The 71,067-nt window shown below is 41.9% G+C and overlaps 1 protein-coding gene across 2 annotated transcripts; it reads left to right on the plus strand.

The window, feature by feature from the left end:
• Nucleotides 1–11,917: 11,917 nt before the first annotated feature.
• Nucleotides 11,918–56,143, plus strand: LRRC2 (leucine rich repeat containing 2). 2 transcript variants are annotated; one of them, XM_010997126.3, is made up of 9 exons: nucleotides 11,918–12,017; nucleotides 21,940–22,083; nucleotides 31,960–32,167; nucleotides 37,118–37,274; nucleotides 41,111–41,247; nucleotides 42,437–42,582; nucleotides 44,250–44,405; nucleotides 51,896–52,032; nucleotides 54,300–56,143. In XM_010997126.3, the coding sequence occupies exons 2-9, from the start codon at nucleotides 21,959–21,961 to the stop codon at nucleotides 54,347–54,349; spliced, it is 1,116 nt and encodes a 371-aa protein (XP_010995428.2). In that variant the 5' UTR covers nucleotides 11,918–12,017; nucleotides 21,940–21,958; the 3' UTR covers nucleotides 54,350–56,143. The 2 variants fall into 2 exon arrangements, with proteins under 2 accessions (XP_010995428.2, XP_031326020.1); XM_031470160.2 differs by lacking the exon at nucleotides 11,918–12,017 and adding an exon at nucleotides 14,052–14,101.
• Nucleotides 56,144–71,067: the final 14,924 nt, after the last annotated feature.

Consider the following 71,067-nt stretch of genomic DNA (forward strand, 5'->3'; position numbering starts at 1 on the left):
TTTACTACCCTGTTTTCTTGGATTCCCTCTGGGATTAAGTCAAAGCTTGAAGGAATCCTGAAATTGGGACTAACTCTTTAACTAATTATTGTGGGTTTTTTCTTCTAGTCAAGGGGTTCATACTTGGGATGATAACTCTTTGCAAAACAATTACTAAAAAGGTTAGTAATGAGGTACCTCTTTTGGAATCTCAACTGGCACATAAAGAAAGCAAGTAATATTTTGCCTGTGCTCAGCTTGAAGAAGTTACTGAAGACGTACTTTTGCCCCTTAGACATGAAAGGAAAGTCTAACAGTGGGGGTTGTAACTGAGGAAGTGAGACGCTAACTAGGGACTCTCAGTAACTCAGCATTGTTCCAAATCTATTTCTTAATTATTACTATGCCTGACGTCTGCCATTAACTTAGCTTGCTGCTGATGGAGAAGGCTGTTGATGCATATCGAGATTGAAGATTAGTTTTTCTATAGGCTTTGTTCCTTATTTCTTTGGGCTTTAGTCCTTATATCAGGACTAGCTGGCCAAAGATTTATGACTCAGATAATGTTCCAACTGCAAGCAAGAACTGACGTCTACTTGGAACCGCATAATGGAGACAATCATCTCTGAAAATAGAAGATTGCCCCTCCCCGGCACGTAGCCCCTTCCTCTTTTCTCTATGCAATCTCTGAGCAAAACCTGGAGAGATGGGAGTTGGTTCTTTGGGATGAGTTCACCTTTACCCCAGGATTGCCGGCTTCCTCAATAAAGCTATCTTTTCTTGTACCCAACACTTGTCTCTCAGTATTGGATTCTTGAGCAACAAGCTGCCGAGCCTGAGTTTGGTAACACTCTTACCTATCTCAGTGCACAAGCATGCAGCCTTTATTTAATTTTATTGTCCCCTGTCTTTTCATTGGATTTACACCATAGAAGAATGAATTGGCAGCATCCGAGGCCGTTTCAGCATCAGTGTCTACCTGTGTGAATGTGATGGGTCCACATGTGCTAAAGAGGAGTCGTGATTTTCTTCTACAGCTGTGTCTTGGGAGAAGTAAATTTTAAATTATTTTTATTGGGAGGTAGGGCCCCATCAGAGCAACGGTGGGATGTTTACTTAGAGCTGGTAGCATTTTTCCTCCAAAGCAGCTGACTAATTCCTGCTGTTCTTCAACTTCCCGGGTGGCCTTTCTACTTGTTAAAAAGCTTCGAGTGTCACACAGAGATTCGGAGAGAATGGGGGAACTTGGCCTGAAGCTCTAGAAGCCGGATGTGGGAGAGGGCAAGGAGAAGGCTAGCCACCCAACCACAGGAGCTGTGCTGGAGGCTTGAAGAAAGTACATTACAGGAAAGTATGATACATTCGTAGCGCACTTGTGCTTCACAGTCGACAGTCCAGTGTGCTCAGTAGAGAAGGAGCGTTGGCAATACGAGTCTCGCTTTGTGGATGACGCGGTGAATCCCGTCTGTGGACTTCCATGTCTTTTCCACAGAGGCAGAATTGGCAGCAGGACAGCATCCCTGCATTGACACTTCCTTATCTAAAGGGGCTTTTCAGTGGGAGGATATGGCTCAAATGGAAGAGTGCATGCCTAGGATGCTCGAGATCATCAGTTCAATCCCCAGTAGCTCCTCTAAAAATAAGTAAATAAATAAATGAACCTAATTACCTCTCTTCCCCCTCCAAAAAAAATAAATAAAGGGGCTCTTGTGGAACTTTTACATCTGAATTAGGACCCCTAGAAATCACCTCCCCATTTTCAGGGGAAGGATGAGTTCAGCCTGCAACCCAAGGAGGCCAGCCTTTCTGCCACACAGAATCCCTTCTTAGCCAAAGACGGGAATTCACTGAAAAGATCTATGTTCCCCACAGGTACAGAGGGCAGAGAAGTTCAAGGGTCTGTAGTAGACAGAACCTGGGCAAAGTTTTGGGATGGGAAGAGGATGAGGGGGAGGGAAAAGGCTGAGGTGCCTGAGTGGCCAGATATTTGCTCTAGGGCTGGGGACACACAGGCTGTTCATTCAACAAGTATTTTTTTTTAAATCTTTTTATTGAAGTATAGTCAGTTTACAATGTTCTGTCAATCTCTGGTGTACAGCACAATACTTCAGTTATACATATGAACATACATATATTCATTTTCATATTCTTTTTCACCATAAGTTTCTACAAGATATTGAATATAGTTCCCTGTGGTATACAGTAGAAACTTGTTGTTTATCTATTTTATATACAGTAGTTAGTATCTGCAAATCTCAGACTCCCAATTTATCCCTTCCCACCCCCCACCCCCTGCCCTGTAACCAAAAGCTGTTTTCTATGTGAGTCTGTTTCTGTTTTGTAAATAAGTTTGTTTGTCTTTTTTTTTTTTTTTTGATTCCACATATAAGTGATATCATATGGTATTTTTCTTACTTTTTCTGGCTTACTTCACTTAGAATGACAATCTCCAGGTCCATCCATGTTGCTGCAAAAGGCATTATTTTATTCTTTTTTTATGGCTGAGTTGTATTCCATTGTATAAATACACCACAGCTTCTTTATTCAGTCGTCTGTTGATGGACATTTAGGTTGTTTCCATGTCTTGGCTATTGTACCTAGTGCTGCCATGAACACTGGGGTGCAGGTATCTTTTTGAATTAAGGATTCCTCTGGATATAGGCTCAGGAGTGGGATTGCTAGACCATATGGTATGCCTATTATTAGTCTTTTGAGGAATCTCCATACTGTTTTCCATAATGGCTGTACCAAACTACATTCCCACCAGCAGTGTAGGAGGGTTTCTTTTTCTCCACACCCTCTCTAGCATTTATTGTTCATGGACTTTTGAATGATGGCCATTCTGACTGGTGTGAGGTGATAGCTCATTATAGTTTTGATTTGCATTTCTCTGATAATTAGCGATATTGAGCATTTTTTAAATGTGCCTATTGGTCATCCGTGTGCTTTCATTGCAGAATTGCTTGTTTAGGTCTTCTGCCCATCTTTGGGTTGGGCTGTTTGTTTTTTTGTTATTAAGTTGTATGAGCTGTTTATATATTCTGGAAATTAAGCTCTTGTCAGTCTGATCTTTTTGCAACTATTTTCTCCCATTCCGCAGGTTGTCTTTTTGTTTTGCTTACGGTTTCCTTTGCTGTGCAAAAGCATATAGGTTTAATTATGTCCCATTTGTTTATTTTAACTTTTATTTCTATTTCTTGGGTAGACTGCCCTCAGAGAACATTGCTGAGATTTATGTCGGATAATGTTTTGCCCATGGTTTCTTCTAAGAGGTTTATAGTGTCTTGTCTTATGTTTACCTTTAAGCCATTTTGAGTTTATGTCTGTGTACAGTGTGAGGGAGTGTTCTAACTTCATTGATTTACATACAGCTGTCCAGTTGTCCTAACACCACTTGCTGAAGAGACTGTCTTTACTCCATTGTATGTTCTTGCCTCCTTTGTCAAAGATTAATTGACTAAAAGTTTGTGGATTTATTTCTGGACTCTCTATTCTGTTCTATTGGTTCAACAAGTATTTAATGCATCTACTATGTTGCCAGTCAAGGGCTGGGCTATGGGAACATAGTGGTGAGAGGCGACCCCACCACGTAGTGTGGGAGAAAGGACAGTCATCAATGGTTGTGGTTGTTCTGCTGCCCCTGGGTGGGGAAGTTGATTGGCGACTCTGGGACGGCCACTGGATACCACTGCTGGGTCACTGCCAAAAATGGCCACCCAGACTCGGGGCCGTGAATGCCATGTTAGAGACCCAAGGAGGGCTAGGCCTGGGATTAGAAGACTCCCGGTCTCTGGCAGCGCATTGCCTCCCTGATGAAGGGTACCGACAAATGCTCTTGGTCTCAGGGTGGTTCAGTAGCGCCCTCTTGTCCAGCGCAAGCTGGTGTGCCTGAGGCCCAGTGCAGCCAAACAGAATGAAATGTGCATCAGTCAGTCTCAGGAATCTTGGGTTTGATGACACCCTGAGCTGTCCTGTGTTAAAAATTGGGGCAAGAAAGACAGGGTTGTGTGTTTAAAATCATACAAATAAGAATCTGACTTAAAACCATCCAGCCAACATAACATCAAAATCAAAAGAGAAACTTCCAGGGTCTGTCTCAACTGCAAGGAAGAAAACACATATGGAGATAGGATCGATTTTAGCTTTAAAAAACCAATTCAAACATTTCTGTGGTTGAGACCATTTAGAATGAAACTCCAATTAAATAGTTGATTAAAAAGAACAGCCATTTCTGCAGCGCAAAGATGAGGTTTTAAGGTCAAAGCCAACTTCTATCCTAGGACTCGTAGGGACACATTGTGTCTTACCTCTTCCTTGTCCCCTCAACATTCAGGCATGAGGGGGAGAGGTGAGCCAGGCTGGGGAACCCCTCCAGCTGAGGAATGCGGGGCCTTTGATCCCACCAAGCTCAGTGCCCAAAAGCTGCTGATAAAACCTGAGCAGCACTCTGGCAGAGGTGGGGCCCTGCATTCATCAGCAAGTTACTGGTTTCTGTTTTTACTGGTAAACTTAACAGCCACTGGAAACCTATTTTGTGTTTGCTACTGACCTCTGTGCGGGGTTTAGAAAAATAGATTCTTGCTCTCAAAAAATCTGCAGTCTCAGTGGGAAGACTGCTCAGAGCCATACTGTTACAGAAACTGGGTAAGAGGGACGCAGAAGAGCTTAGGAGAGGACTCCGTTTGTGTGTGTATGGAGGGCTGTATCGTATGAATTCCTACATAGGCATAGCATTAATTATCTTATCAAGAAACACTTGGTGTGTTGCTGCATTTTGCAGTGGACTCGCTTGTATGTCTGTCGTGGTGAGTGCTTGGGAACATACCTAGCCGGTAAATTTCTAGCACTGGGATTGCTTGGTTAAAGGGTGGATATTTTCCAGATTATTTTCCAAGAAGTCTGCACCAGTCTCCCCTCCCTCCCTTCTCCTCCCTTCCCTGCTCATCACCTGGGTCCTTACCAGCTGGCTGCAGCAAGCGTCTTACTTTTTGCTAATTCTATATGTGAAATAGTATCCCGTGGTTGTTTGGATTTGCATTGTTTCCTAGGTGTATTGGATGCCTGTATTTCTTTTTCTATGAGCTGGCAGGTAGTTCTTAGAAGGAATTTGAACTGGACTTTCCCTCATTTTGTCAACAGTGTTGCAAACTGCTGGTTTTCTTGTCTTTCACCAGCCCTCCCCCATGCCTTATCCCCCAGATTAGGAGATCCAGAAACCTGGTCTTCCTGAAATCTCAGCTTCCCCAGTGCAGTGTCTGTCTGTGCTGGTTTCCTTTTGGCTGAATCTTATTCCATCTGCTGCATGTGTGACTGCGTAAACATTAAGTTTCAGCCTTAATGTTTCTAAAGGGAGGGTGGGGCAGGCAAGGGCAAGGTCTTCAAGAAGCTCCAAAGGAAAGCAAATTGCGCCCCCTAGCCTGAGCCACGAAATACAACAAAGACTATTCTCTCCCTCCAACGGGGAAAGAAAAAGTGAATTTCAAGTACCCCAAGCAGCGCTGAATTCTGGACAGCTTGTTCAGGAGAGTCCACCAAATACAAGACAAGACAGTCTTGCTGCATTTACTGGGAACCATGTTCGTGTAGGGGAATTCTGATTGAGACCTTTAGGCGTGGCTGAGGTTTAGAATGCTCACCCCAATTTTTCTCCTTCCAATCAAATTTACTCTGTGCTGAGCACACTGAGGGAGACAGAGATCTCTAAGATTGGACTCCTGTTCCCTCCCCTCTTCCCCCCAGATAGGACAAGCCCAGTAATCTATGCCAAGTGACATTTTAGTGTTATCAAAAACTGCTGATAGGGAGGGAACAGTCACTTCCTGATGGCCTGCTGACCAGGTCAAGTTCAGTGCTCCCCCCTCCTTGGGCAGACAGATGGATGAGCAGACTCCTGAGAGTGAGACCTGGGAAGGAAAGCTGGGGTCTCACTTGGTTTCACAAGACCTGGAGGATCTCATTTAAAAGTGCTTCTTAAGTGGATTTTGTATCTGGTTGCATTCAGGCATTCTTCACAGCTCTTAATGGTTTTGAAATGGATGAAATAAGTGCATCTGGAGGGACGGAGGGAGGCCAAAGTGCAAAACCCAAGCTGTAAGAGAAATGGGTTAAAGTGCTCCAGGGAGAAGATTTCCTGTATGCAAATGACCCTGGGCACTTTGAAGCGCCCCCAGCTCTGGAAACTCAGTTGAGCCAGGATGGACTTCTGACCTAAGGGAACTATGAGATAAAAATGGTGTTGTATTAAGCCACTAAGTTTGTGAGAATTTGTTACATGGCAGTATAAGCTGAATACAAACACTTCAAAACTTTTTAATTGAAGTATATTGTGCATTCATAAAAGTGTACAAATAATACGGTTTACAGGTTAATAAATTATTCCAAAGTGAGTACTGTGGAACCATGACCCAGGTCAAGAAAAAGAATATTCCTGGCATCCCAGAAAGTCTACCTTCTGCTATTCCGCAATCACCGCCCACTCCCTCTACCCCAGAGCTTTTCCTTTTCTGATTTTTAATCCCACAGGTTGGTTTTCCATGGTTTTGAACTTCATATAATTATCAGTGTGTGTGTGTGTCTACTTCTTTTTGCTCAGCATTATGTTGTTGAGAGTCATCCATGTTGTTGTAGAAGTTTGCTCATATTCATTGCAATATAGTATTCCAATGCATTGAATTTATACAAAGATTCAGCACCGCTTATTGAAAAGATCATTCCTGCATTACTGCTCCACCATGCCATTTCGTCAGGAATGTTCATATGTTCATGTGAGTGTTTTTTTTTTTTTTCCAAAATGCTTTTTTCTGTTTGGTTGGTCAGTTTGTCTCTTCTTATACCAATACCATTCTGTCTTCAGTACTGTAGTTTGTATTTTAAAAGTCCTTGATATTTGGCATGATAAGTCCTCTCCCTTTGTTCTTCATATTCAAGATTATATTGACTATTCTTGACTTTTTACATTTCCATATAATTTTTAAACCATTTTCTGAATTTCCAAAAACTTCTGCTAGAATTTTGATTAGAGTCCATTGATTCTTTAGAATTACTATCTGTATCATATTGAACCTTCCAGTGCATGAGATTTGTTTAGGTGTTGTTTTATTTCTTTTAGTATTTTTATATAGAGGTAGTATACAAATTTGGGGGGATTATTCCTAAATATTTTTTTTTTTAATGTTAAACTAAATGGTATCTTTTACTTCCAATTTTGTGGTGCTGATTTTTATATTGATCTTGTATCCAGTACCTTTAGGAAATTTATTTATTATATTGGTTTGCAAGGGCTGCCATAACAAATACCACAGACTGGGTGGCTTAAAAAACAGAAATTTACTTTCTCACAGTTCTGGAGATTGGAAGTCCAAGATCAAGGTATCACCAGATTTGCTTCCTTCTGAGGCCTCTCTGCTTGGCTCGCAGATGGCCACCTTCTTGCTGGTCCTCCTGTGGTCTTCTGTGTGGGCACATTTTATATTTTTCTGGATTCAGCTTTCTGCTATTTTGCTTAGGAGTTTTGCATGCACGTTTGTGATTGAGACTGGCCTGTACCTTTGCGTATCTTTGAATGTCTTCGGCACATTTTAGTTTCAAGGTTATCTCTACCTCACAAAATAAGTTTGCATTTGTTCCCTTTTTCTATTAGATGAGAGTTGGGTCATTTCTTCACTAACTGTATGGTAGAATCCATCACTGAAGCCATCTGGGCCTGGCTTTGTCGGGGAGGAGTGAGATGAATTTTAATTATGAATTCTTTTTTTTTCATAAATTGTAACAATGTTCACATTTTCTATTCATCCTTCTGTCAGTTTAGGTATGTTATTTTTTATTAGAAATTTGTCCACTTAACCACGTTGTCAAATTTTTAAGGCATAAAGACGTTAATAACATTATCTCAGGACTTTTTAACGTATGCAGGATCTGTCATGATGGCTCCTTTTTGTTTTGAATGTTTGTAATTTTTGTTATCTCTATTTTAAAAGAAACACCTCTGCTTTTGTGGATCCTTTCCACTGTATGCTTATTTTTAAACCTCATTATCCATTGCACTTTATTGTTTTCTACCTTCTATTTCTTTTGGATTTCTTCTGGTTTTTTGTTTGTTTGTTTGAATTACTTGAAAGCTCAGAGCACTGATTTTCTTTTTCTTTCTTTCTTTTTTTTAATGGAGTTATTGGGGATTGAATCCAGAACCTTGTGCATGCTAAGGACACCATCTACCACTGAGCTACACCCTCCCCCAGTCACTGATTTTTCAGACTCAATTATGACTCTAGATTTATTCTTTTCTACTATTTGCAAGTAAGGTTTGTACCAGCATAGCATTAGTTAATTTTCATTTCCGTTATTTATAAAGTGTTTTCTCATTTCCATTGTGATTTCTTCCTTGATCCACACATTATCAATTTATACTAAATGGATATTTTGTCGTTAATTTTTAAATTGACTTCCAGCTTAATTGTTCTATGGTCGGAAACCACAGTTTGTATGATTTCAATCCTTTAAAGTTTGTTGAGACTTGCTTTATGACCCAGCATATACTCAGTTTAAAAATAGTCCTTTAAAATAATTGTGCTATGCTGTTCTCAAGTTCAGTGTTCTATTTATATATATTTGGTTAATTGTATCAATTTCATGTTAACTTATTCTATATCTTTACTAATTTTTTTGTTTGCTCTCCTTTCATTTACTGAAAGAAGTTGTCAAAATACCCCACTGTGGATTTGTCTGTTTTCTCTTTTAGTTTTTGAAGTTTCATTTTATATGTATGTAGACGATATCACTAGCTTCTTACAAATTTAGAACTATTATATCTTCCTGATGGCTTCCAGACTGTCTTTTTTTAGTATTATGAAATAGGCTTTATTTCTAGCAAATATTCTTTAAACTGTACTTTGTGTGATCTCACCATAGTTTTGCCAGCCTTTTTAAAAAAAAACAAACATGGCATGTTAGCTATTATTTGTGTGTGTGTTGGGGGGGGGTTGTTTTGTTTTGACTTTGTGTGTGCACGCTTCATTTTAATCTTACAAGGGTTGTACCAAAACTTGAAAACAAAAATAGCTTTCCATCCACAATTGTATCACTAAACATGAAAAGTTTCCAATGGGAATTTTAGGATTGGTATTCTTGGTAATTACAGTTTGGCTGAATGGGAATGACCAAAACATCCCTGGGTTTCCTAATAGAGCCCACCCATCTGTGAACTCATACTCCAGGAGGCACTGGTCAGCATCGTGTCAAGACTGCCTGTGGACCAGATGTGTCATAAGCTTGCAGGATACAAATGGCATTGCTCACAGCGATGGAGTTGGCACAGATCTGAGTTCCAGCCTCTTCCAGTTGCGAAAAGTTCTATTTGTGAAGAGGTTTGGCTTCCTCTAGAGAAAAACTAGATAAACATGTCTTAGAAGGAAGGGCGCAGAGTTCTGCTCTGATCGTGGGTTCTTAGTGTTCCTAGTGGCCCGTCTTGGTGGTGAGGGGAGCAGCTGTCAGGATTGCCCATGGAGTCTAGACTTGGATGACAAATCTAGACTCCATCCAAGTCTAGACTCCAAGTCTAGACTCCATGACTTGGGGAGTGCAGCCCAATACTATGCAAGCCTCATGTGTGGCCACATTAACAAAGTAGAGAGAATCAGGTGAAATTAACTTTCATAATGTGTTTTAATTTAACCCAGACTATCCCAAATACTATCATTTGATCATGTAGTTACTATAAGTTAATATACTATGAGGGCCAGTGCAGCCCCCCTCAACTGAGGGTGTGGTGCTTGGGACTTTCAGCCAGGAAATGTGAAGGGGTGAGTCAGGAGTTTTCACCACTTGCTTCCACTTCGATGGGAAACACTGAGTAATGGTCATTGAAGTCGAATGAAACAGTTTATAAAATTTGGGGTTTTTTCGTTCTTCTACAATTATGGCATGAAGCAGGGGCAACGGGCTGATGAGACCAGGGATTTACTTGGCAGCAAGCTTCGTGGTGCATGTGACTCAATGTTCCAACAGGAGTCCTGGACTCACAGTGGCTGTCAGAAAGCATTTGGTCCCCTGTGGATGTCTGGGGGAGCCTGTGTGTGGAACCCCTTTGGACAAGAGGCAGATGTAAAGCGTGTGGTCTGTGGATTGCATTTCATGAGAGGCTACAGGCCCAGCTGGAGCCGAATTGCATAAAGAATTGTTGAGCTCTGAGAAGCTGGATGGGGTTGGTAACACTAAGGCTGTGCAGGAACTAGGCTCCTTCTAGCTTTAAGGGGACCCTGGAAATAGAAGACCACAGGGCACAATCCTATTCACTGCCCCTTGGTAGCTCAGAAACTGGAAGATCTTCCTGGACACACTTAGCCCAGCGATGAATTTAATACAATAATAGCAATTCCTTGCATGAACATGGTACATTCTATATCTTAAAATACTTCCTGGTCCACATCTCTGAGTGTGGATCAGAAGCAACTGTGGAGCATGCTGAAAATATTGACCCCTGAACGTCCCTTCCACCCTGCCCTAGACTTACGGAGTCAGAACTGCCGAGGGGCAGAGGGGTCCACCCAGGCCATGCCAGTGAGGAGCCAGTACTGGGTACCACTGCACCAGATGATGCTAATTCTACATCCTTGCCACCCATGATGTGGTCTCTGGACCAGCAGCTTTGGCATTGCTTGGAATTTGTTGGTGATACAGACTCTCAGCCCGCCTCTGGCCTCTTGCATCAGGCCCAGCATCATATTAAGATCCCGGGTGGTTTGGGTAGAGGGTTGTCAGATAAAAATATAGGACACTCACTTATATTTAAATTTCAGATAAGCAATAAAATTTTTAATATAGTTATGGTATGTAATAGTTGAGACACACTTGTATTAAAAATTATTTATTCATCTGAAATTCAAATGTAACTGAAGGTTATTTTTATTTGCAAAATTTCTCAGTCCCGTTTGAGTGCACATTCTAGTCTGAGAAGTCCGGGCTACAAAATGGCCCATTCCTCCAAGACCAGCCTCATAAATCATCCCATTGTATTTTGAATGCATTTGTGAAGAAAAAAATATTTTCCACTTAAATTTGATTAAGCTATTGAATATTTAGCGCTCATAAATTGAAATAGTATTTAAGTGGAATCTGAACTGAAACTGCTTTTTCAATATATTATTTGGTTCAGGATACCAGAAAAAAAAAACAAAATGCAAACTAAACATTAATTACTAAATTATTTATCAAAAGAGAAACATAATATAAAAATTCTATCCTAAGTAATAAAAAGCACCCTGTTAGAAATTTATTTGAGCTCCACTAACTTAGTATATATTAGGCAAAAAGTGTTTTTCTGTTCTGTGGGGAAGGTACGGGAGGAACTATTGCCATGAGGGGCACTGAGGGGTAGTGTGGACATGGTTATTGATTATTAACTGTCATTTTGTCCCAGTGTTAGATATCAGAAAAACATATTTGCCCAGTTAGTAAAATCTCTAAAGGGAACCTAAACTCACATATGTTTTAGGAAATTAAAAAGAAAAAAAATGTAAGGATGAAATCAATACTTTGGGCAACTGTTGCTTCAAATACTGGGGGAAAGTTTACATTTCCTTCGTCATATGGCTTTCCTATCCTGCGTTTTGTTTGGTTCCTAACTTCGCGGGCTAAGGACACGGAACACTTTGCCTTCTCTGGCTTGTTTTAGTTAACACACTTGAGGATTTCCAATGTCAAAAGGCCCCGCCATCTGTGGGGAGGTGCAGATAATCCAGGGTTAGAGGGCTCAGATTGGCTGGCTCGCCGTTTGCTCTGTGCCAAGCCCTCCGCTCCCAAGTCTGTTTTGTCTCATGCCGGGCTGAGTCACATAGAATAGATAGACCGTTTATCAGCACATGTCCTGCAGATCATATTATCAGCTTACAAATATAGCCCGTTAGCGCACAGGCAGGGAGGCTCGGGTAGTTGGAGCGCTTCCGGCCCCAGTGTGTGGCTGCTGGGGCGTAAACAGGCTCCGTAGCCCGGATTCCACTCGGGCGGCAGCGGGCAGGGGCTCGGGGCTTGCAGTTCAGTCACAGGTAGGTGGCCCTCGGGGAGGGCGTGGGCGGCGAGTGCGCTGCGGCTCCTGAAACTGGCGGTGGGGGGATTGCCGGGAAGGCGAGGGTGGCGGACAGTGCCGCCTTGTTTATGTCTGTCCCTGCTGGGCCGAGGCACGCGGGGGTGACCAACTTGAGCTGAGGATTACTCATCTATCTGCATTTTCGGGTGGGGAGTGGAATTGAATGGGGAAGGAGGGCCCGTGCGCAGCAGGTCCGGGCTGCGGCGGCCGCTGCTGCCGCCGCAGGGTCCCACCCTCCTGCTCCCGCTTAGTGGGTTGCTCCCAGCGGGCTGCCCCGGTGCCCAAGGCTGAGTTCAAAACTTTCTAGTCCAAAGTGCTGTCCAGGGGAGATAAATCAACTTTGTTTGTGCTTCTTCAGCGCCCTGAAAGGGATGATTGATATCTGGCAGGGGAAGTCTGCACTCCTGGAGAGGCTTGGAGGTGAGGGTGGGAAAGTGATTGGAGACCCAGAGGAGAATTGTTTGGCTTTGTAAGCATTTCCACAGTGCTGGTGGCCCTTCTGATGGACCAAATCCTCTCCCATAACTCAGGGGCTGGCTGTTCTTCTAAGGAACCTCTGTAACCATGCCTGGTAGAGAAAAATCCCCAGATGCTCATGTACCTCTTATCTAACATTTCCTTGGGGACAATGTCTTAATATCTCTTTTTTTTTTTCTTTGCATAACACATTTTTTGAGCTTCAGGAGGTGCCAGGTCTTAAGAACATGACATGTTATTACACGTGATCGTCCCACTAATCCTGAGCTTGCTGCCGTTGTTACATCCTGTCCGGATGAGAACACGGAGGTTCAGAGAGGTTAGGTAGCCATCTCAGGGACACACAGTAGTAAGAGGAGGAGGCAGGACTCCATCCCAGCAGGCTGACTCTGAGACTGTCCTCTTAATCCTATCTGTAGCAGCTGCCTCCCCTGGTCAGATTTTTCTAACTTAACAAATTACCATAAAAATAATGAGTGTCCCCAAGGAAACTGATCAGCTGACATAAAATGTAATTTAATTTAGAATTTGGCTGAAATATTGTGACTGTTGAGATTGACCTCACTTAAATATTTAATTCCTATTTACTCCACTGTTCCTATCAGAAAACTCACTGTCTTCCAACTGCGGGGTCCAGGCAGTGGCCATATGTGAGGTTAGAATGGAATTTGTGGGCCACTAAAGCCCCTTATTATTGCCCCCACGTCCTTTGCTGTCTCCAGAAGTTCCCATGGGTTACAGTCAGTCTCTTGGATCCAGCAAGGCTGATGGTAGGTGTCTCTGCACCTGGCAGATACACCTGCAAGAATGCTGTGGAGGGCCTGGGGCTGATCAGTCCAAGGGAAAGAGGGATCTGGAGGGCTCTGAGGGGCCGGTGGGGAGGAGGGGAGCCAAGCCTCTCTCCCCATGTCTGGTCCAGGTGACCCTCTGGCATCAGCTCCTGCCCTTCTCCCCTCCCCGCCCCACCTCCAACCCCATCCTTCTCCCTGCCTCGCAGAGGGAGCATTTAGGAACAGCTTGGCATGTGTCCTGTGGACTTTGTTGGTTCTCCTCCCAGACTCCCCCAGATCCTTCCCACCTTAGACTCTTTGAGATGTTAGCCCTGTACCCAACCCTCTGCCCCCCCTCCAGTCCAAACTGTCACTTGACAAGAAGTGAGAAGACTAGGTGACCAGAAAGTCCCCCCTCCCACCTGGAACCCTGGCATATGTTTCTAAGTGAGACTAGTGTTCTGGTGCCAGAGGACATATTTTTCCAGTCATGCCCTCTGGCTCGGGTAGCAGAGGGTTCTGTAAAGTGATTCTGATATACCTGGCTTGGGGAGGGAGCGTGGAAAAATATTCAACCAAGCCTGAGCTGATAGTCCTTTCCCCTTCCTGGCGGTCCCTGTGGGATTATTCCCAACCCCACCCTCAACCCCACCCTCAACACACACCTGAGGGCGTCCCTCCTCCTCTGCCTCTGCTGTCAGTTCCACATGCTGCACTGAAACTTATCCTTTCAAGCATCTGTTCTCCCCGCCAGATCGAGAGCCCAGAGGCAAGGACATTCGTCTTTCGACATTTAGTGAGTATCCCTAAATGTCAGTTATTTAGGGTTCCCAGGAATCAAAGAACAGAAACACACACCAGGGAAACTGGCTCCACACCCTGGGTTTCTGTGTTGAGGTTCAGAAGCGGGAGCCTGGCATCTGTAGCCCCCACAGCCCCTCCAGTTCCTGGGTGACTGGGTGATGGTGTGACTGACTTGAGGGGCCAGGCTCTGAGCCCAGGTCAGGGGGCCCCGCAGGTGGCTGCTTCTGTCAGTAAACTGTGGCTTGGTCCATGGACAGATAAAGTTAGAATTAAACAAATGGTCAGATGGTTCGGCTTGTGTTATGTGTTGTGATGTGAAGTAAATAAGAGAGTCTGAGAGAGAGATAAGAGAGGGCCCTACCTTAGATGAAGAGGCCGGGGAGGCCACTCTGAGGAGCGAACGCTGAAGCTGAGTCCGGGGCATGTGAGGGGGAAGCCACATGAGTCGGGGGAGAGCCTCCAGGCAGAGGGAGCTGAGTCTGAGGTGGGCAGAAGCGGGGGGCGGACGGGCTCTGAGGACGAGAGCGGCGGGGGCAAGTGGGAGAGGCTGGCTGAAGGTCTTATCGGGCCCTGTGAGGAGCTGGGATCTCCCTCTCATTCCAAAGAGAAGGTTCTGGAGGACCTGGGCCAAGTGGCAGCATGATCTAGTTCTGGTTGGAAGATGGGGGTCATTATTGTGTAGCAAATGGATGGGACGTGGGTGAGTGAGAAGTCTGGAGAACACCTGTGAGGCTTTTGCACAACTGAGGCCAGATGTGGCACTAATTGGTGGTGAGAAACACATGCCCTCTGAGATGCAGGGGATAAATCATATGTGTGGATGAGCGTGTGTGTGTGTGTGTGTGTGTCTGTGCAGGGGGTGGTCAGGCTGAGCAAACAAAGCATAAGGAAATGACCTCCGGATAAATACGGAGTCGTTCTCCAGATGGGGAATTGAGGGAGCCTGGGATGGATAGATTCTAAATGAGTAAGTCTGGAGGGAACCATGTTTCTTTTGAGACAAGTGTGAGATATCCAAGTGGGTATGTCAAGGAAGCAGCTCGAGGTAGACACCAGATGTCACTAGAAATTAAGGCTGGTTTTTACAAGTGCCTCTTATTGTACGGCCCACTTTATTAGTTATTGCTGCATAACAAATCACCCCAGCCCTTAACAGCTTAAAACGATAAACATTTGTTATCCCACAGTTTCTGAGGGTCAGAAGCATGGGGTAGCTTAGCTGAATGGTTCTGGCTTAGGGTCTCTCATGAAGTCAGGATTCTGGCCAGGGCTACAGCCATCTGAAGGCTTGCCTGGGGCTCTAGGACCTGCTTGGAAGGCAGCTTCCCCTCACATGGCTGTTGGCAGGAGGCCTCAGTTTCTCTCATCATGAAGCTTCTCCACAGGGGCTGCTTGAGCATCCGCATGGCATCGTGGCTGACTTTCCCCAGGGTGGTGATCCAGGAGACAGGAATACCTCGTAGGACCTAGTCTCAGGGGCCACACGCCATCGCTTTCACCACGTTGTATTTGTTAGAAGTGAGTCGCTAAGTCCAGCCTATGCTCCGGGAGACAGGAATTAATCTCTACCTTTTTAAGAAGAAGAATGTCCAAGAGTTTGTGCATATAATTTAAAGCCAACTTATCCACCAAAGCAAAATGTTTAATATTTTATTATTCACGAAAGCTGGGCTCAGCGAACAATAACCCACAGTTATCACAGTGGGCACTGCCACTGCCACCGTGAGCCATGGAGTAACCCCCTCTCTCCTGATTCCCCCTCATCCCTCAGCACCTATCTGCCTGGCCAGGTGTATTTCACTGCTGCCCAAGGTCCACGTGGTTGCCCTTCACATATTGGAGACATTATTGTTGGCACCAAGCAGTGGAATCTCTGCTCAGGAGTTGGTGACTTAGCAAGTCGCCTAGCTTCCAGCCAGCTGCCCAACTTGAGATGGCTGGGAGGACACGCAGGCATCTGGGTGTCACTGGGGCAGAGAGTAGAACTGACAGCAGCAGGTCCCCCTGCCCCTGTGCTCATGGCCTGCCAGGCCTTTCCCCCTCGGATCGATTGCTCTTGTCCTGAGAATGTCTGCAGGAGGTGGCAGCTGGGCAGAAGCGTTGACCCAAGCCCACTGCTCGGGCAGGCCCACCCCAGGCAAGCACTGAGGGGCAGGCTAGGGGTTTTCTCTTTTGTTATGTAAGTACTTACATAACATCTTCCATTTTGTCTGTCAGTCTTTGAGACCTGAAATATTTGCTATTTTGCTTTTTATGAGAAAGTTTGCAGTAAAGCAAAAGGTTTTCCCAGGAGGAATTTTTTTCCCATTGTGGATCCAGCCTTTGAGATTTTCTGATTGTTGACATTTATACTCAGGGCCTGGAACACTAGGCCCTGGAGGGGACAAAGCCTGATGACATTCTGTGCGGGTGTCCTTTCTGATGCAGTGAGTGACCCCGTGGCTCCCTCCCCTCTCCCAGGTGTTTTCTCTCTGGAATATGCTCTTTGGCCGAGGACAGTGTAGACAAATCTAGAGAGGCTTTTTCTCGTAATTCTATTCTAACCATGGGAAGCCAAATCTCCAGCGGAGAATTGGAATCAGAGCCCTCTTGCAACCGGGGAACTTTGCTGTCAAGTTCACTGAGGGTCCAAGCTAAAGCTCGGCATTCTTTTGCTGCCTAAGGAGGGGCTCCTTGGCTATAAAGTTTTCTCTAAGAGGCTCATGCTTTATTTGTGTTGAGTTTCCAGACTGGATCCTGAAGAGGTTAATATTTCTATAGTTCCGCAGAAAGTTAATGCTTAGAAAATTACATTTTACGTAATTGTCTGAAAGAATGAGTTGAATGGAATTCATGCTACAAAAAAGAGATTAGCTTTGTAAATTTGCAGGGGACTTTCATTCCTCCAAGCTGCTAAGTGAGTGACACCTGCATCTGACCCTGAATCTGCCTCCTCTCTGCTCCCCAAAGAGAGACTTTTTCCCCTGGGTGGAATGATTCTTGGACTCTTACAGTAAAACTGCTTTCCCAGTCTAAGCTCCCACCCATGGGACTACCGCCTCCTGGGTTAAGGGTGAACCTGTCCAGTTGTCTAGGGAGGCCTGGGCTCAGCCCTATTCTGCACAGGATGCCGGTAGCAGGGATGGACCTGGGATTTAGGAGCCGGTATTCCTTAGCTTCCCAGGGCCTCTGGATGTTACATGTAGATCCCAGCAAACATGGTCACTGCTTACCATTCTTAGAGTCTCTAGTTTTCATCACACATGTTTACAAACAGAACACCTGCTAGGCAAAACTGTGATTTAAATCCTGGCACATTCAACCCCCTCTCCCCGCCTTAGTTGAAGAATAGAATCTCTTTCTCTACTTGGCAAAACACAGGGAAAATAGTGAACGTGGTTGGATGACAAGATAGACCACCAAAGTACTGAGACTAATGTTGGTTTACAACTGTTAAAAAACAGAATACCAAGGCATCAAGCAAGAGACCATTCCTCTAAGACAGGAAACTGAGTTACACTTCTCCAAATTAGTGCATAGCAATTAACATACAGATTAACAGAGCTGATTACTTCTCAAGGATTTTATTGGCCTAAGAAAATAAAAGAAACTCAACAAGAGAGTTGGAGCCAGGACTGGTTGATCTAGAACACACACGCCGTGGACAGCGAGCGAAGCTTCCAGCTTGAATTCCGCTTGGATGACTGTCCCCAATGCAATCAAGTAGTTCAGTTTACTGTGGCTTTTTGGTTTGCTTTTATGTGTACACTTGGATTATGTGCAGAGAGTTCCTTAAAGAAACTAGGCTGCCTAGTTCTTTCTCTTTTTAAAAATTTTCTCCATGACTGGCTATAGTCTTTAATCATTTGTTTTCAGGCTGATGCTTGACAGTCCTTTAGGGAGGCTTTTATGTCCAAAATCAAAGCCTTAAGACCTTTACAGCTCAGGTGTCCTGAGTTGAAGATAACAGAGCAAGAAAAGTGGTAAAAGAAAGCTTAAATGCAGAGATTTCTGGTTTGGGGTAGGATGGAGTAGGCGCACTTCACCCCGTCTCTCCCACTAAATGCAGCTGTAAAACCTGGGCAGGTTACACAGACCAGCAGTTTGAAGACACTGAAAAGTAAACAGCTGCAAAAGAAGAGGGGCAGGACACCAGAATCCAAAGCAGCACAGAACCTGTGGTCTGTTTCCCTCTTTTCCCCTCCGGTAATCCCCACCCTGGACCCAAGGCAGCCTGAAACCCAGAGCTGAGCACAAAGCATCTCATTTTGCTTCAGGAGTAAGAAAAGTGACTCCCGATTTTCAGAGAGTGGGGGTAAATCCCTGTTTTTCTTTTTTCTTTTTCTTTTCTCCACCCTCTCATGCCTGAGCCCCCAGAAGACTGTGGGGCAGTAGCAGTGAGAGGTGGTGGAGAGAAGGTTAGTAGTGGAGGACCTCAGTCATCCAGATTTTGAGGACGGGATCCTCCCTTTCTGAGCAGAGGAGCTGTGGTCCCCAGAGGGGGAGGAAACTCATTGTTTTTTTCCTCACAGTCCTCCTGCTGCTTGGCGCTGACATGGTGCGGTTATAGGACATGTACAGCAAAGCCGGGTAGCTAAAGCCCCAGGTTTCCGGGCAGAGGACTGAAAAGTGAGCGCCAGGAATCTAGAAGGACCATGGAGACCACGGAGAGGGAGGATCTTGGGAGAACAGCCCCAAAAGGTTGTGTATGAGCTCGTGGGCTCATCACCAAGCTGCAAGCTGCCCTGTGTGGCTCTGACCCTAACTAACCAGCTGAGAACTGAACCATCACCCCTTTCCCAGATGGCCACTGGGTGGCGCCCGTGGAACAGCTGAACCGCACTACCAAGTCAGGAGGCTGATCTGATGTGGGAATCGCACCCCTCAGCGGGCAGGTGGGGATATGAGGTCTGAATCCAACCAAAAGGATCACCTACTGTGTCCATTATCAACCTATTACCTCTCTGCTGGGAATGCACTCTTTGGTGTGTGTGCTCTGTGACATACAATGGAATTCCTTTAAGTCTTTGTTCTTTAAAGTAAATACCATGTTAAACTTTCTCAGTAGAGGTTGCTGGAGGGACAGTGTAGTAGGAAGAGGTGTCCTGCCTTTCCCAGTGTGGGCAGTGGATCAGGAGTCTGGGACATCTAGCAGCCTGCCCCAGCCACGGGCACAGAATGTAGTCCCTTTGCAACCTAGCAGCCTTAGCTGGCAATAACCTTTCTGCAGCTCTCTTGACCCAGAAAACAGAGCCTTTGTGTAGCCCATGTGCTCTGAAGGCCTCCTGCCTTCCTTCAAAAGGAAAATGGAGAATTTGTCAGCAGACCTCCTTTAAAAGAATTATTTAGATAGAAAGCAAATGATACCAGAGGGGACCTTGGAACAATAGGAATGAAGGCAGAACAACAGACATGATAAATATCAGGGTAGATATGATGGGCTCACTTCCTTCTCATGAGTTCTTTGAAATAAGTTTGATGATCCGAAACCAAAAAAGATAACTTTGGTATCATCATAGGAGTTGTAAAGGTGAGAGCACAGGGGACCTCTCTGGCAGGAAGTTTTCTGCATCTCACCCGAAGTGGTAGAATACTGTTTCTAAGTAGACTATGAGACGTTAAGCCTGAATCTTATACTTCCTAGGGCAACCATGAAGAAGAAAAGACCACACAAAGAAACATCGTCAAAACCACAATAGAGAAAATAAAATGGAATAGTAAAAATGCTCATATAACACAAAAGAAGGCAGGAAAGTGTAAAAGAAAAAAAAACCCAAAAGAGGGATCAAACAGAAAACAAATAATAAAATGGTAGACCTGAATGTAAACATATCCTTAACTATACTACATGTACATTGCCTAAACATACCAATGAAAAGACAGAAATCATCGGAATAGATAGAATTAATGAATCAACAAGTTTCTGCCTATAAAATCTCACATTGACTATAACCATATATTTAGGCTAAAAGTAAAAGGATGGAATCAAAGTGAAAAGACAGCTCACAAAATGGAAGGAGATTTTTGCAAGTCATATGTCTGGTCAAGGACCTGTATCTAGAATATATAAAGAACTATTACAACTTAACAATAAAAAGACAAATAGCCCAATTTAAAAATGGGCAAAGGATCTGAATAGACATTTCTCCCAAGAAGGTATACAGATGGCCAACAAGCACATAAAAGATACTCAGCATCATTAGCTATCAGGGACATGCAAATCAAGACAATGAGATAACCTTCACACCCTCTGGGATGGCTATAATACAAAGACAGATGGTAACAAGTGCGGAAGAGGATGTGGAGAAACCCAAACCATTAGGCTGCAGGTGGGAATATAAAATGGTGCAGCTGCTTTGGAAAACAGTCTGGAAGTTCCTGAAAAGGTTAAACATGGAGTTATCATATGACCCTCCAATTCTAGTCCTATATATTTACCCAAGAGAATTGGAAACATATGTCCACATAAAAAGGTGCACCATTTGTATCTTTTTCAAAAATCCCCTTTAGGTTTAGGTAAAAGAGTTTTAAGAGAGATGAAAGACAGTCCCAGATGTCAGACATCAAAGGAAAGAGGGGAATCAACGGGGGTCAGCATCTTTGGTTCCTCAGACTAAAATTATGGACCTCAAATGTTCAGCTGCACACACATGAACCAGTTCTTCCGCTCATAATGGCAAGTCATTTATGGACAACACAAACCTGAGTCAGAAGTTTAAACATTTGGTTTTGTGTCCCTGCTGACTGCTATGTAGAAGTGTCTGGAATTGGAACAGAGAATATTCAGCAGTCCTACTAATTTGCCAACTGACACTCTGTGTATTTGTGCAAATCAGGAAATGAATTTAGCCAGATTTCGATGCTGTAGGTAGGGGAAGTTTAAAACAATATCTAGAAACATATTTTACTTAGATAAGAGAGATAAATATAGCTTAGCGGAATGAACATTGAAATGCATTTTAATGTCCTAATTTTTTCTGCAGCGAGCAAAACAAACAAAGACACTTAAACAGTAAAGATAAGGTGGGAAAATAAGAAGACAGAAAGCTCATTGAGTGGGCTGAGAGTCAAGCAATCTGGGTGCAAGTCTTTTATTTCATTCATTCATTCATTTACTCATTTCTTCTTTCAATGAATATTTATGGAGGGCCTACTATGTACTGGACTGTGCGAGGTCTCACTAAGAGGTTATGACCAAGGTGTACCTGAGTCTGACTTTTCTCGTGCTTAGAAAACCACATAAACCACATAAGCAGAGAGCAGCAGCTTGTGAGGGTTCATGTTGCAGGGCAAACCTCATAGGACAAATGCCCAGGATGTGCGGTCAGCCCTAGGTGGGAAAGTGCTCGGCAGGGCTTGGGTTTGTTACCTAAGGGTGGCTGGTGGTTAGCCTCGGATAACCTGGTGTGTGTGTGTGTGTGTGTGTGTGTGTGTGTGTGTGTGTGTGTGTGTGTGTGTGTGTGTGTGTGAATTCTGATTAACTCATCAAACTTACCCTTGAGTATGTTACAACCTACTGGGGAAGATCACACACCAGTAAATTGAATAGAATATGGAAACATGAAGCCTGAAGAATGCCTGGGGGGCTTTGGGAACCCACGTTTCAGCTTCAGGGTAGAGAGACAAGTGTGACGTTCTGAAGGAGATGACCCCAGATGAGTGTTGAACTTTGATTTACAGACAAGAGTACTCTCAGACCTTAAGAATATTAGCAACTATCATCCTGGCAGTAACAAGGCATTTCATCATTACCAATGAACTTGATTCCTTCATATTTTATCTTAAATTTCAAGTTAAAACTATTTTCTTCTGTGTGTGCATGAAGCTGACATACGTATATCTTTTAAATAGGTAATTGCATGCTCCCAAAATGGGACATAAAGTGGTCGTATTCGACATTTCTGTCGTCAGAGCCTTGTGGGAAACTCGTGTCAAGAAGCACAAAGCTTGGCAGAAGAAGGAGGCAGAAAGGCTCGAGAAAAGCGCGTTGGAGAAGTATGTGTTTTCCGTACTTGTCTTATAGCTTCTTTAGCGAGTAGGGGCTCTGGTGGGCTGCAGCTGTGTTGTGGAGGGGGGTGCCTTTCCTCTGAGATTTCTCCCTGTCACTGATAATTAACTACCTAGACTTCAGAATCTTTACATTGTTGCCCACGATGAACGTTCAATTTCTATAATAATAATACTTATGGCTCTAAAGAGCCACCCACATTCTAGGCACCGCCGTGCTGGGCTCGGAAAAGACAGCAGTGACGTGATGAACTCCTGTGCAGTGAATTCTGCCCTCAGCAGGCTGTCTGATGCTCTCCGCCCATGTCAGCCATGTGATGGCTGTTCTCTATCATGCCCTCAACCCTTGCCTGTTGAGCTGACTGCTAGCCAAGATTCATTATGCTGATGCCATCTTGACTTGGGTTGAAATGATGTGATTTGATTCCTGTCATGCAAACTCATGAAGCACGAGTCAAAAAGAGTTATTGTGTAAGTGAAAGCTAAGCTGAGTGCTTTGGAAAAACTACCTTTGTAATAGACACGAATCACATGATTGAATTAACACTGCGCAAGGTGGATAAAAGTACAGCGAGCTAGTAAGTCTGCATAATCCGGTGGCTTTGCACGTCTGTAGTTTTTATTCTCTTTGAAGAAACCAAAACTGGAATTCTTCGGTGCAGTACTATAGAAGAAAGGTGAAATGGGATCTGATTGGCAGATCCACTCTTGAAGGCAGCCCATGACCCTACATTAAGTTGACAAATGGTGACATATGTCTATGTTTTAAGTTAAAAATGAAATGTGTAGGGTGTGAATGTCTCTTTATTCTTGGTTCTCTACTTCTATGAAATATTTTGACTGGGCAAATACCAGTTCTGATCCTGCTTGGTAATTCAGCTGCTCCTGTAAGCATCATAGCTGTTCCAGGTGGTTACCATTATCCCCAGTCTGAAGACAAAGTTGGGACCTAAGTAACTTGTCCAAGTTGACACAACTGGTATGTGAAGGGCTTGGCCAGGCCTTTCCCTCTGTATAATGCTGAAATCACAGATAGTTGGAATGTGTTTTCACTTACCACTAATCTGAGATCATCCAATATGATGTGAACCTTGACTTTAAGAATTGGAACTGACGACCCCCGAAGCGGTGGGTCTGAAGGATCTGCACTAGCAGGAAATACACAGGTCTCAGGGCCCCGAGCCAAGGTGGCTCTCAGCCCTGCCCCAGCGTCCTCCCAACTGCTAGCATCCCGGCTTACTCTAGGGTGGGACAACTTGCTGAGCGGGGACCCAAGCCCTGGGAGGTTTATGGAGGTGTCTGTAGCCGAGGTAACCCCCTGAGAGTTCTTGGAACAGGAGGCACCTGCAGGAGCCAGGGGCCGAGAACCGCGCTGTGTAAGCCGCTCTGCCGTGGCCTTGCCTCTTGACCTCTGTCTTCGCCTGTGGTGCCAAAAGGCTTGTGTCCAGATTCACGTGCCTCATGGACGCAGGCTGGGTCCCACTTCAGGCTTGGTGCCACGGGGCTTGTGCTGTGTCTTACCTTAACCTAAGGCAGAAAACTTCTTGGGAACTTGTTAGGCTTTTCTAGCTCAAGATAAGAAAAACAGCCCCCAAGCTGGCTGGGCAGTGAGGAGGAAGTGGGAGGAGGGGAGAGGAATGTGGGGTTTGGGAAGAAACTTACTAGTTTCCCAGGAGCTGCAAAAGTGAATGCAATGAATTCACCCCTTTTTTTGCAGGTATTTTTGAAATTCCACAATATGATTCATACTGTGATTGTTATGACTGTTGGAAGGTTAACCTTTAGTTCCTCAAAATCTGTTTCCTGTGGGAAAGTTAATATATTGAAAAATTGATGAAAGCTTTAAGAAAATGCAATGATCTGGTTAATTTAAATGTGCTAAACCAGGCAAATCCCTCTAACTTGCTCTGTTACCTCACTTCGTGGTATTTCGATTTTGTAATTCTGTATTTGTTCCATGAGCTATATACCAACACTTAAAACTTGTAAGTAGAGATAAAATACAGAACATCGCTCTACCTGAAGGAAACTGAGTCATTTACAGGGAGAGGCATGCTTTTGTTGGGCTCTAAGTGAGGAACTTTTCATCCATTGAGGCTTTTTGCCATCTAGGCTAAGATTGTGGGCTCAATTCTTATGGAAAGAGTATTTTATTTCCACACTTACTGAATTCATTAATAGAACTCTAAGGGCATTGTTTTGTGTGTTTATCGTGTGTTTGAAGTTCTACTAAAACTCAGGTGGAAGATTATTCAGTTATACAGGTGATGAAATATAAACACAATGCCACTTTATTTATGTTAACTACTCTCAAGGAAGAGAATGGAACTGTAAAAACAGTTTATATTCTCACTGTAACCTTCCCTATCATTAGGTTTCACAGGGACTAAGACAAAACATTTTAAAAAGAAATCTGAAAAAGATTTGGTATTTAAATATATTTTATATATGGTATCCAATTTCCTTTTTTTCTCCATTTTATGTTGGCTGTGCCGAGATATGTGAAATAGTTACATTGATTTGTAATTTGTGACATAGGAAAGCCGTGTTATGCAGTGCTTAATGGGTATCATTTATTACATTGCCAGGCTCTGCCTTCAGGTTCAGTCTAAGAAATGAGGAAAGAAAAGTTAGAGACGTCAATCTGAGACATGCTCAGTGAACACAAGAACTTGCTGTGGCCGTGCTGCTGGTTGTTAAAGTTCTGGGAGGATTTCTTCTATTAGTTCAATCAGCATGTCTTGGCTCTCAGGTCCGCCCTGTATCCCTGACTGCTTCAGACAGAGCTAGAGCTACAGGTAGATATTTATTTATTATCATACGGTATTAAAATATTTAAATGACACAGAAGACCTACTAATGGAAAGCAAACCATCCCAAGCCCCTGCCAGTATTTCCCAGCACTTCTAACTCTTCCAGCACATTCTTCTGGTATTAAATTCATATCTCTCCACATGCTGATATTCAAAAATGTGTCACCCTTATTACCTTGTTTACAGACTTCATATGTAGATCCTGAAGCCCCAGCTAGTTGATTACCCAGTGCTTTCCCGCAGCTCAGCTCCCTGTGACTAGGACCTGGGTAGGGTGGGAGCCGTGCCAGCCAATGCCATCAGCAAGATAGTTTTTTCAAATGCTCCTGTTTCCCCTAGCTTAGTGACAAGCAGGAAACTCCTGTGATATCCCAAGTTGTTTCTGAAGAGCAAAAGTCTGGTTAAGAGAGAAACATTTGCACATAGTCCTAGGGAACCAGCCCTGCAGAAATCGAGGATTGAGCACTTCAGGTAGCTATAATAGCATGTGCAAATTCTCTGAGGCAGGGATTTGCCTGGGTGGTTCAGGGAAGAGCCAGGAGGCTGGAGTGACTGAGCCAGAAAAAGTAAGTGAGGTGCATAGTAGGTGAGGTCAGAGAGGCATGGGGAGGCATTGCTTTTACTGAGTGAAATGAGAGACCCATGAGAGGTATGGGAAGAGTTGTGATATGGTGTGACTGACACTGCCACGAGCTCACTCAAAAGGCTGGGTGAGGTTAGGCTGTAGGAAGGCAAGATTGGTGCCTGCAAGAAGATGCTGGTGACTTGGATCAGGATGGGAACAGTGAAGATGGAGAGGAGAGGCCAGATTCTGGTAAAACTGACTATATTTGTTGATGGATTTGATGTGAGAGAAGAAAGAAAGCATAGAGTCAAAGATGACCCTGAGGTTTTGGGCCAGAGCAACTGGAAGACTTTTACTGAGATGAAGAAGTAAGTTTTGCAGGTGGAGGTCAGGAGTTTGGTGGGAACATGTTAACTTGAGGATGGCTTTGAGACATTCAGGTGGAGATGTTAGGAGGATTCAATGAAGAAGTCTTGGCTGGAGATCTATAACTGGGCACCCTCGGTGTATAGACGTATTTAAAGCCACAAGACCACAAGGCATGAAAAGAATGAGTGTGGATAGGGCTCAGGAGAGGCCCGAGGACGGGGTGTTGGGGCACTTCTAACCTTGGAGATTGGGAGCATGAGGAGGTGGCGGCACAGCGACTAGAGAGGCAGGAGGGTAATCAGCAGAGGGAGGTGTCCCGGAAGCCAAGTGACAAACAGATTTCAAAGAGGATGTGATGGGCTGCACTGAATACTGCAGATGGGTCAGACGAGATGAGGACTGGGTTTGACCATGGGACTTAGTGAAGTGGAGGACCTTGATGACCTTGATGAGAAGAGTTTCAAAAGCGTGGTGAGGGTGACGGAAGTGGGTTTATCAGAGAATGGGCAAGAGGAGGAGAAGCACAGGTACAAGCAAGGACACTCTGGTGGAGTTTTGCTGTAAAGTGGAGCAGAGGAACGAGGCTGATGGAAGATATGAAGCTGGAGTGGGGTCCCCTTTACGATGGGAGAAGCAATGCGTGCTTGTCCACTGACGTAAGTGATCCATGAGAGGGAAACATTGACGGAAGAACCATCATCGGAACAAGTCTCTGAGTCAGGGAGACGCCGGGCTTGGCAAGCATGGGGAGGGGCTGCGCATAGCTAGGATCTCGCCCATGGCTAGGGTATTGTGAGTTCTCCCATGGAACCGAGGGGAAGGCAGCGTCCACGCAAATGGATGCAAGTAGGTGGCATGGATGTGGTGCTGGCAGGCTGTGAGGTTCTATTTTTCTCTCATTTCTTTTCTCCCCGAACTAGGAAGCCAGGTCATGAGCTGAGGCTGAGGATGGGGTAGGTGGTGATGGAGTTTGGCTTGAAAGGGAAAAAATGTCCAACAGTCATCTAGGGCCTCCGGCAAAGGAGTGCACTAGGGAAGTGTGATAAAACCGCTGAGCAAGAGTGAGGACGCTGGGTTCGTTGTCATCAATTCACAGGAGGCCAGTTTGCAAGGCTGTGATTTTTCCTCCACGCTTATTTACCACGTGGGTGCAGGGGCAGAGCAGGGGGAGAAGTGGATGTAAACTAAATGGAGGTTTGCGCCGGTGAGTATCAGAAAGCAAGAGGGGCAAGGGCATTGAGGGAATATACCAGGAGGTGATTAAATGAGAACATAAAATTTGTTTTTACAAATGCTTTATTGAGGAGTAATTGACATACAAGAAACTACACATATTTAAAGTAAAGTGTGCAATTTGTATGACTGAATTCTACCATGAGCACAGCACTTGGCCCAGTGCTGCTGCCTGTAGGAAATAGAGGCGGAGCAACTTTCCTGGGTGAATACACAAGCCAGGAGGAAAACCAAATACAGTACACAGAATAGGCAAGCTCAATCATTTTCTGACAGGCAGGGCTTCATAACATGATCCTATTGTCATTCTCACCAATTACTCCCGTAAAATACTAGAAAACAGGACTGATCACACTAGTATTGCTTGTATATAAAAGGAAAAAGTAATATGGAAAACAGCTAAAGTCTGTACCCAGACTTGAGGGCATATTAAGTAGCCTTACAAAAAACTTAAAAAAATAAAAAACAGGTTTTCTCTAAGTAGGGTTTCTTTTTCATTCTTCAAGTGAAATGTGAGAATGCATTGTAGTGCTCCCATACCATATCATGACTATTCCAGATCCATAACTCTGAACTGTCATGTGAAGTGGCATTTGTACATAAAGCCACTTAAGAAGAAAAATTTAATACTAATACGGTCAAGTGATTTGCAGGCCCAACGGAGAAGCAGCCAGAGTCACAGAGGAAGTCAAACATTCCTGGGTTTGAATGCCTTTTTGCCTTTCACCTCCTGTGGTACCTTGGGCAAGTCACTGCTCTTCCCAGAAGTTTCCATAAGTGTGAAATGAAGATAATGTCCTACTTGTAGGGCTGTGAAATTAAATGAGCTAATAGGTGAAGATAGATGTGGATTTAAATCCTGGGTCTGTGTACCACTTACTGTGTGACTGTGGACAAGGAACTGGTCAACTCAATTCAACATATATTTATTAAATTCAAAGTACTAGGGATGCAGGACAGACATGGTCCCTGACCTCAGGAAGTTTACATTCTGGCAAGGTAGACAAAAACTCGAATAATCAGAATACAGTGTTAAAGGCAACGATCTGGTGTTCTGATAATTACGTCAGGTTGGTCTGAATGAAGTGTGATACTGTAGTACACACAATAATGGTAGGATGTACGACTCGTGCTGAATGCAAAGGCTTTTTAAAGAACATATCCATTTACCATCACTTCATTTACAGCAAAACTATATTTTTAAATGTCACACTTTTTGACTTACCTCCCAACATTTCTTCTTCAAATGTGTACACCTTTGAAATACAGTTGGACTCAACCCAACATTTTTCATTCCTTCTGCAACAGCCTCAGCCTGACCCAGGATAGGCCAGATCATATAGCTAAACCACAAGTTAATAAGAATTCTGCATGATAAGTGGTGATTGTATACATGCAAAAGGCCATAAAAGGAATATTTGACTAGAGTGGGAAATGGCTGCCTCCAAAGACCTTTCAGGTGAGGCAATGTATTCTTAAAATCTGTTCATTTGAACTGAAAGGTATCCATAGGAAGAATGAACCTCACTTTCTAGATTTTAGTTTACCAGTAGCCGCTTACTGTCCTTGCTAGGCACACAGCTTATAGCAGTATTGAAAAGTATAGCAATATGGAAAGATAGCATGAGAAAACGCACTCCCCTTCACCCATTGTAATGATAAGAGTACTAATATTTATTGAATACTTACTGTATGCCAGGCACTGTTTTTATATGCTTTAATGTTTCATCTTTTTTTGGGGGGTGGGGGGAAGGTAATTAGGTTTCATTTACTGATTTATTTTTAATGGAGGTACTGGGGATTGAACCTAGGACCTCGTGCCTGCTAAGTGCACACTCTACCACTGAGCTATACCCTCCCCCCTGCTTTAATATTTTATATATATTATTTCATCTCATCCTCACAATAACCCTGAGATAGGCATTATCATATCTCAACTTTATATATGAAAAAACTGAGACGTTTTAAAGCATTTAAGCAACTGCCCAAGGTTGTCCAAGTATCCCCCAATATGTGAATTTATTCATAATTCTGTATATGAACTATTATACTAAGCTGTAACAGTATCATACATGTTATATCATGTAACAACATATTATATAACCTACTCAAAAAATCTAAAGGATGAGATTTAAAAAAGAATTGCCAATAAAGACCCCAGTATTTTTTTTAAAGTGTACAATTTGAAAAGTTCCCCATACTTATACGCCTGTAAAACCATCACCACAGTCAATATAATGATCATATTCATCACCTTAAAAGCTTCCTTCTCATCATTTGTAATCCTTTTCCCTCACCTCCCAGCCACCCAGCCCCAGGCTATCACTACTTTCTGTCACTATAGATTTTTAAATTTATTAGAGTCTTATATAAGCAGAATCATTTATGGGATCATCCTTCTTGGTCTGGACACTTTCATTCAGCCTAGTGATGTTGAGATTCATTCATGTTGTAGAGTGTATCAGTAGTTCATTTCTTTGCATTGCTGAGCAGTATTCCATTGTATGGATAAACTACAGTTTGTTCATTCACTCACCTGTGAATGTACATTTGGGTTGTTTCCAGTTTGGGGCTATAAAACTAACATGAACATATGTCCACGTCTTTGTATGGACATATGCTTTCTTTTCTCTTGTGAATACCTAGGAGTGGAATGCCTGGATCATATGGTACCCAGATTATCTTTATAAAATCCACTAGAATGCAGAGGGTTGGTGACTGGCAGGGTTCAGCTGTGTCCCAAACCCCCCACCCCTCACCAACAGCACACCTGAGAATTGAGTCTACTTTTATCTCCAGTTACTGACATTTACAGGTTACACCCTAGCCCTGCTCCTAACTTTTGATTAGAGGAAAGGTTCAGTCAACGAAGCACTTGGTAGAATGTTTCAACATGTGTGATTTCCTTTAAAAGCATGGTCCCAGCTCTGCATCACAGATCTCTGGCTGGCTCCCTGTCTTCTACCTGCTGTCTTGGCAGCTTTGCTCCTCTCGTAACCCTCCTGACTCATTCTCTTTTAGTATTTGCATGTCGCATTTAGTTAAGAATGGGAAATTATGAGTGCATGAAGCAAAGAACTGATCTTGAGTGCCCGGTGGTTGAAACAAAAACCAGACAGGACCAAAAGTAATTGAAGCTCCATCCATAAGGAGGTGAACATAATCCCAAGACTAGAAGGGACATGGCAGGAAGGTCTGGGCTGTCTCTCCCCACCTCACAGTGCCCCTGCCCAACTTCTGAAACCCTGAATGTTCACAGAGCACCTACCTCATGTTAAAGCATAATTTTTTAAAAAGGTGAAATCATGATTCTGTTGCAGATATGAAAGGAACGCGTGTTAAAGATTTTATTTTTCTCATAATTTACATGATGGAAGCAGTAAGATGTTGCAACCAGTTCAAAGGGGAATCCAAAGGACAGACACATTTAGAGATTCAGTCATAATGAACTGAACTTGCAAATGGGACAAACTGGCTTTTCAGAGATCGAGGGACGGTAGTCCCTCCACTGGACAGAATTGATCTGGGTGTCTGTAGACAAGAATGATTTGCATTGCTGTCAATTTTCTACAAGTTAACTTCAGTCTCCACAGAGTTGTAAAATAGCTTCGTCAGCGACAAAGGTGCACACTTCTATAGGATCAGATAAGATCCTCAAGACTTCAGCATTCCAGAAAAAGGATATCCAGCAGTCTCTTGTTTTTTTCAGCTTTATATTTCTTCTTACAACTGACAGTGCCTGGTAGTCCAGGCCAGGACTTCCCATGTGCCCAATCCTCAAAGATGTTCCTGCCCTAGATTCTTTCCCCTGTTCTTGCCCCTCCTGACCACAGGGTCCTAGGCATGCCTGAGACCCCAGAGCTGACTGATTTAGTCCACTTTTCCTTCAGGGACTAGCTGAGAGTTTCCATCCTAGGACTGACCCTCTACTACAGAGTTTATTTTCCATTTATTTAGCATTTGCACTGCCTCAGACCATGGAAAGATCAGGGCTGAATCTGCAGCCTGTTTCTAAAGCCCCTAATCCTGCCTGCCACCAAATCCCTGAGTTGGGCTGAGTAGGGCCAGAGGCCTTCCTGAGTGTAGAATGCACCAAGTTCCTATCAAAGGTGGGCTAACTTTATTTTGAGACAAAATCTGTGTGACAGATTTGAAGGAAAACCACAGTGAACTCTGTGTACTGCACAGGATGTTCACCTGTTAGACTCTAAGCAGATATCAAATCTCAAAATGGAGAAAGACTCCCTGGTGCAAAACACTGTTCTAGCGACTGCATGGGCATCTGGAGGGGCAGCATGGAGCTTATGACCACGCTGGGGAAATAAGCCATAAATGCAGAAAACTATAAAATGTTAGGTCAGAGAAGTAGCGACCAGAAGGTACTGGGAGTGGTGGGGAGGCTGAGTCCTGGGCCAGCTCCAGTGTCTGATTGGAACTGGAGTTTATGAATAACAGGTTCACCTGCAGGAGTGAAGTTTCCCATGACAGCTGATGGATGACATTCTAAAATCAGGTATTTTAAGCCTTGTATTTTTAAAGATTTTGGGTTGGCACCTCATAGTATCAAAATAAATGGTAATTACTCAAATACACAGGTAATTTTGGTAGAAGTTTTAGCCATCTAATTCACCTCCTCTACGTTTTTAGTTAGAGTTGCTAATAATTCACAACTCTTGAGGGTTCAACATTCCCCCTTCCGTTCCCCACAGCGGAGGACGCAGGAAAGGAGGGCGGGGCCGGAAGTGGAGGGGAGGGCTTGTCTCCCTCTGTCCGGAAATTGGCTGGCGTGAGAACCGCGCCTGCGCGGAGGTGGTCCGCCGGCCGTCTCCGGGCAGACAGGGCGATTCTCTAGGAGGTAACCGCCACTTCTGCTGCGCGTTTCAGGATAAAGGAAGAGTGGAACTTTGTGGCCGAGTGCAAGAGGAAAGGCATCCCCCAGGCTGCGTACTGCAAGAATGGCTTCGTAGACACCAGCGTGAGGCTTCTGGATAAGATTGAAAGGAAGTCTCTCGCAAGACAGAGTTCGCTTTCCAAGGAGAGAGACAAACGGAGCAGTGAGTTCGTGTTCGAACTTTCGGGGGAGCACTGGCAGGTGAGTCGATGCATTCCTGTGCTTGCAGCAAGTGGAGGCTCGGTGCAGCGCGGTGGCCGGCGTGTGCTGCCAGGCTGAGCTCGGGGCGTTGACCTTGGCCCCGTGCGCGCTCTTGTCTTTCGAGAGCTTTCTCCTGGATACGAAGGAGCCATTGCTTGCTCTTAAGGGGCTTCCCGCGTCTCCTCCGCCGTAAAGGACTGTGTAGTCCGGGAAAGAGCAGCGGGATCCTTCTGAGTCCCTCCGAGACTGCGAGGGATTGGGACCCAGCGGCTCCCCCAGGATGGCACAGCCTTTAAAATGCTTAATTTTGCCGCCTTTCCCCCGCGCCTTACATTAAAAATAACTCTTGACTTTTTTTTTTTTTTAATGCACTGAACATATGACTTCTCTAACACCCCTTTGTGGACCGTGAACTTGGCTGGCTCGTCACAGGGTGTAAAGCAGCAGAGGAATTTCTCAAACCCTTTAGCCAGTTTTCCTCTGAGAGGCTGAGTCCAGGACCAAGGTGCACCCTCTTTCTATCCTCAGGTGCTTCCTATTCTCACTCCTCCAGCTACCGCTTGGCTTGGAGAGGCGTCTCAGGGCTGCCCGTAATCTGACGTTTCATGGTTGAATTGGTACCAGGTGTTCAGGGGACGGTGCGGGGGCGGGGCCAGGGCAGGTGAGCTCGGGCTGTGGTCCCTTCAGAGGGACAGGCTCTCAGGGACCTGCCCTCCATCTCTTTTTATCCCGCCATTTTGTGGGGAAAAGGACTCTGGACTGGGAGACCAAATATTTGGGGGTGTTTCTTTATTGGCCGTGTAACCAGCGGCAGTTGACGCCACTGGTATACATTTTATGTTCGTCTCTTGTCATGTGATGCTTGCCTTGACCCCCTGTGAGGGCTGTTGTGAGGACGAAATGAGCGAATATTCTGTGACACTGGCTTGTTAGGACACAGTCCTCTAAAACTGGGAGAGATTATGACTGTGAAACCCCTTGGGTGGTCCTCCTGCATCGCCATCAATGAGATCAGTGGATATGCGCACACTACCTCTGGCGGGGAGGAGGGGGGCGAGGGAGGGCCTGCCTGGATTTCTAATTAAATACCACTGGTTAATAAGTAAAACAAAATAAATACCACTGGTAAATCACTCTCAGGTGTAGTCGTTTAAGGTGATCCCAGCTGGACGGCTCACCCAGCCCACTTGGGGAACCTGCTGCATCCCTTCGGCTCACAACGGCTTTGGAAAAGCATTTTAAAGAGCATTTAGGGAGTGCCTAGTGTGGTAAGGGAGACAGAAAGAAGGTTATGAGTCAGCAGGAGACCCCAGGGGGAACCATGTGAGCACTGTCTTCGTTACTTACAGCCTGTTGATCCCTTCCACTGGGTTCCCTGAGCCGGTGCCCTATCCTGATGGGTACCCACCCCAGGGAGGACTCCAGGGCCTCAGGCATTCATTAGTATGAATGTCAGTTGTTGCTTTCCTCCCCCAGAGAGACTGGTTTCAACCTTAGCTTTAAATAAGGAGTGAAAAGTTCACCATCTTAGAGTGCTCCTGGTGGTGAGGCAGTTCTGGCCTCTGACATCACACCAGCCTGCCTGCTTGACTGCTGCAAGAGGTCACCAAGGGTTGGACAGCGTGGTGGAGCTTCTGGGGCCTTGGGGACTGGGTGGTGAGAGCTCTGCTGAGGTCACTTAGGGCGGGCTGTGGGACCTTTATCTATGGCTTCTGGTACCTGTTGCGGGGGGACTGGTCATTCCTTGTGAGATGGAAGCCCCCGGGCCCTGCTCTTTCAGGGGGGGGGTCTCTCCCAATTTTATTTAACAGTGCTTCAATGGATAGTTTCACTTCTGCTATCAAGTTGTTGCTTTCCAAGAGCTGCCTGTTTTGGGAATGAATGAATCCTGTGATGTGGCTTTATTTTTCTACTTTTATAGATAACTCTTAAATTTTTCTTGAAAAATTGTGTCATGTTTTCATTTCATGGGGGCTTTTCTTACCTATCTTGGGATCAATAGCTTTTTTGGAGGAAGTTTCCGTATCTCAGAGTCTCCTTTTTCTTTTAGGGTTTGTTTTGGTCCGCACGTTGGGGCTCTCCCGCACTTCTGGAGACACTGGGAGCGCTGACACGCTGATTGGAGTGTGTCAGGTGGGGGCTTCTTTTTTGTTTTGTTTTGCTTTGTTTTTTTTTTTTTGTTTTGTTTTGTGAGGGCATTGCTGTGGAGCCCCCATTTCACCAGCATGCTCCCCCTGGGAGTGGGCATTTATGATTTGTCTGCAGCTGGTGAGAGCTCGCACAGTAGGGTCCTCACACATCCTCCAGGCGGGGCAGGCCTCTGGGGCCGAGAGGAGAGCCGGGGTGGGCAAGTCTCAGCACTCTTCACGCATCCTGTGGTTGCTGCCTCCCCCCAAGAGATACCTGCTGATCCCCAGTCCAGGGATTCCATTTAACCCGTCCAATGAATAAGCCTTCCTACAGGGGCAATGGCTATGTGACATGGATGGGGTCAGGGAATCTGGTCCTCAGACTTTGAACCTGACCTCCTCCTTTTAGCCCTGCCTTCCACTTCCAGACATGCCCCTATCTTCTACTACCTGAGCTTCGGGGGCATCTGGTGTGAAGTTTGGGGTGTATCTGATCGTTCCTGCTGCTGCTGGTCTAGGATTGAGTGGGTTGGGGGAGCTGGGTTACCATCTTCCAACTTTTCAGCTACCAGCACGTTGCTGCCGCCGCCTCCCTTGTGTTTCTCTTAGCCCTGCGGTGAGGTGGATGCCTTCAAAAAAGAATTCCTTTCCTGTCATCTCACATGGAATTTTAGAGAGGAGCAAAAGTCTGTGTATATTCAGTCTGCCATCTTGACCCTGTCCCTTTTATTTTTATTTAACACATTATCTTAAGATTTTTCTCATGTTATTAAAAATAGTTCTGGATATAATTTTAGAAGGCATAATAAACTTTCCAGGCGTGCCATGATTGAAAGCGATATGAGAGAAGTTAGTTACGAGGCACTCGATGTTGAAGCCTCAATAAAGAGAATGTTGTCATGACTGGGGGTCAGCTCCCTGATGTCCCCACTCATCATCTTGTCTCAGCTGCAGGAGGAAACCCTCTGGTCTGGTGTGGGTTGCATTCAGGTCTGGATGTGCCAAGATGGGTTTGCCAGGCCTGGATGCTAGGGCCTGTCACCCGGGCCAGGCTTGGTTTAATGTTCTACTGTCACTGTCTTGACATTCTGAATAAGTTTTAGCAAGTGGCCTGCATTTTCATTTTGTACTAGTTCCTGAAGCTGTGTAGCCTGCCCTTACCCTAAGTGACCCATTTAAATGTCTGTGGGTTTCAGTTTTCGTCTTTTAAATGGGCCTGAATAATACCCACTCTGTCTTAAAGGGTACGTTTATGTGAAAGCATATTTAAGGTGAAAGCACTTTTGCAAGTTAAAATCTTAACCCACATATCCAATAGCAATGATCTTAAAGCCCATTACAGGTACTGGGTACTGAGCAAAGGGTCATTGTGGACTTTCTGGTTGCTGCCTCCACCCCACTGACCTCTCCCCTCTGCACTCCTGCCCCACTTGGCTAATGGTGCGCTGTGGTCAGCTCTGTGAAGTCAGGGGATACGCGTGTCCCTCAGTGCACAGCACACCTTGCTTGCAGTGGGGGCTTGTAAACTCATGAGCTGAATTTCTTCAAGTGGACAAATAGCCCCCCTGAAGTCTTAAGCACTTCTCAGCACCTTTACAGTTTTATCCCAGAACACTTGAGCCAGGGGAGGCCCTGGATATGGCTGAGTTCCTCTCTGTCACTTCAGAAGTGAAGGACCAGGGAGGTGGTGTCCCTGGAAGATGGCAGAGCCTGGCCTGGTGTGTGGGTCTCCTCAGTGTCATTCTGGGCTCTTTCCCTGTTGTAGACTCATCAAAAACATTTGGAAATTTACTTTATTAACAAATACTAGATGTTGATCAAGTGTTTTTGTGTGGGGGGAGGGGAGGTAATTAGGTTTACTGATTTACTTTTAGAGGACGAGGTCCTGGGAATGGAACTCGACCTGGTATATGCTAAGCACGCACTCTACTACTTGAGCCGTACCTTCCCCACATCAAGTATTTTTTTAAAAGCCACTAGTACAGAGGAAGGGAAATGCAGCACACATTTTAAAATCTAAGGGTATGGCCAGATGACTTTTTTTTTTTTATTTCTTCTTCTTTTTTAATAGACTATTCTTTTAGAGCAGTTTCAGGTTCACAGCAGAATTGAGCAGAAAATACAGAGTTCACACATAGCCTTCCCTACCCACACATACATACTCGCCTACCCTCAACATCCCTAGTCGGTGTGGCATATTTGGCACAATTGATGAACCAACATGGACACATTATCATCAACCAAATCCATAGTTTACATTAGGGTTCACTCTTGATGTTGTACATTCTGTGGGTTTTGACAAATAGATAATGACATGTAGCCACCACTGTAATATCATATGGAATAATTTCATTGCCCTAAACCCTTGTGCTCCAGATGACATTCTGGAAAAGGCATGGCTACAGAAACAATAAAAATATAGTGGTTTCCAGGGGTTTGGGGAGAGGAGGGAGGGAGGAATGAAAAGATGCAGATGGTGTTTTTAGAAGATGTTAAATTAGTATGTTGTAAATAAATAATACGTCATGGCTTTGGGTGGGAGCCTGGTTGTCAGCATTCACTCAGCATTTGATTTTAATACTGTCGTGAATTCACGGCCCTTTTGAACTTGGGCTGATCTGCTAGTTAATGACAACAGCATTGTCTTGCTTTGTTTGGAATGGCTGTAGAGATGGCAGTTAAGGCTAATGCTGTCATGCACGCTCCCTCGCTTCTTGTTTTTGAAATAAATGCACAGTTTTCCTTTGCTTTGTGCACGCTGCCTCTGAAATCCAACACACAGAGGGCCTAGTTCTGATCGGTGGAATCCATTCTGTTCCAGGAGCTCCCAGATTCCTTGAAGGAGCAGACACACCTGAAAGAATGGCACATAAGCAATACCCTGATTCAAATCATTCCTACATATATCGAGCTGTTTCAAGCCATGAGGATTCTGGATCTGCCAAAAAACCAAATCTCCCGTCTTCCAGCTGAAATTGGTATGTTCTTTAGCCGGAGGCTTCAGGCCCCTTGTCTGGGAAGCAGGTGACACTGGGAATGCTTCCTTCTCCCGCTGCCCCGGAAGTTGCTGGGCAGGGCTGTTCTGTGTGTTCCCAGAGCTTCAGGTTCACAGTGTCCCCTCTGGGTGGTGATGCCACAGTCTCACCTGCCTAACCTGGAACGTGCTGACATCTGCCAGGTGCTCAGAAACTAGAAGACTCATGAGGGAGTGATGCTCTGTTTAGCAACTTTTTCTCCTTTTGGTTTTAGAAATACAAACATGCAGTAGTATGTTTACTGTAAACATACGATACAGTATATTGCGTCCACATATTAGTTAGTTGATAAAGTCAGTTTAGCTTATGTTATTTTGATCAAAATTTTATTATTTTCAGTCATATTGTTGTTCAGCTGCTTCACTTTAAGTGACGACCACAGTGATCATTGTCACTGTTTCTTTCTCTTGGGTGTGAGAGGCAGAGGTCTGGGGGCTGCATGGAGCTCCACACTCACGATGCACACCCTCGGACCAGAAATGCACCATCCATCAGGACAGTGGTTCTTGTGCACGTCCTGCTGGGTGTGCAAAGACTACAAAGCCCAGACCACCTGTATACCCAGACTAGGATTAGGTGACGTCTCCCCCAGACGAGCAGCAGACTTGCTGACCACTTGTTATAGAGGAGTGGGGAACTCAGGTTCACTGTACTTTAGCTGCACCCCATGTGGAGTGTTGTTTTTTTAAATATATTTTTGTTAAAGTATAGTCAGTTTACAATGTGGTATCAATTTTCGGTGTATAGCACAATGCTTCAGTCGTACGTGAACATGCATATATGCACTTTCATATTCCTTCTCACCATAGGCTACCACAAAGTATTGAATGTACTTCCCTGTGCTGTACAGTATAAACGTGTTGTTTATCTGTTATATATATCAGGGTCTGCAAATCTTGAACTCCCAATTTACTCTTCCAGCCTCTTTCACCACCTGGGTAACCATGTTTGTTTTCTATGTCTGTGAGTCTGTTTCTGTTTTGTAAATAAGTTTGTCTTTTTTTAATTAAAGATTCCACATATAAGTGATATCATATGGTATTTTTCTTTCTCTTTCTGGCTTATTTCACTTAGAATGACATTCTCCAGGTCCATCCATGTTGCTGCAATGGCATTATTTTATTCTTTTTATGGCTGAGTAGTATTCCGTTGTATAAATATACACAGCTGCTTTATCCACTCATCTGTCGATGGACGTTTCCATGTCTTGGCTACTGCAGATAGTGCTGCTGTGCACCTTGGGGTGCGTGTAGCGTTTTGAGTTGAGGTTCCCTCCGCGTATATTCTCAGAAGTGGGATTGCTGGATCATATGGTAAGTCTATTTTTAGGTATTTTTGGGATCTCCATTCTGTTTTCTATAACAGATACACCAAACTGCATTCCCACCAGCAATGTGGGAGGGTTCCCTTTTGCCCACACCCCTTATCGTTCATGGACTTTGGAACGATGGCCAATCTGACTGGTGTGAGGTGATACCTCCTTGTTGTTTTGATTTGCGTTTCTCTGATAATTTGTGATATTGAGCATTTGTTCATGTGCCTTTTGGCCATTTGTATGTCTTCATTGGAGAAGTGCTTGTTTAAGTCCTCTGCCCCTTTTTGGATTGGGTTGTTTGTCTTTTGGTTATTAAGTTGTGTGAGCTGGCTACATACTTTGGAAATTAAGGCTTTGTTGGTCACATCATTTGCAACTATTTTCTCCCATTCTGTAGGTTGCTGTTTTGTGTTGCTCATGGTTTCCTTTGCTGTGTAAAACTTTGAGTTTAATTAGGTCCCATTTGTTTATTTTTGCTCCTATTTCCATTGCTTGGGTAGACTGTCCTAGGAGAACATTGCCAAGATTTGTGGCAGAGAATGTTCTGCCTGTGTTTTCTTCCGGGAAATTTATCATGGTGTGTCTTATATTTAAGTCTTTAATCCATTTTGAGTTTATTTTTATGTGTGGAGTGAGGGAGTGTTCCAACTTCATTGATTTACATGCTGCTGTCCAGTTTTGCGAACACCACCTGCTGAAGAGACTGTCTTTTCTCCATTGTATATTCTTGCCTCCTTTGTGGAAGATCAATTGACCGTAGGTCTGTGGGTTGATTTCTGGGCTCTCTATTCTGTATTATTGATCCATATGTCTGTTTTTATGCCAGTATGATGCTGTTTTTATTAGGAGTGCCAAATTCTTAGCAGGATACTGAGAAAGGAAAAGTAGTGTTTATCAAAGGAGATCAGGCATGGTGAAATAAATGGTAAGAAGAGTGATTTGAATACAAACATAAATGATTTCTTTCTGTCTGTAAGTTGTTGAAATGTTATACTGGAGGCATATTTTCTAAAGTACTTTTTTTTTCCTTCTCGAGCTGAAAAATTGACTATCTCTTTGAGCTTACGAGGAGCTAGTATACACCTTTTTCTCGGGTTATCTCATTTTCTTTTGGCATCCCCTTATATAAACAAATTCAGATACACTTGATATAAATGTACTGGACCAAATGCCTCCATCCACCTGATTATGTAACACTTTAATAAATACATGTACTTTCCTGTATCTGAAAACTAGACTGCTTAGAATAGTCACACCATCTATGCCAACCTTCTACTTTGCTGCTTTAAACTGAAGAAGTGTTTTGTAATACAGTGTTTTACAGAATCTGGAGCTCCAGAGAGCATTAATTAGATCACATGCTCCCCAACCCTCCCCAGAAGAGAAATTTTTTTCTCATTTTGTATTACCCCGCTTTATCCATCAAGCTATTTTGATACCAGTAGCTGACAAAGGTTGCAGAGTGTACCAGGTAGGTAAGTTAGAGGGTCCACTGATTTCCACTGCATCAGCATTATACTTGTTACAGTGAGATGAACAAAACTGACTCAGGAATGACCCTGCCTCCAATATGCTGTCTTTGTAAGTTTCCCTTTTTCACTTATAGAATGGCAGGGTATTTGTATTTCGAGTGCCTGCTCTCCAAAAGTAGACAATACTTCTGGTTTTCTAATTTTAAAAATTAGATTGAGTGTTAAAGTATTTAATGCCTTAGAACATGCGAGACAACGATTTTTAGAATATTAAAATATTTTGTCTTGTGCTGGTTGATTGTTGGGAACAGGTCGTGTGTTTATCAGGATGCAGTGTTTCTCCACCAATCCAGTTATTGTGTGATATTGTTAGTGCGTTCACTTCCTGCCTGTAAAAGGGACTTAGGCCTTTTTAAAGCATATTATTTAAGAAGCATGGCAGGTCATAATTAAATCAACGCAAATATGAAGTCATAGATAAATGAATTTTATGCAGTCTATAAAAAAACTACTTTGAGTCATTTATCTTGTAAGTAAAGTTTTGTGCCTATTTCATTATCTAGCTCCATCCCATTAGAGTCCACTGATAGGCCACAGCTGGCCACCGTCCTTCCTAGGAACTGGACCACTTCAAAGCCATTGCCTGTCATTTCATTCATCATGATTTCAAGGGGATTTGCACTTTCTGGGTGCTGAGGCCTGACCCAATCTACATGGAGGCCATATCCCCTACAGTCACCTCACCTGTAGTTTGGTGAAGGGTTACACAGGTAAAGAAAGCAGAAAATGCTCTGATCACAGTCCAAAGTGCTCAGGATAAAAGATGAGCAGACTTTTAATGCAAAAGTGCTTAAAAGGGAAATGCAAAATTATTTTTAATGCCTTCCCTACCATCATTTATTACATCTATCTTATACATCTTTGTTTTGTTTTTTGTTCTTTAAAAATCTTAAAGGACCTGCACCATGGATATTAATTTTTTCTGCTGACAGGTTGTTTGAAGAACTTGAAGGAACTCAATGTGAGTTTCAACCGTCTGAAAAGCATTCCTCCAGAACTGGGAGACTGTGAAGACTTAGAGAAACTGGACTGTTCTGGAAATCTAGAATTAACCGAGCTCCCCTTTGAGGTAAGAAACATTTTTGCACTGTGATTTGCTTTTATGTGGTTTGTGACATGGAATGGTCTATAACATGGGGGAGAAGCTCTAAAAGATGAAATCCATTTTTATTTATATCACATTTTCCTGACATTTTAATCACCCTAAACCAGCTATTATAAAGTCTTTACAAATGATACTATACTGGTCCACAACCTGAATTTAAGTTCAGAAATGCTGTCGGAGGAAAACTAGGCAAAAAATCATAATGCCAGATATTTTTATTTAATGTCTGGGATGCCAGTTTTCTGCAATGCAGATTTTGATTTATTTATCCATAATGGTTAAATTGGAAACAGTTGAAATAAAGGGATAAAATTCAAAACATTCATATATTCATAGCAAAACTTAAGAGGTAACTAATACAGTCCTGCAGAGAGGAATTGAGAAGTCCATTAACTAAAAAATATTAATTATATTCAGTGGAGAAATGATTTTAAATCACTTTCTGATAAAATGGAGCAGATGGAAGTGAACAGTTTTTGCTGCCAAATAAAACTCAGTATGCTGCTTGTGCTTGAAGAGAGAAAGATCTCTCAAATCCTCCTGCTAATGAATCGGCTGAAAATAGTATCACTGGTGAGGCTCTGACAAGGCCTTGGCCACTGATTCTGTCTAGTCCTAGAAGGCATATTAATTCTCCATTTCTGAAAACTTCAGGGTGGGAGGAAGTGGCTGCTTCTATTCTTAGCACCATGTCACCCCAGGAAATGTCGGGCGGTAGTCCTGGTGCAGGTGCACAGCCAGGGCTCACAATTCCCTGCACAAGCTGCTCAGTCCCCAGTCCTCCCCACTTTAGAAAGTGGCCCAGTAATCTCTCAGATGTTCAGGCTGGAAGTGGGACAACTCATCTTTGACCTTTTTATCCCTCACCCCACGTCCACTACGTAAGTCACTCCTGTTGGACAGATTAACCACTTACTTCTCGGTGTTACTGAACGTGGCAAATTGGAAACTTCACATTAGTTCTTACTACATAAAATTGCATTGCTTATTTATGAAAGTGTAAATGGCTTGAGGGCAGCCACTGTGTGCTATTGTGGCACCCCCAGTGTGCACCTGTAATGTTGATTGGATTTGCATGTGTTCATAGAAATGCCTTTGGGAAGAGACATTCCTATTAAAAAGTAATCCGAATATTTTTGTGATTCCTTTCTAGTTAAGTAATTTGAAGCAAGTTTCCTTCGTAGACATCTCAGTAAACAAGTTCTCCAGCGTCCCGATCTGTGTGCTGCGGATGTCTAATTTGCGGTGGTTGGACATCAGCAACAATAACCTGAACGATCTGCCGCAAGACATAGACAGGTAGCTGCTTGCACTCTGAAGGTGAAATACGTGAATCACTTGCATTTTAAACAGGCACAGCACATGAATGCTCTCTGAAATCAACTGATGTTCTCGAGTTTCTTGTTTCTAGGAAATTAGTTTGGCTCTTTATAGAATAGAATAGTTTGCATCACACATACACATGTACAGTTGACCCCTGAACAACAAGGGGGTTGATCTGCATGTAATTTATTGTCGGCCTCCGTAGCTGGGGTTTCTCTGCGGATTCAAGCAACCACAGACTGATGCGGTACTGCAGTACGTACTATTGAAAAATAGCTGCGTGCATGTGGGCCTGCACAGTTTAAGCCTGTGTTGTTCAAAGGTCAACTATATATGTGTATGTGTATACATAAGTGTGTGTGTGTGTATTTATAAGCATTTGAACACATCTTTGTCGTCTTGGTGAACTTTACTTCAGTCCAACAGAATGGAACCATTAACTTTTTTTTTAAATTGAAATACAGTTTACAATAGTTTCTGTCCTACAGCACAATAGTTCAGTCATACATACATATACACACATCTATTCATTTTCATAATCGGTTACTACAAGGTATTGAATATATAGTTCCCTGTGCTATATTTAGTATAAACTTGCTGTTTATCTATTTTATGCATAGTAGTATATACAAATCTTGAACTCCCAATTTATCCCTTCCTCCCCAAAGGTAGAAAAGTAAATTCATTATGTATGGAATAGAAACATGTCATTTGTTACAGAATATCAGGATAGTTTTTATTAGTTTCATTTGTTGATTCGTTATACCTAACATTTTAAACAAAACTGATATAATTAGAAAACCTAAGCATATCCTCATAGCTATTTCTTGTTTAAAAAATAACTATACTCACTCATGTAAGAGTCATTCATTTCACCAGTATTACTGGGCTCCCACATGGCAGGCCCGGAGAGTGGTGGATGAAACAAACTCTCCAGCCTTCTGGAATCCACAGTCTTCTTAAGGTAGCATAAGTCAGCTGTCGAGATGCAGAAGCCAAAGATGGCTTGGTCCTGAGTGCATTCTCATATGATTGCTGTCGATGGATGCTTTTCAAGTTTATGAGACAAAGTGGGAATTGTTTTAGTTTGAAACACAAGGGGAACTTGGTGAAGCATTTGTGAGATCAGTCAAAATTCTACAAATGAATGAAAAAACTAGAGAGGGTCACTCTGGAAGACAGAGGAAGACCTTTGGAGCATATTGCTCCTTTTCTTTTCCCTCTGCAGGTTTATTCCTATTTTAAAGTTTGAGAATAACTGTTTTGAAGACATAACAAAAGAAATATGTTGCCAAAATTTGTCTATTCTCTAATTCTAATATGATTTCTTTCCCATGCCCCGTTAATCCTTGGGAATACAGTAGACACTTTGGTAGGGGTATGGGGACATGTTGATTTTGCTTCTGCTATACCTGTGTCTTCAGTTGGCAATTGAGTCAGCAAAACCTTAAAAGAAAACCCAAGTCATGTCATGGATGGTGGCATGGCTTTAAAATTACTTAAATAGTTTATTCTCATAATGATCACATATGAGAAATTAACTAGGTAAATTCTAGTAAGAAATCCTTATTTGTAATCCATTTTGGTTTTCTTAGCTGTGAGGCTGAATCCTTCTGTTCTAATCTCTTTTGCGTCTTCTTTAGGCTAGAGGAACTGGAGACCTTCCTCCTGTATAAGAACAAGATGACTTACCTTCCATATGCCCTGCTTAACCTAAAGAAGCTCACCCTGTTAGTTGTCAGCGGGGACCACTTGGTGGAGCTCCCGACGGCCCTCTGTGACTCATCCACACCTTTAAAGTGAGTAGACCAGGATCCCCAGTAGAGACCCTTTTGGACACAAGGTAAGAGTGAGAATCGCCTGGAGCCTTTCTCAGGAACCGTTTAGATCGTTCTCGTACTCTGAGAAGTTGTGGTGCTTTTTTTTTTTTTAACAGGATTTTGAAGTTTTTGGCCAACGGCCTGGGGAGGTAAAGCTCAGAGGATTTCAGGGCAAATGCTGTCTGCTGGCTGAAGGCACGCAGTGCCAAGGCCCAGGGTGCCCTGGTCTGTCACTGGGCACTCACGTCACCGCTGGCTGGGGTAGATGGGTCAGTGGCTGCTGAATCCTCCCTCGGTGCCTCACCCTTCTTTGGATTTCCTTGAAAGAATCTGCAAACCACCAAGAACTATGAAAAATCATCCATACTAAGGTGATAGACTCCAATCTAAGGTAAGAAACTAAATAGACTTTCTTACCTCGGATGTGGAGTTGAAAAGCCCCAGCTCTTCCCTCGTCTGAGGCACGTCCCCTCAGCTCCCTGCTAGTACCATCCTGCCAGAATCTGGGGCTTTAGGGTTCCCCTATCACCTTCACCCAGAGACCATTTTGGCCCACCCCCAGCAGCTCAAAGCCTCCCAGGAACTTTCTCACGAGGCCACTCCTGTGAGAGCCACTTCCTCACTGTGTCTGGGGTCCCACCTGCCTTGAACACCAGTTGTTTGTTAAAACCACCATTTGAGGGAATATTTATTTCCCTGGGACTCCCAGTTTTCACAGTAGCAAATGCTCACTGTTAGCATGAGTCTTCCTTATCTTCCAGTCTCTGCAATAAGATACATAGCAAACAGAAGTAAGGAGGTTAACTACTGCAAAGAAGAGACTAAAATCAGTCCTGTAGAAGCACAAGATTAAGACATCTGCTCCACCCTGCGCCTCTCGTCGGAATGGGCCATCCTCTGTCCTTGGCTGACTTAGGAATGCTGTCTAGATTAGAAGAGGCCCACTTCTCCATACCTAGACGGCATTCTGGAAAAGAAGGGGTAACAGAACTCACCCCTCAAACCCTTTCCAGATTCGGGCAGCTGGGAGCAGATGGAGCAGTCTCACATCCAGGGGGAGGAGGAGGACCTCTGATCAGGGTAAAGTTGTTTCAAATATACAACTGTAGGACTTGGAAATCTAGGAGAATCAGACGCTTTTTGAATTAATAACAGTTCAATAAAAAAAACTTTGCACTAAAAATTCAATAGCTTACTGATTTCTTAGGAATAACCTGTAGACAACAGTGGAAGACATCATGGCAGTAATGCTAATAACCAACAGTAAAAATATCTAGGAAAAACCCTGGAAGGAATGACTCTCTTATATGAAGGGAGCCGAGAAGTGTTCCAAAAGAATATCGAAGAGGGCTTACATTTTGGGAGGTACTTACTATCTTTTCTGGATAGAAAAACAGTCAAGAGGTGATTTCTTCCAAAAATTAGGCTGAAGTATAATGTGATTCCATAGCTCCGGTGGGATTCCTTTTTGGAAACTGAGGAACTGATTTGAAAATGTCTCTGAAAGGGAAGAAGGGCAGTGATAATTTTGGAAAACAAGAGTAATGCAACAGAATTTGCCTAGAATAAATGATGGGATATTAGGCAGAGATTTGCAGATACATTATTAGAAGAGGTGGTCTTGAAATTGACCTTAATACATGACACAGGAATTTTCATAAACCAGTGGGGAAATATTAATACAGCATGGTGGAAATTGGCCAGGTAGACAAAGATAAAGCCTTTCTTCATTCCCTTTCTTATGCTGTAAAGCTATATATCATAAATAGCACACAAAAAGAAATCTGGATTAAGCCACAAATTAAATACAGAAACTGTAAAAAGAGTATCAAATGCCATGGTATTGATGGGGGGGGTTGACCGTGTACTTAACACCTATCCATCTTGAGGACCTCCCCCCCCTTAAAATGAGGGAGCAAAATTAAAAACATAAACCCATGATGACGGAGGAAACAGGGAAGGCTGTCACAGAATAGAGATCCCAATACGTTTCTGGGGAGATATGCAGCAGCCGAAACAGTGGTAGCTCATGGAAATAGGATGAAATAGGCCGAAGCTCAGAACAAACCAAGAAATGAGCCATCTGACCTAAAGGACTCTGAAGAAGCATGGTGGTCAGATTCCAGGTACAGGGAGGTGTGTAAACTTTGGTGCTAAAAACAGAAGGAATGAACGGAAAATCTGTTAGAAACAGGTGAGCCCCTGCCCTCCATGCTCCTCCTTGATTCCCTCGGGAGATCAGTCAGCACCAGCTGTCCAGCCCATGACCAGAAGTGTGATGTTTGCTCTAGGGTGGCCCTGAAGCAAAGATGCCAGCTTTTGTGTTCGGGTATTCCCCAGGGTGCTGGCCTGCTCCCTGAGAGGTCGCCTGTGGCAAGGCTGGCAGCTGGGCAAGCACTGCCTGCATCTCCAAGCCTTACCAGATAATTGTTGCAAAAATGTCTAAGTGCTGTGTATTGATTTGCACTTCTAGAATCAAGCTGTAGGCAAGATAGAAACATTAAATATAGTTACAGATCAGAATGCAAGTGTTTTTGACATTAATGTAAAAGTATAAAAACTCTAACCAAAGTGGGACTAGAGAGAGCATACTCAACATGACAAAAGCTATTTATGACAAACCTACAGCCAGCATAGTACTGAACGGTGACAAGCTGAAAGCCTTTCTGCTAAAATGTGGACCAAGACAAGGATGCCTGCTGTCATCACTTCTATTCAATATAGCATTGGAAGTCTTAGCCATTTAGACAAGAAAAAAATAAAAGGGATGCAAATTAGAAGGGAAGAGGTAAAGTTGTCATATGCTGATGACTTGGTACTGTGTATAGAAAACCCTAAAGGCTCCACACAAAAACTACTGGAGCTGATAAAAGAACTTGGCAAGGTATCAGGGTACAAGATTAACATACAGAAATCAGTTGCATTTCTTTACACTAACAGTGAAATATCAGAAAAGGAAAGTAAAGAAACAATCCCTTTTAAATTTGCATCCAAAAAAATAAAATACTTAGGAATAAATCTGACCAAGGAGGTGAAAGACTTACACATGGAGAACTACAAAACATTGACCAAGGATATTAAAGATGCCTTAAAGAAATGGAAAGATATCCTATGCTGTTAGATTGGAAGAATATTGTTAAACTGGCCATACTACACAAAGGAGTCTACAGATTTAATGTCATCCCTAACAAATTACCCAGGACACTAATTTACATTCCCACCAACAGTGTACAAGGGTTCCCTTTTCTCCACATCCTTGCCAATATTTGTTATTTGTGTTCTTTTTGATGATGGCCATTCTGACAGTTGTGAGATGATATCTCATTGTGATTTTGAGCAGGCATTTCTCTGATACTGGTGATGTTGAGTAACTTTTCATGTTCCTGTGGGCCATCTGCATTTCCTCTTTTAGAAAAATGTCTGTTCAGTTCTTCTGCACATCTTTTAAGTGGGTTGGTGGGCTGTTTGCTTTTTAATTGAAGTACAGTTGATTTAAAATGTTGTGTTAGTTTCTGGGGTACAGCAGGGATAGACTTGGAGGGCATGATGCTAAGGGAAGTAAGTCAGACAAAGACAAATACTGGAAGATACCACTTACATGTGGAATCTAAAAAAAGTATAAACTAGTGAATATAACAGAAAAGAAAAGGAACTAGTGGTAACCAGTGGGAGACGGAAGCGGGGGCAAGGTGGGGGATTAAGAGGTACAGACTATCAGGTATAAACTAAGCTACAAGGAGGTACTGTACCACATGGGGGAATATAGGCAACATTTTACAGTACCTATAAACCTTTCAAAATTGGGAATCATTATAGTGTATACCTGTAACATACCATACTGGACATCAACTGTACTACAATTAAAAAAATATGATACTGTAAAATAAATACATAAATAAAGTTAAAAACATGCTGGGTGGGAACATAGCCAGCTCCCCCCGCCGCCCCCCCCAAGTCAGCAGACTTCCTGAGCCACAGATACCTCTAGATACGGCACTACCCCCCAGAGGTCCAGGACCAAGCTTCACCTGGCAGTGGGCACGCACCCACTCCTCCTGCCAGGAAACCAGCAGAAGGTGCAGGTCCAGCCTCACCCACCAGGGGGCAGACACCAGAAATAAGAAAACAATCCCAAAGCCTGTGGAAGGAATCCACAAACACAGGCCTGAATCTACCCTGGGACTGGCTGGACCCTGGCCCTTGGGTGACAAGAGAGGAGTGTACTGCTGGGACAAATAGGACATCTCCCACAGAGGGCCACCTCTCCATGGTTGACAAACGGAACTAACCTACCTCAAAGTGCAAACAGAAGGATAGTTGACAGTGTGAGGCAAAGTAATCTCTCCCAGGCCAAGCAAGGCGCAAGACAAAAATCATAGAAGGAACAGAGGACAAGGAGATAGGCAGTTTATCCGAGAGAGTTTAGAATGATGGTGAAGATGTTCAGGGAACTCGAGAGGAGTACAGATGCACAGAGCGAAGGTTTCAGCAAAGAGTCAGAAAATATCAACAGTGCCCAAACATAACCCTCCCAGACTTCAGACAATACTACAGAGCTACAGTAATCACAGCAGCACGGTACTGGTACAAAAACAGACATATAGACCACTGGAACAGAATGGAGAGCCTAGAAATAAACCCACAAACTTTTGGTCAATTAATCTTTGACAATGGAGCAAAGACAGTCTCTTTAGCAAGTCGTGTTGGGATAGCTGGACAGCTGCATGTAAATCAGTGAAGTTAGAATACTCCCTCACTCCATACACAAACATAAACTCAAAATGGCTTAAAGACTTAAACATAAGACAGGACACTATAAACCTCTTAGAAGAAAACATAGGCAAAATATTATCCGACATAATTCTCAGCAATGTTCTCCTAGGGCAGTCTACCCAAGCAGTAGAAATAACAGCAAAAACAAACAAATGGGACCTAATTAAACTTGCAGGCTTTTGCACAGCAAAGGAAACCATAAGCAAAACAAAAAGACAACCTGCGGAATAGGAGAAAATATTTGCAAAACATGAGACCGGCAAGGGCTTAATTTCCTGAATATATCACCAGCTCATACAACTTAATAAAGAAGCAAACCACCCAATCCAAAAATGGACAGAAGACCTAAACAAGCAATTCTCCAATGAAGACATACAGAGGGCTGATAGGCACATGAAAAAATGCTCAGTACCATGTTTATTATCAGAGAAATGCAAATCAAAACTACAATGAGGTATCATCTCAGCATCAGTCAGAATGGCCATCATTCAAAAGTCCACAAAGGATAAATGCTGGAGAGGGTGTGGAGAAAAGGGAACCCTCCTTCCTACACTGCTGGTGGGAATGTAGTTGTGATGCAGCCATTGTGGAAAAACAGTATGGAGATTCCTCAAAAGACTGAAAACGGACTTACCCTGTGATCCAGCAATCCCACTCCTGGGCATATATCCAGAGGGAACCTTAATTAAAAAACCTACCTGCTCCTCAATGTTCGTAGCAGTAGTAGTTACAATAGCCAAGACATGGAAACAACCTAAATGTCCATCAAGAGCTGACTGGATATGGAAGCTGTGGTTTATTTATACAATGGAATACTGCTCAGTCATAAAAAAGAATAAATTAATGCCACTTGCAGCAACATGGATGGGCCTGGATATTGTCATTCTAAATGAAGTAAGCCAGAAAGGGAAAGATATATAAAGTGATACATGTGATATCACTTATATGTGGAATCTAAAAAAAAAAAAAAAGCAAACAAACTGATTTACAAAACAGAAACTGATTCAGAGACAGAAAATAAACATGATTACTAGGGACAGGGGTAAGGAGGTGGGAGGGATAAATTGGGAGTTTGAGATTTGCAGATATTACTATATGTGTGTGTGTGTATGTGTATATATATAGATAGATAGATAAACAACAAGTGTATACTGTATAACACAGGGAACCATATTCTACAGCTTCTGGTAACCTTCGGTGAAAAGGAATATGAAAATGAATATATAAATGTTCCACTATGACTGAAGCATTGTGCTATACACCAGAAATTGACACATTGTAAACTGACTATATACTTCAATAAAAAATTTATATATGTACTAGAATAAAATCTACAGCAATAAAAAGTCCACAATTTATGTGATGTGCTCTGAAGTGCATCAAAAAATTAGATGGCTTGATGGGTGGATAGAGGGATGGTTATGTGGTAAAGCAAGTGCAGTAAAGTGTTAAATGTGGAACCCAGGCAGTGGGTACAGGGGTGTTCACTTTAAAAAAAATTTCAACTTCCCTGAATTTTGAAAACTTTCCAAATAAAATGTTTAAAAAGTAAAGTATAGATAAAAATTGGGAGGAGGAAGGGTTAGGGAGGTAGCAGGAGTTGAAAATCAGGGGAGGAGGACTTCCACTTGATTGAACAACATTAAAGCATTTGTCCTGTGACAAAGGATATTTCAAATAGATTAAGTAAAAATGGTGATTGACCTATGAAAGAGATTTCTCTGGGTGGAAGAGGATGCAAAGGGGTAGGGCGAGAGACTGCTTCTTTACATAAATATCATTGCTCTGTTCAAATTTTAGGATATGGACAGTGATTGATTTAAAAAAAAGTTGAAGAATGATTAAATAAGTATTTCTTATTTTTGGATAGGAAGGGCAATAAAAATTCAATTAAATAAATTGCAAAGGAAAAGTTGAGTGGGTCTATCTATATAAGAATTAAAACATTTTTGCTTTCCCCATTTTTAGACGTGAAATACAGCTAAAATGAAAATGAACTGGGAAATACACATACTAAATTCTGAGATACGTGTCTCATATCATTTATATGTATATGACGTCTCTTCTACAAACCGGAGAGAACAACTCCAACACCGCAAGACTGAGTAGGGCCTAGAATTGCAACCAAAGACTATTTGAAAGATTTCCTGTTTTAAATTGAAAAATTTGTATAATTTTTCACATCAAGAGGTCTTTTAAAATTATGAAGAAATGAGATCAAGTGCCATTTTGGCTTCTCTCCTTTAGCTTCCTTTTTTTTTTTTTTTTTTTAACAGGAGTAGTGCATCTTTTAAATACCTCTTTGGTGGGGATTTTATCTGAGCCCTTTTCAATGTAGCCACATCATTTTAGAGTTTGAGATCACCAGTTGGGAGTACTGTCAAACACAGTAAGACAGCATACGTGACAGGGAGACTATGGGCTGCTCTCTGCCCTCTGCCCGTGGCTACGTTGCCCTCGTTTCCCCATCAAACCTCTACATAGTCTGTGCCATAAACTGCCTCCATCATCTTGTTGGAGTACTGTGTGGTGGAATTCCACTGGTGACACGAATGTTACGCGGTTGGCTGTGTCTTTCAAGAATAAGTGAGAACTTGAGATTTACTGCCACAAATGTTGACTTCTTCTGAGAGGAATTTCACAAGGTTACAAAGGCACAGGTGAAAATATGACATTTTCCATACTCTCTTGAATAGATTTGTAAGCCTTATGGACAATCCCATTGAGAATACCCAGTGTCAAGATGGTGATGATATGATAGAAAGTGAACGAGATCGCCAGCATTTTGATAAAGAATTTATGAAAGCCTATCTTGAAGATCTTAAAGAAAGAGGTAGGTTACTCATTTAAAATTATTTAAAACGAATATATAGAAATCCATGTACTCATGTAATACATTTATATGTCAAATTGATAAAAGATTAATTAGTTAGGGGTAGGCTACTTTGGTTTTTTTTGGTAAATGGAAAAGTAAAGCTTCCTTAAAATAATCAAAATTTCCTAGTGCGCTAGAATGCTTACCACATCATTGACTATGTGACAGAGAGGCTGGAAAACATAACACTTAAAATGTGAGGGTTACACTACTAACTTTACATGGGTTTTTGACAAAATGATATTGATAAAATAGTATTCTAGTTAATGGGGAAAGATTCCATCTCAAAATCCATTTTAGAAAAAGTAAACTCTTGTATAATCAAGCTACATCTACATAAAAACCACAAAAGGGAAACCAGGATGGCAAATTAGTAAACAGATCATGTGGCTTTGGTTTCCCCAAGGGTGGTGATGATGATACAGAGAAACAGGGCAGTCACAGGACCTCAGGAAAGGATGAAAGCCCCCCCCCCCCAGTGCCTATTTCCAAAGTGCTCCTGAAGCCTTTGAGACACAGGAAAAAATGAAAATTAGTCTTTGTTCTTCTAATCCCACATCTCTTTTCTGGGTGTGGATGCTTGCGAGTTAGTCCTTAATTTTTCAGTTCTCTTTTGTTGATAATGCTGGGGGTAGACCTGAAAGAAAGATGTCCTGCATGTGGATTTAGGGAGGAGGGAGCCCTGACTCCCATGACTTTGAAGGTAAGCTCCTGGGGGCAGATTCCCTCAGTCTCCCTCAGAAAATATCACACAGGTGACCTTGCTCCTTCCTCGTCGGTAGATGTCTGAAGATGATTCGTCACCTTCAGGTATTCAGATGTCTCAGGATGTTAATGAGAAATACCATTCATTGGCAAATTTTTTTCCATTAAATGAAGTTTCTATACAGTTACCTAATCTGTTTGGCCATCCCTAATCTTGAATGCTGAAATATCACGAAATAAATTAGAAATTCCAAAACTGAAATAGCACAACTATTTGCCAAAATTTATCTTTGGGTTGTAAAGTTTCTTCTGTGAAAAACTTTATTGTATTGTATTCATTGCTTATTTATATTTTAGTGCTATTAAATAAGATTGAAGAATGAATTAGAAATTGACATTGTAAACTGACTACAATAAAAAATATATATATTAAAAAACAAATTAGAGAAAATAGATATTAAGCTTTGGATCTGTGTGGCTAACAGTAAAATAATTTGCTTTTAAAAGTTAATTTTAGTCATGACAGATTTTCAGTTTATTCACTTATTTCTAAATTAACTATAATCTATCCTTCATGTATTTATATCAGGTTGAACCAAATGATCTTGCCAATATTCAGCTGGTTTGGACCTATAAAAATGATGATTTCTTAATAGTTCAATCTATATATGTGGTCAGCCATATGCTTTTAATTATTTGTTTTTCCTTTTTCTTTGTTTTGGTGTCTTTCCTCTTTTCTCTCCTTCCCCATCAGACTAATGTCTGAGTTAAAATCAGACTAATCTCTATAAGGAACAAAAGTAGACTTAGGGAGTCCACATGGACTTCCAACCGTGTGAGATTCAAGAATGATGGCAAAGTGAAGCCCCTCACTATTCCTCACACTATAAATCAATGTAAGAATCAGCTACAGACCCTACCCTCAGAGTTTTTGAGTCATCAGGTCTGGGGCTGGAGAATGTTCATTTCTAACAAGTTTCTAGGTGATACTGATGCCTGAGAAACACATCTTGAGAACCATTGGTATAGACCATCCTTTGACACATTGTATATGTCGAGAGAGGGAGGGAGAGGGGGAGAAAGAGAAGCCAGTGGGAAGAGCAAGACCGATAAAAAGGATTATTTCCTAAGCTTCTGCTTGGTTTAGGGATAGCTCAAAGTTCTCTTATAAACCATATTCCCTTTTACCTGGTATCCACAGTGCCCAGTCCTTGGCCATCTATTTCTTTTTTATCAACTTCTATTATTTTAGGGTCATAGAGTTTCCAAGATGCTGATGTTGCTGTGTTAGTTAGCTGAGAAGATTGCAAAAGAATTGAGTTAATAATTGTGTATTTTTCTTAGATTCAGATCTCTCTAAAGCATGACTACACCTGACTTGATGATAAATACATTTATCTCTATAATTGAAGTATATAAAATGGCATAATTTTGATAGGCTGTGACATAGCCAGAGCATGTAGTTATATCTCATAACAAAATAAGGCAATGGTTGAGTATGTTTTTCCCTTTTGTTACAGAATCTGTTCCCAGCTATACCACCAAAGTATCTTTCAGCCTTCAGCTTTGATACCATCCAGCAGAAGACTACAGAATCTTCCTACCCTGTGAGGCTATAAATCTTCATGTTGTGGGTCATGTCGTAGAGGAATAATAGCTTGTGCTTAAGGGCAAAGTCTAGAAACCACGGTCATAGTTAGGAAAAATGATCTTCAAATTTCAAACATGTGAATACCTCTTTCTGTTAACTGGAGAATTGATAAATGGGTTTGTATATTGATATTTAAAAGTTTATTTGCATACACCTGTTTCTAAATAATATACATTTAATATTTTAGAAAATGTGTTATTTTTTAAAAGTATCACTTAAAGACCAAATTTTGAAGTTGATTGCATTGTTTTCAGGAATCCAAGGAAAAAGGGGTTGTGAAAAGAATATTGATATTGGACTAGTCAGATGAGAGTTTATTTATTTTTAAAGAGTTTAATACATTTCTGTCTTTTAACTGAGAACAGCTTTCTTTGGGTTTGTTATACAAATTGCTATTTTCATATATTTTAAGTTATATTTTACAAGGGAGGCTCTCAGGAAAGACTTTTAGGTATATAATCTGGGCCTTGAAGGTAGAAAGAAGGGCTGGATTATCTACCCAGGCACTGGGCTCAGATGGTGCGCCGGTGGCCTGAGCAGAGGAGGTGTGGGCCTAGCTGGTCATGGGTAGCCTTGTGTGCCCTGTGTGGACGGTCAGCCTGCCTTGAGTGGGCACCATGGGCGCCCCTGAAAGGAAGGAGCAGAGGTGGTGCTGCTAGGGACCCATCCTCCAAGGAGGCCGGATAAGGTAGCGGGAGTGACTAGTCTACACTGATGTGGAGTCCCTAGCAAGGCTTCCCTGCACGTACCACAGGAGAACTCTGCCCCTGGCCAAGATGCTGCGGCCCAGAGGGAGCTCATGAGACTGGCTTTACGTTAGTAAAGAAGGGATTTATTACAGGACTTTGGACTTTTCCATTGTGTTGTATGATTCGGAGAAATTGTACAAATACCTATTTTTATACTGTTATCTGGGGCTAAAAATAAACAAGATTGCCAATCTGTTAAGGTTTGTTTAAACAAGTAGCTTTTGTGATTAAGAAGGAAGAAAAAAACATATATTCACATAGTTATAGATGAGTCAGCTCCTGTATGGTTCAGCCCAGTGCTGTCCAGTAGAACTTCCTACAGTGATAGAAATTTTCCACATCTATGCTGTCCAATTTAGTAATCACCAGATGTGTGTGCTTCTTGAGCAATGTCTGGTATGACTGAAGAATTTTTAGTTACATTTAAGTTTAAGTAGCCAAAGGTAGCTTTCATATTGGACAGCGCAGGTCTAGCCAGTTGGGTTTTTTTGGAAGTTAATCTGTGCTAGAAATGAAGGGTAATTTTTGTTTGATGTTTATTTTCTTATCTGAAGAACTAGCCTACCCCAAGAGGGGTTAATACTGACAACCAATAATTTGCCTTGATTGGCTTAATCATAATTCTAAATAGTTTATCCTTAACAGGCATAAAATAAGCAGAACATTTTAAAACATGATAATGCTTCAGTAGAGCACTGCTTCAACTTAACCTACTTTTCAGAGTTTGTTTTTAAGAGATGAAAAGAGTAGGAAAACGAGAAATCACTTTAATTGAACCTCAGTTGTATTTTTCTTTTTAACACATTAAAAATATTTAAATTTAGTTATACAGCTTGAATGAATTTGGAATTTTATTTCATGCCAAATGGAAATATCTGAAAAGGGGGGAAATAAGGGCTTCCACATAAATTGACTGTCAATAAGTTATGTAAAATTTCAATAAAACCAATCTTTTGTGCAAAAACCTTGCCTGTTATGTAAGAATGAATGAAAAAGTAACTACATTGATGTGTAATGGTTTCATGTTACATAATACCCATAAACAAATATACTGTTTAAATATGAGGCTTGTAGAAATACTATTAAAATTTTTTTAAAATGTTTTTTATTTTATTTTTAGGAAGGTAGTTAGGTTTATTTATTTATATATATTTTAACGGAGGTACTGGAGGTTGAACCAAAGGACCTTGTACATGCTAAGCAGGCATTCTACCTTTGAGCTATATCCTCCCCCGACCATTCATATAAATACAACAATGCAGAAAGATTCTAAGGTAGAATAAACACCTTAGTACAAATAATAAGAGATATGAAAATCTCAAAGCTATGTATGGACTGAGTCAATTTGAATGAAAGAAGGAAATATAATTCTTAGATAAGAAAAAGAACAAACAAAACCTAAAGTTACCAGAAGGAAAGAAATAATAAAGATCAGGGAGGAAATAAAATAGACATTCAAAAATCTACAGAAAAAATAAAACCAAGAGCTAGTTGTCTGAAGAAGGAAACAGTATCAGCAAACCTCTGGCTAGGCTCATTAATAAGAAAAGAGAGGTGACTCAAATGAACAAAGTAAGAAATGAAAGAGGAGAAATTACAACCAATATCACAAAATACAAAAAAAAAAAAAAATAGGATGCTGTGAACAATTTATATGCCAACAAATTGGACAACCTAGAAAATAACTAGGTTTCTAGAAATAAATAGCCCATCAAAAGTGAATCAAGAAGAAATGGGTGAACAGACCAGATCACTAGATGTGAAATAGAATCTGTAATTTTAAAACCTCCCTGCAAACAAAAGTGCAGATGTCTGCCCTGGGGTTTTCTACCAGACATACAAAGAAAAATTTATACAGACTTTTCTCAAACTCTTCCAAAAGATTGAAAAGGAGGGAACACTCCCAAACTCATACCAAAACCAGACAAAGACACTACCAAAGAAGATTATAGGCCAGTATCTTTGATGAATATATATACAAAAAATTCTCAACAAAGTATTAGCAAACTGAATCCAACAACACATAAAGATCATCCACTATGATCAAGTCAGATTCATCCCAAAGTTACAAGGATGGTTAAACATATGCAAATCAATGGAATACACCACAACAACAAAAGGACAAAAGCCACATGATCATCTCAATAGATGCAGAAAAGGCATTTGATAAAATTCAACATCTATTCATGATGAAAATTTACTAAAGTGGGTATAAAGGGAAAATATCTCAATATAATAAAAGCTATTTATAACAAAAAGCCAATATAATCCTCAATAGTGTAAAACTGAAAACCTTCCCACTAAAATCTGGAGCAAGACAAGGATGCTCTTTCTCACCACTTCAGTTCAGTCTAATATTGGAAGTCCTAGTCATAGCAATCAGACAGTTTTTAAAAACGGATCCACATCGGAAGGGAAAGGTAAAATTGTCACTATATGTGGATGACATGATACTCTATATAGAAAACCTTAAAGATTACTCCATGTAAAAAATTACTAGAGCTGATAAATGAATTCAGCAAGTAAGAGGATACAAGATTAACATACAGAAACAAATGTCAGAAAACAATCCCTTTTAAAATCACATCAAAAATAAAAAATAGGATACTTAGGAGTAAATCTGACCAAAGAGGTCAAACACTTACACTCTGAGAACTTTTTAAAACATTGATAAATGAAATTGAAGATGATTTAAAGAAATGAAAAGATACCCCATGATCTTGGAGAGTTCTGGTCAAGATGGCAGAGTGGTAGGAGCACGAGCTTGCCTCTCCTCGAGACTACAGTGAAACCACAATTGAATGCTAAACAACCATTCAAAAAAGACGCACCTAGCGAAAAAGATCTGTAACTGAAAACAGAGGGAACCACAGCAGGATGGTAGGAGGGGTACGCTCATGATGCAATTGGACCCCACACCCCTCAGGTGGGTGACCCACAAGCTGAAGATTTGTTAAGTCCCAGGTGCCCTCCCACAGGAGTGAGAGATCTAAGCCCTACATCAGGCTCCCCAGCTCAGGTCCTGGCACTGGGGAGAGGAGACCCCAGGACATCTGGTTTTGAAGGCCAGTGGGGCTTAACTCCATGGGACTGGGAGAAACAGACTCCATTCACTTGAGAAGCTTACACGGAAACTCACATGCACCACGTCCAAGGGCAGAGGCAGCGATTTCATAGCAACCTGGGCCAACCCCTGCCTGCTGGGTTTGGGGGGTCTCCTGGGGATGTGGGGGGTGGCTGTGGCTCACTCTGGGGACATAAAAGCTGGTGGCGGACATTCTGGGAGTGTTAATCTACATGAGCTTTCCTGGAAGCTGACATCTTGATTGGATCATTAGCACCAAGACAGCCCCACCCAACAGCCTGCAGGGAAGCCTGAGGCCAAACAATGTACAGGATAGGAATACAGCCACACCCATCATCAGACTTCCTAAGCCACAAAGGCCTCTAGACACAGCCCTACCCACCAGAGGTCCAGGACCAAGCTTCACCCAGCAGTGGGCAGGCACTGGCTCCTCCTGCCAGGAAACCTGCATAAGCCTCTAGTCCAGCCTCATCTACCAGGGGCAGATACTAGAAATAAGAAAACAATAATCCTAAAGCCTGCAGAAGGAATCCAAAACACATAGGAAGATAGACAATATAAGCAAAGGAATATCTCCCAGGCCAAGGCACAAGATAAAATCCCAGAAGAAATAAGTGATGGGATAGGCAATTTATGCAAGAAAGAGTTTAGAATAATGATGGCAAAGATGTTCAGAGAACTCAAGAGGAGTATAGATGCACAGAGTGAAGTTTTTAGCAAAGAGTTGGAAAATATAAAGCATACCCAAACAGAGTTGAAGAATAAAATCACTGAAATGAACAATACACTAGAAGGAACCAAGAATAGGCTAAATGAGGCAGAAGAATGATCAGTGAGCTAGAAGACAGATTAGTGGACATCACTACTTCAGAACAGAAAAAAGAAAAAGGAATAAAAAGGAATGAGGATAGTTTAAAAGAACTCTGGGACAACATGAAGCACCCTAATATTCGCATTATAGGGGTCCCAGAAAGAGAAGAGAGAGAGAAAGGATCTGAGAAAAATTTTGGAGAGATAATAACTGAAAACTCCCCCAACTTGGGAAATGAAACAGTCACCCAAGTCCTGGAAGTGTAGAGAGTACCACACAGAATCAACCCAAAGAGGAACACACCAAAGCACATAGTCATCAAATTGGCAACAATTAAAGATAAGGAGAAAATACTAAAATTATCAAGAGAAAAGCAACAAATAACATACACGGGAACACCCATAACGTTAGCTGATTTTTCAGCAGAAATTCTTCAGGCCAGAAGGGAGTGGCATGATATATTTAAAATGATGCAAGGGGGAAACTTACAACCGAGAATACTCTATCCAGCAAGGCTCTCATTCAGACTTGATGGAGAAATCAAAAGCTTCACAGATAAAAGCTAAAAGACTTCAGCACGACCAAACCAGCTTTACAACAAATGATAAAGGACCTTCTCTAGTCATCAAACCATAAGAAAAGAGAAAAAGAAGAAAGAGAGAAAAAAAAAAAAGAGAGACCTACAAAAGATTGCTTTGGCTGTTCGGGGTCTTTTGTGGTTCCTTATAAATTTTGGAATTGTCTGTTCTAGTTCTGTGAGGAATGTCACGAGTATTTTGATGGGGGTTGCACTGATCTGTGGATTGCTTTGGGTAGTGTGGCGATTTTGATGGTGCTGATTCTTCTAATCCAAGAGCACAAGAAATCTTTCCATTTCTTTGTGTCATTTTGGTTTTCAGAGTATAGGTAACCTCCTTGATTGGGTTTGTTTCTAGGTATTTTGCTGTTTTTGATGTAATGGAAATGTCTCTGCCAGTTATAAAATTCTGGTTTTTGAAGTAAAAAAAAAAAAAAAAAAAAAAAAGGAATGAAGGGCCACATGTGGCAAAATGTCCTTTTTATGGGTGAGTTGTATTCCATTACATAGATATATATGCTGCATCTTCATTATCTATTCAACAATTGATGTGCACTTAGGATGCTTCCGTATCTTTGCAATTATAAATAATGTTGCTGTTAACAGCAGGGTGTATGTATCTTTTGGAGTTAATTCTTATATTGTGGTTGGCTTTATTCCTTTGATAACTATGTAAGTTTAAAAGCTAAAGCTCTAAGTGTTCTTAGAAACAATGAACAGTATATATGTGTAAATTTAAAAATATATGCGCAGCAAAAAAAAACAAATCTATCAAGCCATGAAAGACATAGAAGAAACTTAAAAGACATATTACTGAATGAAAGAAGCCAGTCTGAAAAGGCTACAAACTGTACGATTCCAACCAAATGACATTCTGGAAAAGGCACAACTACAGAAACAATAAAAAGATCATGATTTCCAGGGGTTTGGGGAGAGGGAGGGAGGGAGGAATGAATAGATGGAGCACAAGGTATCTTTAGGGCAATGAAATTATTCTGTATGATACTATAGTGATGGCTACGTGTCATTATGCATCTGTCAAAACCCACAGAATGTACAACATCAAGAGTTGAACCCTAATGTAAACTACGGACTTTGGTTAATAATAATGTGCCTGTTGGTTCATCAATTGTACCAAATATGCCACACTACTGAGGGATGTTGAGGGTAGGGGGGTATATATGTGTGGCTGGTGAGGGCTATGTGTGAACTCTGTACTTTCTCCTCAGTTCTTTTGTGAACCTGAAACTGCTCTAAAAGAAAAAGGATATTAAAAAAAAAAAAAAAAGAAGAAGAAAAGAAGGAAAGAAAAGATACCGCATGATCTTGGATTGGAAGAATTAATAGTTAAGATGGCCATTCCCCCCAAAGCAACCTTAAAGATTTAAGGCAATCCCTATCAAATTACCCAGGACTTTTTTTTTTTTTTCCAGAAATAGAATAAGTAATCCTAAAACTTAAATAGAATCACAAAAGTCCCAGAATTGCCAAAGCAATTCTGAAGAAAATGAAGCAGAATCCTCCCAGAATTCAGACAATACTACAGAGGTACAGTAATCAAAACAGCATGGTAATGGCACAAAAACAGACTCATGGATCAATGAAACAGAATAGAGGGCCCAGAAATAAACCCACATACTTATGGTCAAATTAACCTTCAATAAAGGAGGCGAGAATATACAGTGGAGTAAAGACAGTCCTTCAGTAAGCAGTATTGGGGAAACTGAACAGCTGCATATAAATCAATGAAGTCAGAACACTCCACACCATACACAAAAATAAACTCAAAATGCTTTAAAGACTTAAATACCATACATCTAGTAGAGAACATAGACAAAACATCTCAGACATAAATCGTAACAATTTTCTCCTAGGTCAGTCTACCAAGGCAATAAAAATAAAAGCAAAAACAAATGGGACCTAATTAAACTTATAAGCTTTTGCACAACAAAGGAAATCATAAACAAAATGAAAAGACAACGTATGGACTGGAAGAAAATATTTGCAAATGATGCCACCTCAAGGGCTGAACTTCCAGAATATACAAACAGCCAGTGCAATTCAACACCAAAAACAAAAACAAAACAAAACAAAAAGCCAATCAAGAAATGGGCAGAAGACCTAAACAGGCATTTCTCTTTTCTCTAATGGAGACATACAGAATGCCAATGAAAACATAGATTCTCCAGTGAAGACATATGTACAGGCACATGAAAAGATGCTCAGTATCAAAAATTAACAGAGAAATGCAAATCAAAAACTACAGTGAGGTATCACCTCACGCTGATCAGAATGGCTATCATTAAAAAGTCCACAAACAAGAGGATTGCCAGTCAAGTTGACAGAATAGTAGGACCATGAGCTTGCCTCTCCTCATGACTATAGCAAAACCACAACTGACTGCTAAACAATCATCAGGGAAGAAAAAAAAAAAAAAAAAAAAAAAAGACCGGAACCTAGCAAAAAAGATCTTCAAGTGGTAACATAAAGATGGAACCACAGTGGGACGGTAGTAGGGGCATTCTAACTATAAAATCAGGCCCCATTACCCCTGGGGTGGGTGACCCACAAGCTAAAGAATCATTGTCACAGAGGCCCTCCCACAGGAGTGAGAGTTCTGATCCCCATGTCAGGTCCCCCAGCCCAGGGTTCTGGCATTGGGTGGGGGTGGGGGGGAAAGACCCCAGGACATCTGGTTTTGAAGGCCAGTGGGACTTAACTCCAGAAGCCCATGGGACTGGGGGAAACAAAGACTTCATTCTCTTGGGAAGTGTACACAGAATCTCACGTGCACCATGTCCAATGGCAGAGGCAATGACTTCACAGGAACCTGGACCAGACCTGCCTGCTTGTTTTGGAGGGTCTTATGGGGAGGTAGGGGACGAATGTGGCTCACCCAGAGGGCATAAAAGCTGGTGGCAGACATTCGGGGACTGTTCATCTGCATGAGATTTCTTGGAAGCTATCTTGATTGGATCATTAGCACCAAGACCTAGCCCCACCCATCAGCAGACTTCCTGAGCCACAAACACCTCTAGACACAGCCCTACCCACCAGAGGTCCAGGACCAAGCTTCACCCAGCAGTGGGCAGGCAATGACTCGACTCCTACCAGGAAACCTAAATAAGATTTTAGTCCAGCCTCATCCACCAGGGGGCAGATACCGGAAGTAATTAAACAACAACCCTAAAGCCTGTGGGAAGGAATCCACAAATGCAGACCAGACTCTACGCTGGGACAGGCTGGGCCCTGGCCCTAGGGTGACAAGAGAGGAATGTACTTCTGGGATGCATAGGACATTTTCCACAGAGGGCCGCTGCTCCAAGGTCGAGAAATATAACTAACTTACCTAAAAAGAAAAAAGAAAGATAGGCAATATGAGGCAGCAGAGGAATATCTCCCAGGCCAAGGCACAAGATAAAATCCCAGAAGAAATAAGTGATGGGATAGGCAATTTATGCAAGAAAGAGTTTAGAATAATGATGGCAAAGATGTTCAGAGAACTCAAGAGGAGTATAGATGCACAGAGTGAAGTTTTTAGCAAAGAGTTGGAAAATATAAAGCATACCCAAACAGAGTTGAAGAATAAAATCACTGAAATGAACAATACACTAGAAGGAACCAAGAATAGGCTAAATGAGGCAGAAGAATGATCAGTGAGCTAGAAGACAGATTAGTGGACATCACTACTTCAGAACAGAAAAAAGAAAAAGGAATAAAAAGGAATGAGGATAGTTTAAAAGAACTCTGGGACAACATGAAGCACCCTAATATTCGCATTATAGGGGTCCCAGAAAGAGAAGAGAGAGAGAAAGGATCTGAGAAAAATTTTGGAGAGATAATAACTGAAAACTCCCCCAACTTGGGAAATGAAACAGTCACCCAAGTCCTGGAAGTGTAGAGAGTACCACACAGAATCAACCCAAAGAGGAACACACCAAAGCACATAGTCATCAAATTGGCAACAATTAAAGATAAGGAGAAAATACTAAAATTATCAAGAGAAAAGCAACAAATAACATACACGGGAACACCCATAACGTTAGCTGATTTTTCAGCAGAAATTCTTCAGGCCAGAAGGGAGTGGCATGATATATTTAAAATGATGCAAGGGGGAAACTTACAACCGAGAATACTCTATCCAGCAAGGCTCTCATTCAGACTTGATGGAGAAATCAAAAGCTTCACAGATAAAAGCTAAAAGACTTCAGCACGACCAAACCAGCTTTACAACAAATGATAAAGGACCTTCTCTAGTCATCAAACCATAAGAAAAGAGAAAAAGAAGAAAGAGAGAAAAAAAAAAAAGAGAGACCTACAAAAGATTGCTTTGGCTGTTCGGGGTCTTTTGTGGTTCCTTATAAATTTTGGAATTGTCTGTTCTAGTTCTGTGAGGAATGTCACGAGTATTTTGATGGGGGTTGCACTGATCTGTGGATTGCTTTGGGTAGTGTGGCGATTTTGATGGTGCTGATTCTTCTAATCCAAGAGCACAAGAAATCTTTCCATTTCTTTGTGTCATTTTGGTTTTCAGAGTATAGGTAACCTCCTTGATTGGGTTTGTTTCTAGGTATTTTGCTGTTTTTGATGTAATGGAAATGTCTCTGCCAGTTATAAAATTCTGGTTTTTGAAGTAAAAAAAAAAAAAAAAAAAAAAAGGAATGAAGGGCCACATGTGGCAAAATGTCCTTTTTATGGGTGAGTTGTATTCCATTACATAGATATATATGCTGCATCTTCATTATCTATTCAACAATTGATGTGCACTTAGGATGCTTCCGTATCTTTGCAATTATAAATAATGTTGCTGTTAACAGCAGGGTGTATGTATCTTTTGGAGTTAATTCTTATATTGTGGTTGGCTTTATTCCTTTGATAACTATGTAAGTTTAAAAGCTAAAGCTCTAAGTGTTCTTAGAAACAATGAACAGTATATATGTGTAAATTTAAAAATATATGCGCAGCAAAAAAAAACAAATCTATCAAGCCATGAAAGACATAGAAGAAACTTAAAAGACATATTACTGAATGAAAGAAGCCAGTCTGAAAAGGCTACAAACTGTACGATTCCAACCAAATGACATTCTGGAAAAGGCACAACTACAGAAACAATAAAAAGATCATGATTTCCAGGGGTTTGGGGAGAGGGAGGGAGGGAGGAATGAATAGATGGAGCACAAGGTATCTTTAGGGCAATGAAATTATTCTGTATGATACTATAGTGATGGCTACGTGTCATTATGCATCTGTCAAAACCCACAGAATGTACAACATCAAGAGTTGAACCCTAATGTAAACTACGGACTTTGGTTAATAATAATGTGCCTGTTGGTTCATCAATTGTACCAAATATGCCACACTACTGAGGGATGTTGAGGGTAGGGGGGTATATATGTGTGGCTGGTGAGGGCTATGTGTGAACTCTGTACTTTCTCCTCAGTTCTTTTGTGAACCTGAAACTGCTCTAAAAGAAAAAGGATATTAAAAAAAAAAAAAAAAGAAGAAGAAAAGAAGGAAAGAAAAGATACCGCATGATCTTGGATTGGAAGAATTAATAGTTAAGATGGCCATTCCCCCCAAAGCAACCTTAAAGATTTAAGGCAATCCCTATCAAATTACCCAGGACTTTTTTTTTTTTTTCCAGAAATAGAATAAGTAATCCTAAAACTTAAATAGAATCACAAAAGTCCCAGAATTGCCAAAGCAATTCTGAAGAAAATGAAGCAGAATCCTCCCAGAATTCAGACAATACTACAGAGGTACAGTAATCAAAACAGCATGGTAATGGCACAAAAACAGACTCATGGATCAATGAAACAGAATAGAGGGCCCAGAAATAAACCCACATACTTATGGTCAAATTAACCTTCAATAAAGGAGGCGAGAATATACAGTGGAGTAAAGACAGTCCTTCAGTAAGCAGTATTGGGGAAACTGAACAGCTGCATATAAATCAATGAAGTCAGAACACTCCACACCATACACAAAAATAAACTCAAAATGCTTTAAAGACTTAAATACCATACATCTAGTAGAGAACATAGACAAAACATCTCAGACATAAATCGTAACAATTTTCTCCTAGGTCAGTCTACCAAGGCAATAAAAATAAAAGCAAAAACAAATGGGACCTAATTAAACTTATAAGCTTTTGCACAACAAAGGAAATCATAAACAAAATGAAAAGACAACGTATGGACTGGAAGAAAATATTTGCAAATGATGCCACCTCAAGGGCTGAACTTCCAGAATATACAAACAGCCAGTGCAATTCAACACCAAAAACAAAAACAAAACAAAACAAAAAGCCAATCAAGAAATGGGCAGAAGACCTAAACAGGCATTTCTCTTTTCTCTAATGGAGACATACAGAATGCCAATGAAAACATAGATTCTCCAGTGAAGACATATGTACAGGCACATGAAAAGATGCTCAGTATCAAAAATTAACAGAGAAATGCAAATCAAAAACTACAGTGAGGTATCACCTCACGCTGATCAGAATGGCTATCATTAAAAAGTCCACAAACAAGAGGATTGCCAGTCAAGTTGACAGAATAGTAGGACCATGAGCTTGCCTCTCCTCATGACTATAGCAAAACCACAACTGACTGCTAAACAATCATCAGGGAAGAAAAAAAAAAAAAAAAAAAAAAAAGACCGGAACCTAGCAAAAAAGATCTTCAAGTGGTAACATAAAGATGGAACCACAGTGGGACGGTAGTAGGGGCATTCTAACTATAAAATCAGGCCCCATTACCCCTGGGGTGGGTGACCCACAAGCTAAAGAATCATTGTCACAGAGGCCCTCCCACAGGAGTGAGAGTTCTGATCCCCATGTCAGGTCCCCCAGCCCAGGGTTCTGGCATTGGGTGGGGGTGGGGGGGAAAGACCCCAGGACATCTGGTTTTGAAGGCCAGTGGGACTTAACTCCAGAAGCCCATGGGACTGGGGGAAACAAAGACTTCATTCTCTTGGGAAGTGTACACAGAATCTCACGTGCACCATGTCCAATGGCAGAGGCAATGACTTCACAGGAACCTGGACCAGACCTGCCTGCTTGTTTTGGAGGGTCTTATGGGGAGGTAGGGGACGAATGTGGCTCACCCAGAGGGCATAAAAGCTGGTGGCAGACATTCGGGGACTGTTCATCTGCATGAGATTTCTTGGAAGCTATCTTGATTGGATCATTAGCACCAAGACCTAGCCCCACCCATCAGCAGACTTCCTGAGCCACAAACACCTCTAGACACAGCCCTACCCACCAGAGGTCCAGGACCAAGCTTCACCCAGCAGTGGGCAGGCAATGACTCGACTCCTACCAGGAAACCTAAATAAGATTTTAGTCCAGCCTCATCCACCAGGGGGCAGATACCGGAAGTAATTAAACAACAACCCTAAAGCCTGTGGGAAGGAATCCACAAATGCAGACCAGACTCTACGCTGGGACAGGCTGGGCCCTGGCCCTAGGGTGACAAGAGAGGAATGTACTTCTGGGATGCATAGGACATTTTCCACAGAGGGCCGCTGCTCCAAGGTCGAGAAATATAACTAACTTACCTAAAAAGAAAAAAGAAAGATAGGCAATATGAGGCAGCAGAGGAATATCTCCCAGGCCAAGGCACAAGATAAAATCCCAGAAGAAATAAGTGATGGGATAGGCAATTTATGCAAGAAAGAGTTTAGAATAATGATGGCAAAGATGTTCAGAGAACTCAAGAGGAGTATAGATGCACAGAGTGAAGTTTTTAGCAAAGAGTTGGAAAATATAAAGCATACCCAAACAGAGTTGAAGAATAAAATCACTGAAATGAACAATACACTAGAAGGAACCAAGAATAGGCTAAATGAGGCAGAAGAATGATCAGTGAGCTAGAAGACAGATTAGTGGACATCACTACTTCAGAACAGAAAAAAGAAAAAGGAATAAAAAGGAATGAGGATAGTTTAAAAGAACTCTGGGACAACATGAAGCACCCTAATATTCGCATTATAGGGGTCCCAGAAAGAGAAGAGAGAGAGAAAGGACCTGAGAAAAATTTTGGAGAGATAATAACTGAAAACTCCTCCAACTTGGGAAATGAAACAGTCACCCAAGTCCTGGAAGTGTAGAGAGTACCACACAGAATCAACCCAAAGAGGAACACACCAAGGCATATAGTAATCAAATTGACAAAAAGGATGAGGAGAAAATATTAAAATTATCAAGAGAAAAGCAAAAAATTACCTTATGGGAGTTCCCTTGTATGTTATCAGCTGATTTTTCAGCAGAAACTCTTCAGGCCAGAAGGTAGTGGCACGATCTATTTAAAGTGATGAAAGGGGAAAACTTACAACCAAGAATACTCTATCCAGCAAGGCTCTCATTCAGATTTGATGGAGAAATCAAAGCTTCACAGATAAAAGCTAAAAGAATTCAGCACCACCAAACCAGCTTTACAACAAATGTTAAAGGACCTTCTCTAGTCGTCAAACCACAAGAAAAGAGAACAAAAAGAAGAAAGAGAGGGGGGAAAAAAAGATTGCTTTGGCAGTTTGGGGTCTTTTTGGTCCCATATAGATTTTGGAATTGTTTGTTCTAGTTCTGTGAAAATTGTCATGAGTGTTTTGACAGGGGTTGCCCTGGATCTGTAGGTTGCTTTGGGTAGTAGCGCCATTTTGATAAAGTTGATTTTTCCAATCCAAGAGCACAAGATATCTTTTTACTTCTTTGCATCATCTGCAATTTCCTTCATCAGTGTTTTACAGTTCTCAGAGGGCAGTTAACCTCCTTGGTTAAATTTGTTTCTAGGTATTATATTGTTTTTGATACAATGGAAATGTTAATGCCAGTTATAAAATTCTGGTTTTGGAAGTGAAAAAAAAAGTGAATGAAGGGCCACAAATGGCAAAATAACCTTTTTGTGGGTGTATTGTATTCCATTGCATATATGTGCTATGTCTTCTTTGTCCATTCATCTATTGCTGTGCACTTGGGATGCACCCATATCTTGGCAATTGTAAATAATGTTGCTGTTAATAGTGGGGTGTATGTATCTTTTTGAATAATGTTTTTGTTTTTCTCAGATATATGCCCAGGAGTGGAGTTGCTGGGCCATGTGGTGGTACTGTTTTTGGGGTTTTGAGAAACCTCCATATTGTTTTCCATAGTGGCTGCACTAATTTACATTCCCATCAACAATGTGTGCAAATGTTCGCCTTTCTCCACATCCTCACCAACATTTGTTATTTGTGGGGTTTTTTTGTTTTGTTTTTTTTAATGTTGGCCATTCTGACACGTGTTAGATCATATCTCCTTGTGATTTTGATTTTCATTTCCCTGATATTGGTGATGTTGAGCAACATTTTATGTTCCTATGGGCCATCTGCATTTCCTCTTTTGGAAAACTGTCTGTTCAGTTCTTCTGCCCATATTTTAAATGGGTTGGTTTGTTGTTTGCTTTTTAATTGAAGTAAAGTGATTTAAAATAATAATAACAATAGTAATAATGTATTATTTCCTTGAAATTTGCTGAGAGTAGATCTTGAGTGTTTTCACCAGACACACTAAAAGGTAACTATGTAAGGTGACAGATGTGTTAACTGGCTTGATTGTGGTAAGCATTTCACAAAGCATATGCATTACCAAATCAACATGTTGTTTACCTGAAATATCTAATTTTTATTTGTTAACTTTACCTCAATAAAACAGAAAAAGAAAATGCAGAGGCAGATCTAAGAATCCAGCTATCTTCCATTAAGTCACAGGTTTGTTTTATAAAAGTGCAAGACAATGCCACTCCAAGGATTATTCTTATTAAAAAACAACAAAACCCAGAAAGCAAATGCTGATGAGGATATGGAAAAACTGGGACTCTTGTGCTTTGCCAGTAGGATATAGAATGGTGCAGCTGTTGTGGAGGACAGTATGGTGGTTCCTCAAAAATTAAAAGCAGAATGAACATGTGATCCAGTAGTCCCTCTTCTATGTATATACTACAGAGAATTGAAAGCAGAGACTTAAATGGGTATGTGCCCACCAATGATCATAGCAGTATTGTTCAGAATGGCCAAAAGGTGGAAGCAAGCCAATGTCCATGGGTGGATGGGTGGATAGATAAAATATGGTATAGCCATACAATGAAATGCTATTCAGACTTAAAAAGGAAGGAAATTTTTCTTAAGGGACACATGCAGAATCTCACATGCTCCAAGTCCCAGTGCAGAGGTGGCAATTTGAAAGGAGCCCAGATCAGACCCACTTGCTTTTGCACAGAGAAGGGAAACCATCAGTCAAATAAAAAGGCTGCCTACTGAATAGAAGATATTTGCAAATGACATATCTGATAAGCGGTTAATATCCAAAATATATAAAGAACTCATACAACTCAATATCAAAAGAAAAAAATTCATTAAAAAATTGTCAAAGGACCTGAATAGACATTTTCCCAGAAAAGACCGATGGCCAACATACACATGAAAAGATGCTCAACATCACTAATCATCTGGGAAATGCAAATCAAAAACACAATGAGGTATCATTTCACATCTGTCACAGTGACCATAATCAACAAACAAAAAAACAAACAAAAAAAACAAACCACACAACAAATGTTGAAGATGTGGAGAAAAGGGAACACTTGCACACTGTTGGTGGGAATGTAAATTGGTGCAGCCACTATGGAAGACAGTTTGGGGACTTAACAAAAAATTGAAAATGGAATTACCATATGATCCAGCAATTCCACTTCTGGATATTTTTCCAAGGAAAACAAAAACAATAATTCAGAAAGATATATGTACCTGGTATGTTCACTGCAGCATTACTTTCAGTAGCCAGGATATGTGAGCAACCTAAAATGAATGGATGGAGAAGATGTGTGTGTAATAGAATATTACTCAGCCATAAAAAAGAATGAAATTGTCCTTTGCAACAGCATGGATGGACGTAGAGTATTATGCTAAGTGGAAGAAGACAGAGAAAGACAGATACCACATAATCTCACTATTTGTGGAATCTAAAAAGCAAAACAAGACAAAATGAAAACAGACTCAGATACAGAAAACAAATGAGTGGTTGCCAGATTTGGAGGGGTGGGGGACTTTGGGCAAAATAGGTGATGAGGATTAAGAGATACAGACTTCCATTTATAAAATAAATAAGCCACAGGGATATACTATATACATCATAAGGAATATGGTCAATAATATTGTAATAACTTTGTATGGAGACAGATGGTTACTAGATTTATCACAGTGATCATTTTGTAATGTATGTAAATGTCAAATCACTATGTAGCACATCTGAAACTAACATAATATTGTATTTCAATTAATAATATTGTATTTCAACTAAAAATAAAAAATAAATAAAAAATAAAGTTTTTTTAAAAAGGAAGGAAATTTTGACACATGCTACAACATGGATTAACCTTA

The sequence above is a fragment of the Camelus dromedarius genome, chromosome 17, assembly GCF_036321535.1.
Source record: "Camelus dromedarius isolate mCamDro1 chromosome 17, mCamDro1.pat, whole genome shotgun sequence".
NCBI lineage: Eukaryota > Metazoa > Chordata > Mammalia > Artiodactyla > Camelidae > Camelus > Camelus dromedarius.

Coding starts and splice junctions, on each gene's coding strand:
- LRRC2 (XM_010997126.3), top strand. CDS start 21,959: ATGGGACATAAAGTGGTCGTATTCGACATTTCTGTCGTCAGAGCCTTG. Junction 22,084..31,959: donor GAGAAAAGCGCGTTGGAGAA/GTATGTGTTTTC, acceptor TGCGCGTTTCAG/GATAAAGGAAGAGTGGAACT. Junction 41,248..42,436: donor TAACCGAGCTCCCCTTTGAG/GTAAGAAACATT, acceptor ATTCCTTTCTAG/TTAAGTAATTTGAAGCAAGT.